This window comes from Solanum lycopersicum, chromosome 10 (assembly GCF_036512215.1).
Source record: "Solanum lycopersicum chromosome 10, SLM_r2.1".
Classification (NCBI taxonomy): Eukaryota; Viridiplantae; Streptophyta; class Magnoliopsida; order Solanales; family Solanaceae; genus Solanum; species Solanum lycopersicum.
The window spans coordinates 13748999-13821087 of record NC_090809.1 but is presented as its reverse complement, the minus strand read 5'-3'; the positions used below and the strand labels follow the sequence as shown (position 1 = coordinate 13821087).

General features: G+C 36.1%; 1 protein-coding gene across 1 annotated transcript; it reads right to left on the bottom strand.

Annotated features, from left to right (window-relative positions):
- Positions 1 to 41404: 41404 nt before the first annotated feature.
- On the bottom strand, positions 41405 to 57741 carry LOC101264259 (ankyrin repeat domain-containing protein 2B-like). Its single transcript, XM_069289802.1, has 15 exons — positions 57506 to 57741; positions 57346 to 57411; positions 56335 to 56417; positions 55384 to 55554; positions 54813 to 54885; positions 54520 to 54712; positions 48999 to 49029; positions 47531 to 47676; positions 46864 to 47076; positions 46623 to 46771; positions 45519 to 45684; positions 45144 to 45236; positions 42991 to 43056; positions 41854 to 41993; positions 41405 to 41734 (listed from the first exon to the last, which is right to left on the bottom strand). The coding sequence occupies exons 1-15, from the start codon at positions 57739 to 57741 to the stop codon at positions 41635 to 41637; spliced, it is 1926 nt and encodes a 641-aa protein (XP_069145903.1). The 3' UTR covers positions 41405 to 41634.
- Positions 57742 to 72089: the final 14348 nt, after the last annotated feature.

The following is a 72089-nucleotide window of genomic DNA, read 5'->3' as shown; positions in this document are numbered from 1 at the left end:
ATCAATAGAGTAAGTAAATCTCAATCTAGAATCAAGCTTCCACGATGCTTGAGTCAACTCTAAAAGATAAAGAAGATAATAAAAGTGAGAACAACACCGATAGACTAGTTATGAGCATGTGCTTGCACGTGTAAGTCTCATTAGATGAGTCTACCACCGAGGTGGATAAGTAGTCTCATTAAGTACCCAGTGTTCGAACTATGTCTAGCCAATATAGGGTCTAGCCAGTGGTTTCCACCTAAACGAGCTAGGTATGTTTCGATTTTACCTTGGCTAGTGGGATCACCTCTTTTCGGTGTGGGGTAGAGACTGGATTTCATGTCTAGCTCACATGATCTATGTAGGTTAATTCTCAAAATATGATATTGGTTCACTATAGCCGTGGCCGCTCTTTTCAGTGTGGAGTGAACACTTGAGATGGATTCTCCGTAGCCGGGAATTACCCCTTTTCGGTGTAGGGCAGACACTGGATTTCATGAGTATCTCACATGATCTAGATTCATTTTGATCGGTGAATCACCCCATTTCGAGATCCGATTATATCATTTTAAGTCAATTTTGACATGTCTAAGAGTCTCAATTCGTGTGGGGGTATTTTGGTAACTTAAAGGAAGTTTTTTTAAACTGATTTTAGGACCTTTTTAAACCCTTTGCCAAGCCAAAACCCCAACACCCATTGAAAAAAATCCCAAAGATCTCTTCTTTTTCAAAAACCCCAAAACCTCCATTGAAGACCAAGCTCAAGAACAAGCTATGGAGTTTGATTCTTGGAACTTTCTTCGCTGATTTTCATGGGCTTTTCAATGTATAAGGTGTGGTTATACTTCAACCATATATAATCATTCATCTATGGAGTCCTTTCAAAGGTTTTCTAAACATGATTCTAAGACCAAAATTCCCAATTTTTAATTTTGCTGTGGATTCATTGTCAAATCGATTTCAAAAGCATTCTAATAATGAATATATGTTTATTTACTTATTTTATGATGAATTTATATCCAATTTTATGAAGAACCTATGATCCTCCTAATTTCTCAAATTAGCCTATAATATGGGTCTTTTGATATTGAGTTGATGTTTATAGAATTGTGATTAGATTGGCTATTACATTTTACATAAATTGAATATGGATTGTTGAGTAATGATCATATATGATCATTATCTTGTAGATTTGGTAAGTTGACATATTTCTTCTAATAAGCCTAGAATATACATTGAATTGTGTTGATTAGTATGGTCCACTTATGGTGGCGGTATTTACATTCTTTTACATGTATATGTGTTATGATCATGTCCTTGAAGGCATTATATGCAATATGAATTGATATGATGATTTCTATGTTAGGAAGTTGAAGGATTTAGCCTTGATTCTAATATCATGTCTAAATGAATTGATGTTATGTGATGTTATGTGCATAGTCTTCTACATTACTTTTTTAAATAGGCGTGGAGATGATTTTATATGTGTATGTGTGATGATAATATTAGGGTTTGTTGTGGTCTATATGGCTAATTATGAAGAATATCCATATAGCATTACCTCTACCCATATGAACCCTATATGAATGTGTGATCAAACTAAGGTAGGAGTCTTATATTCTATTGTTGAATATGTACTTGCCTCCTATGATGTAATGTGAGTGTGTCTCGTCTATAGTCCTCAATAATCTATATGTTTGTATGACTTGAGACTTGAAGAATGTTGTACATGTGTTGTGGTCTTTAGAGGGTGGCTTCATCAATACTATCTGATAGCCATTATGTGATCATGTTGACCAATGTACACACATACTTCATGAATAGGATAGATTTATGATGATTAAGGAAATGATAGTTCTCCTATGCATCATTACCTATTTCTAGGCATGTGAAGTATATGATTAATGAAGTTACAAACATGTGTGATTAAAGGTGTTATGTGAAGGTAGATCTCACATTGTATGCACACACACGTGATGTATGATTGTATGATTATGTGAAAGGAAATTTTCATATGAAGTAGGGTCCATGATGAAAGGACATTATCATCTTAGAATCCTTTGAAATATATGATGTATGAAGGAGCAAGCTCCTAAGGCCTTCTTTATGATTTAATGCATAAAAGGCTTAACTCTCTCTCTAAATGACTATGCATGTGAACTACACTTATGGATTCTAAATGGGTTTACTTAGTATATGTGGAGTATGGGACTTCATGTGTACATTGTACAAGTTAGCTTGTGAAGGAGTTATGAGGGTAGTTTACCTATGATATGAACTAAGTGATTTATGACTAAGGTTGTAGTAAAGGAAAGAGTCGTTATACAATGATATGAAGTATGTGGCCTTATGTCTAGTTGTAAGTGAATATGCTATGAATTTTTGAATATGTTGTGACTTGTTGAATATGTTATGCCTAGTCTAGGGTGACTTCTTAGGTACACTTGGTGGAAGTAGTATTATGGGATGCTACCTGCATATTGCACTTATGTGACTTAGGAGTTGTCTTAGGTGATGGTTCTTATGTGTGTTGATGTATATGAGATGTTTATGATTTATGAATATAATTGCTTGTGTTATGAATCATATTATGAAAGACTATTGTAAGGTGACCTAAAAGTGATACATTGTTTTAAGTACACTCGAGGGTTACTTAAGGGAAAAAGTAAGATAAAAGAGAGGTAATGTATGGTATGTATTGAATATGTTTCAAAGTATAAGAAATGACTATATGTTGTATTATGAGTAGTATCCATGCCTATATATTGTATGTGAACTATATTGAGCTCATATGTGCCTATGTTCATGAAGTTATTAAAAAGACATGTTGTATGATTTCAAACGAAATGTCCTCTTTAAATACATGTTTTTGTATTGTTGCCATACTTAGTGAATTCTTGTACTAATACCATTTTTCTTCATATTTTTACACAAAGTGTAGGTTGGTGATGGCTAGAGTATGTCTCCTAAAAAGAAGAGCTTGGATAAACCTCCCAAGTTCAAGTAAATGGGACCCTTATGATTCGAGGGTTGCCTATGTCAAGATGTTTCTTTAAGTTAATGTAATATCTTAGACTTATATTTTATGTTGTAAAGGGCCATGTCTCTATTCTATTTTATTGAGTTGTGTCTTAGGATGGAAAAGAGACTTAGAGTATTATTATGTATTATGATATTTTATATATATATATATATATATATATATATATATATGAAGTAACGTTCTAGCATATGATGTGCTATGAAAACTTTTAAATTTTCCGCTATTTTTATTACGATTATGCAATGAAATATGTCTAAGGGCTTGTCTTAGACCTCCGGGAGGTCGACGACGCCGTGTGACAATTTGAGGATACCATAAATTCTAGGGTATACTCGGGTCATTAAAATCATTTGAGCTTTACCTGGAAGGGGTTTTCCTCGTAGACATGAATGGCAAGAACTTCAAGTTTCTTTTATCTCTTTTAAAATAATATTAATGATAATAATAATTAAGTGGCATATGGTATTAATAAACTATGGGTTCAGTGAATTAGTTACAAACTAAATTAATTAAATAAAGATTATTCGTCAATTAATTAATTATAGTTTAACGAATAGTTCACAATTCTCAAGTCAACTTCACAAACGAATCAGACATGACTTGGCAACAATCAAGATGGGTAAAATGATAATTTTATTAATAATTTTAATAATAGTTTTCTGGGTCTTTGCATTATCCACCACTAAAAACCATGTTCATCCTCAAACATATGGAAGAAGATGGAAAAATAATCAACGTTACCAAAAGTTTAAGTAATGAACGCAATCTAAACTCAAACCCACTAGACCTTAACACAATCATAATGCCGAATCTTTTCTCACATAACCCAGATAACATTCTGAATTGATACCGGCTACAACCAGATATCATAATGCACAATCCATCACATATCTTATCAATATTTTATTTTCACAAAACAATCTTTTCACAAGCTTAAGTTATAAAAACATGATCTTTAGACATCACGTACTCATCATGTAAGATTACAACTTATCTCACCCAAAGAAGAAGAAGTCCAAGTAACCACCCAACAAGAGGTACATCCAAGTGTACAAAACTTTTAACAATGTTATTGAAAATTCTATATTAGTAGCTATGATTGTAGACAACCGTGAAAAACAACAGAACTAGACTCAAGGATCCCTATATTCAACCACACGTAGACGGAATGTGATCTCAATCATTATATGAATACCAAAACATTCAGACAACTATAAATACCCATGGTAGCTCTTCCATAAATTCTCATAGTAAGGTCGTGCATGTAGAACCAATAACATACTTCTACTTTCCCAAACAACACCATATATGCCATAACTGAAATGACCAAATCTATCCAGGAATTTCACCCTACCAAGAGGACAATCACAGGATCGATACACCCGATCCACCACTAGAGATTCACTCATAGATATGAAAACACGTGTGAGTATAGGTAGCGAATCACAATTCAAACCATATCCAAGACGAAAATGATGTCCATATAGGAATATACAGAACGAAAGTTGAATAAAACTATGTACTCTTTCCATAGTGCCATATCAAAACCTTTCATCCATATAACTTTATCTCTTTAATTTTGTATCTACCCACAATCACAAATTTAGTCCCTATTATAATTGCTCTCACACATGTTTTATCAAACCCCATATGCTTTTCACAATACTTTACTAAGGAAAACACTTTTAATGCTAATGAACATCATAGCCACACAATTTATTTACCTTAATCTCTAGTCATCACTAGTATCTAAGTCTTCTTAGGAAATACATTGTCGCCTTCAACAATTCTGATCTATGGCTCCCTCTTTTTCTATGTAAGCATTCCATGATAAGACATATACCACAAAAGTATGGTACTGCTAATTCAAATATCATAGTACACTTTCATTGATATAAAACTATTAAATTACACTCAAAGTCAACTGTGCACAACTTTCACATAACATGAATTAACTACCATTCCAAACCATCATATACATCATGACAACACTTAAGAAATATTCTTGAACACTCGAATAATTTGATATAGTACAAGACCATAACCTTTACTCACCATCAAATGCTTATGCAACACATCATAACATGTTGTATTGTCCCATCAAAAAAATATTTTTAATCCCCTCGAAATCCTCATTAATCATGTGAAATTGTACGTCACACCCTTGAACATCAATAGGTTACCTATCATGATTTGAAAAATCTACCTCGATATAACCACATAGAATCTTCCACACATAATTGCTTGTCACCCAAACAAAAACTCAATATTTCAAAAAGTCGATGATAAATTCCTAGTAAGTCTGTACCAAACTAGTCCACACCTCATATTCATGTCGTAAACAACCCTCAAAATGAACTAAGATAAACTAGAGCTTCACGTGAGTTTATTGTGTTAAAAATTTAGTAATTTAATGAGTAAATCAGTTTATAGGTCATTTTGGTTGTGTTTGAGAGCAAATGTTAAGGAACGACCGAGATTCGGAGACTAGTCGTTTGTATGCTAGTGTTTTGTTATGTGTTTTGGGTTGAATGTTAGTGTGTTGTTTGAGATATAAACCAGTGGATGTGACTTAGTGTCTTAATAATAATGTTTAGGGTCAAAACATCCTGGTACGACTCCCAAGGACCAGCCTAAGGGTCCTAGAGGAGCACCTAAGCTTGGCCAAGTTGCTGCCAAGGCAGCATGCATGCAGAGGGTTTAAGGAGCTAGTCCGTGTCGCAAACCTGATCCACCAAGGACTTAAAATTTGGTCAGCATCACGGACTCTATTGCGGACCTCTCTTTCACCAAGCTAATGTCTTAAAACTTCAGGAAACACCTCCGCGATGTGGACTTGTTCCGCGATGAAAACTCTGAAAAATAAAAGTCAAGTTAGACTTAATTAAAAAGTCCAACTAAGTGAAGGGTGTTTTGGATATTTTAGGGGCTTAATATATATATTGTATTTATGTAATTTTAAACCCATTCCCATACCAAAACAATCCCCACATCAAAAATCCAAAAGCTCTCTCTTCTCTCTAAATTCTCTTTCTACACAAATCCTCCATTGAAGAACTTTAAAGCTCCAAGGAAGAGGATAAATTTTAAAAGGTTTCAAACCTAATTTCATGGATAGTTCTTTAATAATATATGATGATTTCATCCTTGATTCTTTTATCATTCAGGAGCCAATTCAATGGCTTTTCGAAAGATCTCAAAACCCCTAAGAAAACCTATTTCAAATTCTAAAGCATGGGTTCTTGCATTAAAAGGTTTAAATGGATTAGTTATGATATTTTCAATGTCAATTTATGGTTTTATGATAAAAAAAATTCCATGAACCCATATATCTCTTGAATTCCTAATTTTGGCTCTAAAGTGGGTGTATTGACTATGACCTAATTATATTATACGGAAAAGGGCCTAATATACCCTTGAATTATTAAAAATTGTACAAAATTACCCTTCATTCACATATTTTCTCCAAAATGCCCTTTTCATCCACCCATTGGCTCCAAAATACCCTTGTCATCCACCTTTTGGTTCAAAATTGACTACTTCTTTAGTTGTTTTAAAATTAAACTCTTTAAATATTTTTTAAAATACTTGGCGTTCAACTATTGGTTATAATTTAATTTATTTATATAATATATAAATCAACCCACTACCCATTCATTACTAACTAAACCCCACCCAATTAATAGTTCAATTATAATATAAAAATGTCATAAACACTACTAAAACACGATGAAATTATAGATTCCTGAAAATGACGTCCAAATTATTTGAGTACCCCAATTAAATTTAGGTTGAGCCGCTTATTTAGGAGTACATTTTCAATAGTATTCTCTTTCTAGATTAAATTAGAAATTTTTAATTAAAGGTAAAGAAATAATACATCCTGAATTAATTCATGCACTTTTTCAAAATATAATTTTATAAATATTTATGATTTGTTTTAAAACCTTTAATATATTATTTTGAAAAGAAGTTACTTATGAAGTAACATAACATAATTGAGATGTATGAATAATTAAGATGAACATAGTAAGACTTATAAGTTTATTGGTAATTTTTATTTAGACACTTGAATGTATGATAATTTAATTCTATAGATAATTTTCGCCTTAAATTTTTAAAAATACTTAATTGGCAGTAGTTTTTCTGTTGTTGCATTAATAACGTAACAAGTTTATTAATTTGGAGGGGTTTAATTAGTAATGGGTGGGTATTGAATTAATTTATAAATTATATTAATAAGTTCAATTAGAACAAATAGTTTAGCGTCACGTATTTAAAATGATATTTAAATAGTTTAAATATAAAACCGTTAAATAAGTGGTCAATTTTGAACCAAAAGGTGGATGACAAGGGTATTTTGGACCCAATAGGTGGGTGGGAAGGGTATTTTGGAGCCAATAGGTGGATGGAGGGTATTTTGTACCATTTCCTTTACTTTGAGGGTATTTTAGGCCCTTTTCTGTATATTATAGTCATGTTTATATTATTATGGGTTATTGAATTATATGTTGTCTATTGATGGAATTGTTCCACGTTTACTTTATAGTATTGATTTCTATTGATATCTCTCTTGGGTCATGATGAATTATTGATATAAGGAAGAGTTGGTTATCATGACCTTATGGGCATGATGATGGGTAAATTCTCTTGTTGTATCGGAAGGTGAATAATGGTAAATTGTGATATTGGAGAATGGTGAGTCTATTCAATGGCTTAGTATAATAGGATTGCTTGTGAATGGGTTGATCCACTTCTAGTGGAGGTGCTTACTTTTTGTTCTTATTATGATTGTGATCTTAATGGTTCTATGAGGTGAATTAAAGGTTGGTTATGTTGTTATGGGGAATATAGGAATATTATAGAGTTGTTATATGATGTTAATATGAACTTGTATAAAGCTATGTGATATTGCTAATGAAAGCGCGTTCCTCTAAATGTTTGTATGTGATGATGATAGACTCTGAAGAGTCTTTGTATGTCGATATGATGTCTTTCTTAGGTAATCATATTTGTCCCTACTTGATACATGAATGATAAATGAGGTATTCTAGAGTATGTCTTGAACCGATAGACCTAAGAACGATGTCCCTTCTTGATGAGTCTAGAACCCTTAATAAATGTGCAAACCTTGAATATCATAGAAGGTTTATAATGAAGTGAATAGAATAGATCTGGATGGTACGCGTTTAATGAATGAGCTAACCTAATGTACCTTGATCGGTAGAACCTTGTGGATCCCTTCTTGGTAGTGGTATTATGAGTTGGTAAGGCTTAGGGATGGTACCTTCTCTAATACTCTTATGTGGATGAACTTACATTATGAGAACCAAGGCAAAGAACCGAGTGGATATGCTTAATTTAGTAGCTATACTTGAAGTATGAAACTGGAGTACAAAGAAGCCTTTTGATATCCCCTAAATCATGTGCCTACATGAGATGTAACCTTAGTTCTACCTTTGGCAAGTAGAACACCTTCCATGGTGTGGGGTCTTATGACACAGGATTCCATACCTAACTAGTGTGGTTTATGTCGATTAATGCCTATTCTTATCATGTGGGATGTGCACTATAGTGGAATGGGACGCTATCTACACATGACACAAGTAGGTTTTGAAGATACTGAAGTGAGTTCCTTAGGTCTTTCAAGACCATTACTTGAAGTCCCTTAAATGTGTGAATGTCTCCTTTATTATCTTTAGTAATGATTGTTGACTCTTTGTGGTGGTGTTGGAAAGTAAATATCCTTATATTTGGTAGTCTTAAGGAACACTTAGGTGTGTATTGGAGTGCTTCTATGGTCGGTCTTTTCATGTCTTACTTAAGTGGGTCTTAGGATAACCTTAGATAGAGGGTCTAAAAGTTTAAATGGGTTACTTAGGGAATATGGTCATATCTTGCGAATTATGTGAGTATTGATGTCTTTTATATTTTTTTTATGAGACTATATCAAAATAGCATGAATATCAACTAAAATGTCCCTTTTTACATGATTTTTTGCATGTTCACTATACTTAGTGCTCAACTGTACTAATTTCATATTTTCCTCTATTTCTACAAGTGTGGGTGGTGGAAAGTGAGGATCCCTAGATTTGAAGTTTGGGAAGTAGAATTCTCTCAAGACTCTTGGTATGTCCTCATATGTTCGAGAACATGGACTATGTTTGTAGTTTTATTTCATTTAAGACTTTGTATTAGACATAAGTATTATTTCAATGTAAGAGTCGTGTCCCTTGTTTGAGATTCTTAACATTTGAGTCTATGTTTGCTTATGTGAGACTAGATTTCTACTTGCTTGTATAGACTTTTTTTAAAAGTGTTGTTGGATTCAAGCCGTACAATTTTAATTTAAGAAGTTTTAAATTTCCGCACTATTTTATGAAAATTCGATTAATGAATTTTAACGGCTTGTATAAGACCTCTAAGAGGTCGAGTACGCCGTGTCGCGACTAGGTGGGAGGGGGGGGGGGCTCTTGGATCGTTACACATGTCTAAACTCATAAACAAAAATCAATAAATCCTTCAACTACAAACCAAGGGCGTATATGAGAGGTATTATTACTTCACTTTTCTTAAATTCAACCTATGACACAAAATTTTAAATATCTTTAACCCTTCAATACACCAAACTCTTATTCCTTTTGTTGACTCACTCACCAATCTTATTCTTTGGCGACCAACGCCTGACATATTTACATTATTCTCAAAATAAAAACTTTAAATAAAACCCTTTATTAGGTGCTTTGAAAATCAAAATAGCACACTTTATGACTCAAAACATAGAGAATTCCTTCCAAATGCTCAATATTTGATGTGATCGATCATTTTTCACCTCACCAATCTACACCTTGAAAAAATACACTAACACAGACATAAACTCCCATGAAAAAGAACTTGAATATTTCATCTCAACAATGTATCACAATCTCATTATATATCAATATTAGCTCATACCTTGAAAATATTTATGAATTGACGTATCATAACTTATCAGTAATCGTCTCTCAATCGATCTTACTGTATCCTTCATTAAAATTCAATGGTGCTAGTTACCACACTCAAAACCGTAAAAGAACTTATGTTCAAACTCGAGTCAAACGTGTGTAAACTTCTTTCTCAAATCTTACCCAAATGTTTTTAACCAATCTGATGAACCCGTGACACTATTACAATAATAAGAGCACAATATATAAAACAACATATCTTTGAACCTGATTCTCAATCCCTTAAAAGGTACCTCTTTATCCCTTGCAATAAGAGAAAATATTTTTGCTCTCACCTCTTTCCGAAGGCTACACTACATCCCACTTTTTCTTTTCATTAGGACTCTAGCTGCTATCAATTTTATTCAAGTGGTGTCTAAAACATCTTACAATTTTTCATACAATCATGCTATTCACCAAGTAGTAGCAACCCACAACTTTAGATACTCGCTAGTTATCATTACAATACAAAATTTGTTTAACCAATTATCCTTATTATATATGTGCATCTCAATCACAATCCATCACAAAATTTTATTACCTTCATGCTCTGGTAGCTCCTGTCATCACCACGAAGTCAACCTTTTCATCATTATGACATTTTAAACCCAGTTATAAAATCAAATCCAAAGGACTAACCCACTTTTATATGCATTTTTTACTAAAACTTTCAATTACCTTCACACAAGTATACTTTTTGGGACTTCCTTTATCAATAAGCTTGTCATTCTAGTATCTATCCATTCCCTTGGACCTTAAGATGAAATCACTTGTCCTTATTTAGAAGCCTCGAAATACACTTGTCCACTTAACGCATTACCACTGTATCAACGATCCACCACTAAAATTTTTGTTATATACACTACTTAACCCCAACATCTGCAGTATCAACCTAATTGGTTTTTGAAATGTAAATGCAACACTGAATCTTATTATATAATCGTGTGATACATTTGATAGCTCCTTAAGTAGTTGGTATTCACACTTACCATCAACGTATCCATTTTCATGTATCACTAGTACCACGTCATCAAAGTTCATTAGATCCACCACTAGTACTCAAAAGATTGTACTCAAATAGCTCACTAGTTTCTATCCATTGAGTAAGTGCAAAATATTATCAAATTTGTTGCGTCTCTAGCACAAGTGATATGCATTTTTCATAGATCAGATTGATAATAGAAGTAACACACCCCATAACTCTAACCAAGTAAGCATCAATATTGTAGAAGTATTCACATCATGACCTTCTTTGATATACACACAATATATAAAATCGTAGTAGATATTCTGACCTCAATTAGTACAACATCATTTACTAAGTAACCATTCATGTTATGATTAATTTACTAATTGTAGTTTCAAATGTTACAATACTCATTATCTAGTTATCCTTTTAATTATTCCACTTTTAATTATCGAACCCCTTGACATATTACATATACCACACAAGTACTGTTTCTTTGTTGGGGAAACTAACATAAAAAGGATAACACATTCATGAAGTCCCTCAAACAATTATTCAACCACATCATTTAGAAATCTTGAGAAACTTTTATCTAGCGATCACCTAACCCAACCCTTTAAAATCTAACCACACATCTTTTGCATAAGTCTATCACCAACTTCTATCAAGTCTAACCTCCAAGCCATACACGATACACCAACTTCTATCTTAAGAAGCCAGACACGACTCATCACTATAAGTGAGAGAGAATGAAATAAAGCAATAAGAATCAGAACGAATAAATAATGCATGATAATGATTCAATAAATGAAAACTTTTCTTAAAAAGTCATTATTGCCTCTCAAAGATAAGTATAGATGTCTCTATACTAATCCTCGAGAACTCTACATAGACTCGACTTGTACACATGTGGCATATGAATGCAATGACACTCGTTTTATCTCACTAAGACAAGTCAACCTAAAAATCAACCATTACAATAAAATAAGGTAATTTTATGATAAACTCAATAATATCCCCAAAATCTGGTTATCACGTGTACAGGCTTCTAAAGTATTACAATTGAATCAAAAAAAAGGCACAAGTCTCAAATGACATTGTTTCCAGAATAAAACTAGATCACAAAGAAAAGTATAATGGTCCGCTGAAATGAAAAAAAAGCTACCTTGTATACCTCCTCAAGAAACCTCACACAAGGGGAAGAGAAAATATCACAAAGGTCTCGACTAGTAACCTACAATAATGTAGAAGCAAGGGGTGAGTACCAAACCACACAGTATTCAACAAGTACACTTCTAAATACTAGATAAGAAAATAAAATGTGAGTACTCTTACACACCAACTGAACCGCCAATATAACAAGTTGCATAAAAACCAGCCCAACCTAACAGTTTACAGTTTACATAACACCCATCTCAACAACAATCACTTTAAAAAATTACATATCCTCAACAACAAACTCAATATTCATCAACCACTAAATCCACAAAAAAGACACTCACAATATTAGAGTTCATCAAATAGAGGTAATCAAATATCATGTACTTTCCAACTTCCAATAAAAAACCATCAAGAATGAAGGATATCATGGGATGCAATGCAATATGACACCATGAAATGATATGCCTCAGAATACCAAGTACTCTCTCAACCGTATATATATGATACTCCTCGTAAATAAATTAAGAGCGCATGACCCATGAGGGACTCGAGAGGTCCATTTACCATCACGGACAATCTTCACCTGTCTGTGTGGATGATCTTAACACACTATCATAAGTCAAAAAGATCAACATGAACAATCTCCACGTGCCTAATTTATAATCTCCATATCTCAGCATCCCAGCATGGACGATTTCCACATGCCCAACTTATACTCAATCTCATCTCAATATGTGTATACAATGCGATTTCAATATATGAAATGATGCATCTCAATCAAATATCAATATGATATGTAATCACCTCAGCTATCACAAGTATATGAGTTCAACAAGGAACATAATCACACATAATAAATCAAGTTAATAATATATCATCTAATTCTCATATGCTTCGACATTCTTGGATTACAATCCTCATTCTATAGTAATAAATTTTCTCTTTATCGTACCAATGTCTGTCACACCATTGGTAAGATACCCCCATCATTCGGACTTACACATGATCTATTCTATTTTTACTTGTTTGTTGAAAAAATAATCCTTCAATGAAGTCTTTCAAACCATTCTCAACACATCACACACAAAAAAAATTAGTCACATTGCCTTTCATTACCCCTTTTTCAACATTAGAATCAATAAGTGTGTACAAGTCAACCCATCACCAAGTCTCATTACCCTCAAACACTAGCCTCAATCAATAAATAACTCACTTTAGAACTTGAGACTTTCCCTTTTGTTGAACTTTCAATTCAAAGAAATCTATTCAAATAAATGACCACGATAAGATTTTAAAACTAATAACACTCATTACTATATGTCTAGTTTACACCCAAAAACTCACCCAAGTTTAAAATTAAGTTCCTAAATCTTTGTATCGATTAACATGTCTAATTTTACGTCTTGGGTTAAGTTCATTTCTCCAACACCATAAACATAATAGCATTCATATAATACGTTACACCTAATATTTGATAAGGTATATTGATATATCAAAACTTAAATACTGATATAATATCTAAAAGAAAGATTCAAAATCGAATCTAAAAATATTCTCTTCTATTGAAATATGTTGGATGTATATGGGTCATCCATTTAGAGACAGATCCAGGATTTCATGTCACTAGGTTCTAAATTTTTAAATAAAATAATGATTTTAATCCAAACATTGACCAAAAAACTATTAAGACAGCCTTGACTTACGCCCCAATCGACGCCCCATCAATTGGTTGACTCCCCATAAGAAGGAGTGTGGCTAAACACATAGTCGTAGGAGCTTAGCCCCCAAATTGAGGAGACGCAGTTAACATTGACGGATGACCAGGATGGGTTGTCAACCCATTAATGGCCATCAACGATGGTCACTAATAGCAACCTGCAACACTATATAATCTCGACCAATTACCAAATCACCCCCTTCCTAATTAAGTGGTGGACGATTATTTTACCTATTCTAGTGTATTTTAAGTTAGTTAAAACATTCAAACCCCAAATTAGAATTCATTAAAATTAAAACCTTCCCTCCCAAAATAGATTCTCCCAAAAAATCCATTGGAGGCCAAGCTCAAGATCAAGCTAGGAGATGGGTTTTCAACTGATTTTTTTTCAATTTTCATGGGTCTTCTGTCAATACCTGAGCCTATACCCTGGACATGGCTGACACTCAAGAACCATTGTTGGTCCCCAAAGCGAACCCTCATCCTGGCTGACTACAAGTGGAAGACTAACTTAAGCATGCAAAAGCTTAAAACAAAATAAAATTCATGAAACTGAAATACTAAACTTTAACTCAAATGAAACCTTTGAATAATATAATATATTAAATTTTCCATAAAATAGGCAACTTAAGTCTTTAAAACATTTAATAAAATAAATGATTAATACAGACTCCTCAAGTATCTTACTTAACTCAAAGAATACTCAGGGATACTCAAAACTACTCAACTTACTCAACTCAAAAGTACTCAAGGATAAGATACAGAACTCAAATATTAGATACTCACCTTCAAAGATATTATAGTGGACTCAATGAAGCACAAATCAACTCAAGATACTCAACTTAAGGTACTCAACTCAAAATACTCAACTCCTGATACTTACTTGTACTCATTTCAATATAAAGCAGTTTAAAACTAGTGCAATTTAAAGAAAAGTTGTTTAAAAACATGATGTCAACTCTATGTATATAACAAGGAACAACATAACTCTGAAATGTTTATCAAAATATAATTAATTGATGTATATAAAAATTCAATCACTTTTATGGGAGTTTCTCCAATCGACAACCATCACTTAAGAGCTATAGTGATAATACAATACTTTACCTCACGCTCCAAGGACCATCATATATATTGCCATCAGTATAGGACCTAACTTAACTTAGTGGATCTACTAGTCTATTGTGAAAAGAATTCATCTAAAAAGTATGAAATTTTTCTACCGATGGTGGCTACATGGTTTTGTGGAGATGTGAGTTATCTGACTCATACTCGCCCCAATTCGGTTCTCGATAATACTCCCCAAATATACTAGGTTTTATGTTTTAAAAACATACTTCTTCTGCTATTTGATATTAGTACTCAAAAACTTAGCTTAAAGGCTATCTTGAAAATCTCAGTTACCCTTCTTGCTTCATTTAGAAAGTTATTACTCTTTTTTGAAAACTAGCCCAAAGGCTCTTTGGAAATTTCAGTTCCTGTTCTTATTTATATGTGAAAACATTCTAAATCTCTTTGGGAATACTTAATCCACATATACTTTTGAAGAATTGAACTTCAAATTTACTCTTTACTCTTTACTCAACATGAACTTTAAGAATATAAAAAAAAGTTAAAACGTTTGTAAAAGACCTTTGAGAACTTTATAAACTTTGTATTGACTTGCTTTTTAACTTCTAGAATTGACTCTTGACTTTCCTTGAATTGAAGTATGGATTCAAGGGTCATGATCTCATGTTTATGGATGATTTTATGATTTTTCAACTTGGATAGTTCATGCAGAATTACTCAATTTGAGAACTCAAAGGTACTTCTCATCTCAAGATTGTTCGACTTATAGGGTTCATGTGGAATTATGGGTATGAACAATTCAACTTAAGGACTTTATGGGTAACATGTAATAGTCCAATGATTAGAAATATAATCTCAAAGGAGTTCAGGAACTCAATACTCAAGACTTAGAAATTGAAGATATTACTCCTCTCAGTGATCCTCAATTTGTAGAGTCCATGCGGAATGTATGAGCATGAACGACTTGACTTGAAGGTCTAAGTAACAACATAGAACTCATGTATACAAATCTTCTCATTATATTACTTAATTTCTCAAAACACAGTTCAAATCAATTGTTGATCTCAAAGATTCACAAAGGAACTCAAAGACTTTTTTGAACTCTACTCTTACCTCTCGTGAATTATGAATTAAAGAGTTATGATTTATCATATGAAGGATATCAATAAAAATATAACAATTTTATAATTAGAAATAAAACTTTTAAAAGACACATGAACTCAAGAACTCAAAATCAACTCATCGCGATAGTACTCAAATCTAGGGGTAGAATCTTAGATTATTCTTTTACTGGTCTGAAAGTAGATGTAGGACGTGATGACGAAATAATCCAACACTATGATGAACTTACATACATAGAAGAAAAAAATTCTTGAAGACTCTTGAAGAAGAACTTGATTAGAAGCCTTTAAAGCCTAATGTGAAGGTAATAATCAAGAAAGCCTTTCTTGAGATTCTTGAATTAGTTTATTAATATCTCTTTACGGATGATTATGATTTTCATTAGTGAACTTGAAAATCTGATTGTTTTTTACTTTTATGAGTCAATTGAATTATATAGTTTTCTTGGAGGTAAAAATACAAAAACAACTATTTTTAATATTTTTCCGTCGGCTAATTCGTAACAGCACTGTGTAGGTTACTAAAATCGTCATAACTTTCTACTCAAGAATTGGATTGATGAGAAATTGGTGGAGTTGGAAATTAGATTCAATTACCTTTAATTGGATAGGTTATGAATCACGTCATTCTTAATATTCTAAGAGATATGGTTATTTAAAGCTGACCCAAGTAGAATCTTGCATCAAAACTTAATGAAACTTCAAGAACTCATGAACAACGTAAATCCTTAAATTTCAAGAACTAAATTACTCTGAATAAATCATGTTTGGTTTGTGGGTAAGCTAACTCAACACTATGGAAGCTTACATACATTAAAAAACTAGGTTTCTGGCAAAATCTTGAATTTCTTGAACGAACGCTTCGATCCTTTCCTACTTTTCTCTTCTTTTCTCTTCTTGAACTCTAAATTAAAACCTTAGGCGTATTTTAGGATTATAAAACTGCACCTAATAGGATTATACCCTTAAAATCTTACTAAAAATGAATTAAATCTGATTTGGTAAGGAAAACATCAAAAATACCGCTCACTATTTAAGGCTAACTTTCTTTAACTGGACAATCTAACTTCAAAAAGTCATATCTTACTTATCCAAACTCGAAATATAGCAAACTCAGTGGCGTTGGAAAAATGATTCAAAGATATTTCCTAAGTTATCTTATAGAACACACAACTCATTTTGTTCTAGGAGTAATGGTCGTTTGAAGTTGACCCATAACTCATACTTAGCTTAATCTCCAAATTTTAGATTTTTGTTAATTCTCCTTTAGTTCTTTTTAGAACTCAAGGTGCTACATATAGTGAACTGACCTTAATACTAAAGACATTTTACATTTCTTGGAAAAACCTTACTAACTACAAAGTATGGTTCAAGCCTTAGCTCAAAAATTTTCTACGGTGCTACATCTTCAATCTATAAGGTATGGTAACTCTTGATACTTGAATAACCTTTCATTCAAGGAGTTCTATCAAAGGTTTTCTGAAGAGTTTCAATGATCAAATTTCCCAATTTCCAATCTAAATATGGGTTCATTGTCAAAGTGTTTTAAAAGTCATTGTAATGATGAATTAATGTTTTATCAAGGTTTTTAAGATGATTTTCAATGAAATTCCTTGAAGAACCCATGATTCTCCTAAACTCTCAATTTAGCCTATACAGTGGACTTTGTGATCTTTATTGTGTGTTAACTGAATTAAGCTTAGATTGTGATGTATTATTCAATGTTATTTCTATATTTAGATATTGATTATGAATTGTAGTCAAATTGATCTCTGTAGATCATGGCTTGGAGAATAAGTAAATTGACCTAACTTCTGTCTATAGTACTTATGGTGGAGGTGTTTACTTATTTTCTATCTATACATGTTGTGATCATGGCCTTTAAGGCAATATATGTAAGGTGAATTATTGATTACGATGCATATGTTTATGCAGTTGTGCCGTGAAGGTTAGGTATGAAATCCTTAATGCTAGCATGGTGTTTAAAGTGTGTTGATGATGAAAAGTATAATGTGAATGGTAATGTTAGGGATAAGATGTGGTCTACTTGATTGATTATGTTATATACTATTATGGAATGACCCTTACCTATATGACCCCTATATGAATGTGTGATTTTATTTATGTTAGGAGTTGTCTATAAAAATGATGAATGTGCTCTTTCTCCTATGAAGAAGTGTGGGTGTGTGTTCTAGAATCCCTAAAGACTTTATGTGTGAATTGTTCATGACTTGGGGATATTTTAAATGTGTTGTGATCCTTTGAAGGGAAGTTCCCTCAATAACAATGTTGTTGCTGTTATGTCATTATGAGGACCAATATGTATAAACACACCCATGCATAATTATGAATATGATATGTTTATGGTGTCAATTGAAAGAATAATTCTCGCATATTGTAGGTTATATGATGAAAGGTCATTCTCATCTTATTTACCTTTGAGCTATATGATATATGAAGGATTTAAGTCCCTAAAGCCTATATTTATGAATTAATGTTAAGCAAAGGCTTAAAGATGTTTTGAAAAGGGAGATTGAGCTTAGAAACAAGTGAACATGAAAATGGGACGGAGGCTTTTATGGTTAGCCATTTCGGCTTCCCACATAGGTTCCTTCTGCGTTTAGAAAGTTCAGGTTCCTCATGAGATGGAAACCTTCTACATTAGAAAGACTGAGTTTCTTGTAGCAATCTTTTTGTTCCATAACTATGTTCCCCCAGAGGTATTAGCTAAGTGGATCGACACAGATACTTATTATGTATGTAGGTGCTGCCTTGGCAAGTAGTACCCTCTCTTTTTGGTGTGGGTGTAGAACACCGGATTCCGTGTAGCACATATTGTCAATGTCGGTTATGGAAATGTCTCCCGAAAGTTAAGAAATGAACTAATATAAGAGTATAAACTCTATCCATGACTTCTTGATAAGCTACTTAGTGTAGGTAGGACTATAAATCCTACTTATGAATTGCACAAGTGGACTTTAAGGGAGGTTAGGATTACATTCTTTTATGTGATAAGGACTATGTGCCATGTATGTGGTTGACTTTACTTATGTCAAGACATTAATTATGATTATGCATATGAATTACGGTAATGATCGCCAAGTACCCCTTAGGCATCACATGATGTACTTGACCTCTCGGAGGTCTTATAAAAGCCTCTTAGCATTCATCACATATGTATGAAAAGTAGTGCCGAGTTAAAACTTTCCACAATATAGTTAATAAGAAAACCCTTTTATAAAACATAAGCAAACTAGTCTCATCATCACAAGCCATCTTAGGCACATACCATTATCATAGGGTCATGACCCTTACGTTAAAAAGAAACTTACAGTCTAATACAAAGCCTATAATGAAAGAAAACTTAAAAGAACATCCATGTCCTCGGACATATGAGGACATACCAAGTCTTGAGAGAATTATACTTCCCAAGCTTCAACTTTAAGAATCCTCACTTTCACCACCTACACTTGTAGAAATAGAGAAGAATATGTTGTTAGTACAATTATGCACTACGTCTGGCAATCATGCAATAACATGCTTTAAAGAGGACATTTTTAGTTGAAAATCATGCATTATGTCAATTTAGTAAGATCTTCATGAACATCATATAAGTACATAGAAAACAATCACATGACATATAAGACCATTCTTTACATTGAAATACGTCACTTACATATAGAACATTAACGTTCCTTTTCCTCTTCACCTCAAGTAACCCTCACTTGGTGCAAGTAGTGGATAGTGTCCCATTCCACCATCCACCCTCAAGCAATATTCTAAGGCCACCTAAGATGGACTCACATGCTAACTCCTTGAAACCAACCACATTCATTCACAAGACATAGACATAACATAATCATAATCCTTAAGTAACACATTAACCATTTAGACCCTCTATCCAAAGTTATCCTAAGAACCACCTAGGTAAGACATTAAGAGATTGAGACCTCCCATAAAACCTCTTCAATACACGCCTAAGTGTTCCTTAAGACTACCAAGGATTTGGATACTTCCTTTCGATCACAACTTCACAAGTCAAAATAACCTTCATTAACATTAGACATAAGACCAACATGCTTCATTAACATTATACATAAAGTTAACTTACTTCATTAGCATCATATAGAAATCCATTCATTCATTTACATTATAAGGAGACACCAAGACTCCCTCCAAATTCCAAATTTTGCAATGCATAGATGGTGTCCCATTCCACCACCTACACTAAGTTGTACACCTTAGAAAGACCTAGTTCATTACATTCATTTATGGGGGCAAGCTTTTATCGACATAGAACATGAGAGCTTAACATAGAATCCTGATATTAACCCCAACCGGATGAGGGATCCCCACTTGCCTAAGGTATGGTCGTTCATTTAGTTTTTACATGGAAAGCCACTAGCTAGTCCTATCCGGGCGCATAATTAAGGGATATGGAGATCTCTTCTAGATACGACACATCAACTCATGGAGAATACCTATCTCAAGAGGTTGCCTTTGGATACTACACCTCTACTTACATAGAGTACCTACCATCTCTACAAATCCTCTCGGTACTAAGAATAGATCCCCACAGAGTTTGTCTTGCATTGCATTCATTAGCTTATAGGTTACAGGGATTGCTACTAAGTACTCTACCTCTACTTATGAAAAGAATACTCATCCCAACCTATCATTCATTCATTGGAAATATCATAGGAATATTGAAGTTTCTACTAGACACTACAACTTTACTCACGAAGATTGTCCACCTCAAAATCTCTTGTTTATTCATTAGAGTTCTATTAAGAAAACCTATCAATCAACTTACATTCGTTACATTTTAATTAGCTTCATTTATTCATTTATTGTGTGTGTATATGTGATAAAGTCTTTCACATAAATAGCATTATTCATGACATTGTCTTCTAAATATGATCATAAGACACTAATCATAATCCACACATAAACATACTTCACATTCACATTATACTTTTCAATAATCATGCTATATTCAAGAATCACATGCATAAATTAATAATACATCTTTATAAATAAGCATCATAACATTTCTTTCCTTCACATTCAATGCTTTTAAGGCCATAACCGTTATACACATACATATTCATGTACGATAGCTAAAACTACCATCATAAGTGGACCATACAACACAAGAGCAATTCAATAAGGAATTGAACAATTTGGGTCAACTTACCTTTCATACTAGCCATGACCACCCTTTTTCACTTATCCAACAATTAATCATAATTAGGCTTGGATAGCAAAAGATAAAAATAATACAACATAGTATAAACACAATCCTTACAATATCCAATCACATTCATCAAACCCACTTCATAACCCAATTTAGGAGATTTGGAAAAAACATGGGTTCTTCAAGAAATTCCATTAATATCCTACGCCTTGATTCAACATGAATACATAAATATCATGACTTGGAAAAAGTTTTAACAATGAACCCATGCATAGAGTAGAAATTGGAAAAATTGGTCATGGATTCACTTTTAAAAACCTTTGAATTGGATTCCTTGAATGAGAGGTTATTCAAGAATGAAGGATCACCATACCTTATGGTTTGGAAGCCCGCAAAAATTGATGCAAAAATCACTTGAAATACCTTCTCCTAGCTTGAATTTGACCTAGACCTTCACTGTTGTTCTTGAGAGAATATCTTCGGGGGGGAAGAGTTTGATTTGGGTGTTGGATTCTAAGTGTGGTTTTAGTTGATTTAATATACTTAAAATACCTAAAAATACTAAAAATAACCATCCATGACTTAATTGAAACTTGAATTCACCACTTGGTTGGCCGATACATTGAAGAAACTATAGGTCCCATTTGACAGCCACCCTTGACGGGGGCGTCAACTGGATGATGAGTCGTCTTGTGCTCCATCGTTTTAGTAAGAGAATCCCTCATGTGGGGATAAGATCCCACTAATAAATTTGGAGCCAATCCCTCTTTTAACGAGACGTCAATTTGGTATAGGGGCGTCAACCATGGGCGTCAATGAGGCTATTTTGGCAGCTTCTTGGCAAACGTTTAGGTTCTCCTCAAAGACCCTTAGGGTGTTCCTTGGGGAGTCCCAAATGGACGTTTCGACCCTAAACATGACCATCCAGATACTAGGGTCACCTCCCATCATTTAAGATTCCAAACGACACTTCAAAACAAGGCAATCATACACGGATACATTAGCACACAAAAGACCAGTTTTCGGATGTCTTAGTCGTCCTTTGACGTTTGATCTAAAAATTCATTAAAACGGACTTCAAAAGATGAATTACATTATTTAACAAGTTATTAACTCAAGAAAATCATATGAATCTCTATCCTGTCCTATTTTATTTTGAGGGTCATTACAGTCTCCCCTACTTGGGAGCATTCGTCTTTGGGCTAACCCATACATGCTTCTACATTTTACAAGTCAGGCCGGGCTAGCTCATATTTTGTGTCGGTCAAAAAATGGTCTGCCCAACCCACAAGTACGTGGGCTATAGGATTACCGGGCCAGCCCACTTTATTTAAAAATTATATTATATTTACAAAAAATTATTATTATTATAAAAAATTGTGATGATAAAAAAATATGTGAATGATAGAAAATATTATTACTTATAGATGTAAAAGATAAATTAATTTTGTCTTAATTTTTTTAATTACTTAATTTAATCAACTTTGTATCATGTTAACATTTTTAAGGGTATTTCAGATATTTTGATTAAAAAAAGTGTTTACCATCACTAATTTGCCAAACACATCAACAACTTTTTTTCAATCGAAGCACTTTTATCCAAACACATAACTACTTATTTTAAAAATAAGTTCACCACTTTCAAAAGTACTTTTTAAAAGTTGTTTTTTAAGCTCATCCAAACGGGCTCTTATTTAGGTCGGGCTGAAAAGACCTTTTTTCAAATGGGCTCCAAAAATCGTTGCCCAGCCCTATTGAATCCCGGGTTAGGCCACGCCAGCCCAACAGGCCTAGCCCATATTGACGACTTTAAGTATGAGGTATGTGAACTTTATTGTGCTTATTGTATCAAATGTTCATGAAGTCTCTCTAAAATGACATGATGCATGGTTTCCAACTTAATAACCCCTTTTAAAGCATATTTTTGCATGGTTATCATACTTTGTGAATTTTTGTACTAATACCATTTTTCTTCATCTTTTTACATGAAGTGTAGCTGGTGATTGCTAAAGGAATCTTCCTAAAATAGCTTGGATTACTATTCCCAAGTTCGGGTGTGTTCTAAAAGTTTCAAGGACCTTTATGTTAAGATTTTCTTTAACCTCATGTAATAGACTAGTAATTTTCTTTTTGTATTGTAAGGGTCGTCTCCCTATTATATTGAATTCGTGTCTAATGTGACAAAATGAAACTTAGTATCCCAACATTGTATTAATGGTTATAAATTATATGACTTTTATTTGTTGTGTTTTCAAACGAAAAAGTTTTAAATTCTGCACTATTTTATGTGTATGCGATGAAATATTTCTAAGGGCTTGTATAAGACATCCGAGAGGTTGAGTATGCGGAGTTACAACTAGGGGGTGCTCTCGGGACGTGACACTAACCTTTTATTGACTACAACTAGTTCTAAGTTATGTAAATAATAATACGATCTGAAGTTAAACACTTAATGTCTTTTGAGAATATAAACTAAAAAAATGTAGTATGTAGCAATAAAAAAAGATAATCCTAAATTAATAATGAATTCTTGTTATGAGTTGGTGTCAGGCTACTAAATTCATGGAGACTTTTTTTCGGGACAGATCCAAAAACATCTAAGAATAAAAAAGGCAACCCAAACAAATATCCAAACTATTATTAACTAGAACTAGTTTTTGGTATTATAAATAATAATATTACTATATGAAGCTAAAAAAGAAGAGCAACCCTACGTTAATAATATTTTTGTACATGTGTGTAAATATTTATTGCCTTTTGTTAGAATTAGACTTATAATTTTATTGAGATGTTCTTGGCATCACATACTATAACGACCCAAACTTTCGTTACTGGAGAAGAGAAAAATTCACAAAAATTCTTGTCACTATCCCTCTACAGCAGGACAGGTGCCAATGTCGCACCACTGCTACAACGACAACTTACCCCACTGCAGCAGGATCGGCGAGGCAGAATTTGAGTTTATAAGAAATTCTTGTTTGTTTCCATCTTTCTAAAATACTAAAATAGGTCGTAAATTACCCTATAAACCCTAGAAAAATTGTTTCAAGTTGGGAAACGAAGGAGAGGGATCTTTATATCACGGGGAGGGGGAAGCTCACAAAATTTTGGCCAGATTGACCATAGCGAATTTGGAAAAGTTGGAAATGAAATCAAAACTCCCTAAAAATTGCTTGGCACCCAGGTAGGTTTTTATGTTGAGATGTAATATATAAATTTAACAGTATGAGGTATGTTTAGACCATCATGCACCGAGTAATTTGTGTGGAAAGTTGTTATAATTCAATAATTATGGGGTTAGTGTTGTGTTGAGACGGTAATCGATCGAGGTTCTTATTTTGTGTTATTGAATGAGTTTTTTGTTAGGTTATGGTAAAATGGTGACAAGGAGTTGTAGTCAGGGTAAAGAAAACTAGTAATGAAACTACGTGATGAAGAACTAACTTTGGACTTGTGAAATTTTGTAAGGAGAAATCAAGGGAACACATGTGTAATTAACTATGTGACTAGGCAATGTCTGTGATTCTATGATGGTGTGATATACACGTGTTTTGCTTTGTTTTGATACTTGTATATATATGCATATTGCAACAATTGTCTTAGATGTTGAAAAGAGATATGTGAATATTGATATGATGAAATCATGACTTTAATAGGTTAATGTTGATGTGTTATTGTGATGTGTGTTTGAGATCGGCTGCCATATTCTGGCGCTCTAACTTGGATCGAATTCCCATGTTCTGGCATTATTAACTAGGATCAGCTGCCACGTTTAGACACTCTAACTTGGATCAGTTGCCACATTTTGGCATAAAACTTGGATAGGATTTTCACGTTTCAACATGCTAACAGTATAACCTTGGGTCCCATGAAAGGGACAACTACTTGAGATAAAATGAGTACGGTAAAATATGATATGGTTAATTTCCTAAAGTGTGTATTCGTATCTACGCATTTGGGGTTGAAGTCATGATCTATTGGAATGTTAAATGTGGTAGTTTTACTCGTAGTATACAATGTGGTTGGTATATTTAAGTTATGATCGATTGGACTCTTAAGTGTGGTAATGTTAGTGGTAGCATACAATATGGTTAGTATGTTTAAGTTATAATCTATTGGAATCTTAAGTGTGGTAATTTTATTTATAGTATACAATGGGGTTAGTATGTTTAAGATATGATCTATTTGACTCTTAAGTGTGATAAAGTTACTAGTAGTATACAATGTGATTAGTATGTTTAAGCTATGATCTATTGGACTCTTAACTATGGTAATGTTATGGGTAGTATACAATTTGGTTAGTATATTTACGTTATGAACCATTGAGATCATAAGTGGGGCAGTGGTAGTTGTAGCATACATTGTAGATGGTGTATTTAGGTTGTAAACTCGTAGAAAAGAGATAGGTGTAATTGGAAGGTGTTCTAAGTAAAGGTTAAAGGTTCAGACATGATCTTTTATTATTCTGTTCATATCTTATGAGGTGGATGTCGGGTTGATCGATGATACCTACTAGTACGTGTGGTTGTACTGAAACTACTCTTGATATGTCTTTTTGATAGTCTAGATGCAAGATTGGTGATGTTTCATTAGGTGAAGACGATGAAATCCTCCAGCAACTTTGGTTTTTCTTCCGCATGGTGGGAGGTGTGTCCTTTTATTAAATTGTTATGCTGTTGTAATTTTTTGTAGCTCTTGTATCTTTTAAAATAAATCCTTGGGTTGTCAAGTTACTAAAAATGATTTGATTATTGCATGAATAAGAGGTCATAATGAAGATTTACCCTATAATATGACTATTTTCTTTAGATTTATGTTACTTGCCTTCATTTTCCTTAAATTCCACCTGTTTTCTAGTTGTGGGGTTATAAGGGTTCTCCTACTTAGGTGTTAGAGTGGGTGTCCGCCTGACCCCGTAGCTTGGATCGTGACACATATTCTATTAGAAAAAAGAAAAGAAGAAAAACGCAATACTTGAACTTTTCTAGCACAGACTTAGTATTTTTCAAATAAGTACATATGAGACTACTAATTTTATAAACAAACTTTAAAATTGCAAGCAAAATTTCAGAGTTCTTGAGAAGCAAACTATAATACCAAGAATAAATTGAATATGCAAATTAATAAATAATGTATTTATAAATGTTTTGTGAAAACATACTTGTTCACGAGGAATAAAAGTTCAACACCCATCTGAAAGCAAGAAGCATATACTAATAATGGAGAGGGGGGCAACGCAAATAAGAAAAAGATAACGCTGATAATGTAGAGAGTGGGAGAGAGGAGCAACGTAAAATAACGACGTTTGAGCATTATAGAAAAATAAATTAGCATTAAAAAGAGTAAGAATAGATATAAGACTCGCTGATAGATTTGAGTGAATCATATGCTTTCTGACCCATTAAGTAATTCTTTTTTGGAAATTTTTCAAAACAACAATATTTTGACATTTAATAGGATCCCTTAGGAATACTTTGAATATTTATTGAAAATGATAATATTTTAGTTTTTTATGGGTTGATTTATGTATTTTTTTTCTTTATTTAATTTAACATAATATAATTAAGAAATAACAGACTAGAGAAAATCAAACGAGGAGGGAATATTTCAAATTAAATTAAAATGCTGAAAATCTTTATTACTTTCCTTACAAAAGATTTTGAGACCTAAAATAGGTGGTCTCATCCTTCTTCCTAAAGGTCATTATTTGTCCTTATTTTTCAAAAACTAGTTATTGTTATGAAATTTTATGATAATACCTTAGAGTTTTATCCATTAAAACTTTTGATTTTTCAAAATCTTTACAAATTTGAAAACTGATAGTTTTATATGTTATTTGACATACTTTTCTCACAGTGTATTTATTTTATTTAACAAAATTTTGTATCATTTGTTAATCGTATTCATTCCAATTTGTATGTCATTTGTATTGTATTTTTTCTATTTTTCATGTTGTATTTTTATGTGTTATTTGTCATGCTTTCTCACAATGTATTTATTTATTTACTAGAATTTTTTATTCTTTCTTAAATCGTATTCATTTCAATATGTATGTCATTTGTATTTGTATTCATCCTAGTTCTTATGTTGCATTTTGTATAATTAAACGTGTATTTCTTTATTAGTTCGTATTCATTTCAATAGGTATGTCAAATGAATCTATAGTTATTTAAGAAACATATTTGTATTCATTTTATTTTTTTTGTTGTGTATTTTTTTTTTAAATTATGTTTCCTTTCCTAAGTCATATTCATTCTAATGAATATATTAATTATATTTATTTTCATTCTAGTTTTTATATTGTATTTTGTGTAATGATATAAATGTATTCAATATCATATTAAAAAATGTATTCAAATATTAAAATGTATTCACCATAAAACAAAATAAGCACGTATATGGATTTTTAGAATCTGAAAAATCAAAAGAGAATCAAAAAAAAATTGATGTAACGACCCGTTTAGTCGTCTTGAGCAACAGACTTCAATTCTGGAAAAAACTGGCAGAAGAGACGGACCCCACGACGGACCGTCAAGGGCACGACGGACCGTCGCAGGGTCTCGTTTCAAAACACTTAGAAAATCTGAAATTGGGTACTGAAAATCGACTCTCTGAAATTCGTGACGGAATGGCAGGACGGACCGTCACAGGCGTGACGGACCGTCACAGGCGTGACGGACCGTCATAGATTATTCAGTGGAAATTGACTCTCTGACCCTTGCGACGACCTGCAGAACGAACCGTTGCAGGCACGACGGCCCGTCACAGGTTGCGCAAATCCCAGGCAGAATCGAATTTCCTTACACGTTTTAAGGGACGTTTTTGGACTATTCTTTCCTTAATTATAGATTTCGTGGGTTTATATTAATAACTCAAATTCTTGGGGTTAAAAGAGGTAACCCTAAGTTAATTAGTGGGGTATTATCGCCATCTTTTATTCTTAATTATATACTAATTAGGGTAAAAGAAAGAGGGTTTGAATAAGAAAAATAAGAAAGAACAAAAAGAGACAGAAAAAGAAAGAGAACGAGTAGAAAGAGAGAGAAACGAAGAGGATAGCAAGGATTCTGAGAAGATAGCTTGTTGATTTCAATTCTTCGGTGGAGGTAGGTTATGGTTATTTCATGCTATTCGTAGTAAACTCTTAATAGCGAATGATATGTGTTAGTAGTATTGTAAACCTTCTATATGCTTAATTGTATGCTTGCATGAATGATGTGATTATGTAATTGTGAATAAATAAGCATGATGAAGCTATTGAATCCCAAATCTTGAAAAGAAACCCTAATCTACTTTGTTAATGATGATGCCTTGGTATAAAAGAAGGCTTGATGAACGAAAGTGGTGAGATTAGGGGATCGGGTGCCACGTTCCGGTACCAGGATAGAATATGGATCGGGTGCCACGTTCCGGTACCAGGATAGAATATGGATCGGGTGTCACGTTCCGACACCAGAATAGAGTATGGATCGGGTGCCACGTTCCGGTATCAGGATAGAATATGGATCGGGTGTCACGTTCCGACACCAGGATAGAATATGGATCGGGTGCCACGTTCCGGTACCAGGATAGTATATGAGGATCGGAGTGTCACGTTCCGACACCAGGATAGAATATGGATCGGGTGCCACGTTTCGATACCAGGATAGAATGAGGATCGGAGTGTCATGTTCCGACACCAGGATAGTATATTGAGGAGCGGAGTGTCACGTACCGACACGAGGGGAATAAAGATAATGAATCTTGAAATATGTTAATATATCCAATCTAATGAACTAAATTCCCAAATGAGTATGATGAGGAGGTGTGAGTCCTCATTGATGTGCTTGGTGTTGTAACCAAGGGTTATGGTAACTGTAAATGCTGCATGCTAAGGATATTAGTTGATTTTATGGTATTGCTTAATACATACTGTTTTCTATTTTGAGTTGGCCGATGATATCTACTCAGTACTCGTGTTTTGTACTGACCCCTACTTTTATTGTTTTCTTCTTGTTTATTTGTGGAGTGCAGCAAACGTGCCGTCATCTTCGACTCAACAGTAAGTCAAGTCAATCTTACTACATCGGAAATTCAGGGTGAGCTAATGCTTCTAGCTTGGACTGGATCTTCCTCTTCAAGTCTTGATGCCTTGAACTTCCGGCATGGACTAGCTTCTTATGTATTTTTAGCTTCTTAGAATACTCTTAGTTTAGTAATTTGATTATAGATGTTCTTGTGATGATGACTTCCAGATTTTGGGAATAATAATAGTTATTGATTTTATTAATGAGTTTAAGTCTTCCGCATTACTTTATGTTGATGTTACCTTGAAATGTTAAGGTTTAGATTGGTTGGTTCGCTCACATAGGAGGGTAAGTGTGGGTGCCAGTCGCGGCCCGGATTTGGGTCGTGACAAACTTGGTATCAGAGCATTAGGTTCGTTGGTCTCATCACACAAGAACAGGTCTAGTAGAGTCTTAAGGAACGGTAGGGGGACGCCTTTACTTTTCCTTGAGAGGCTATAAGACTTTAGGAAATTTTCACTCTTTCATTCTTTCTTTCGTGCTACTACTTGAGTCCAATTGGTATCTAGGCGATACAAATTGGTATCTGACCATCTTCACTCTCTTTCTCAGATGGTTAGAACTAGAGCAACGACTACGCCAACACGAACACCGGCCAGACAAGAAACAACCGAGCCTGCCACTGGGGCTGTGGCTCGAGGAAGAACAACGGCAAGAGGCCGTGGTAGAGGTCGTGGGAGGACGTCCTCTAGGGGAAGAGGACGAGCACCTAGCCCATCTGATACTAGGGCAGTGACTCCTCCACCGACTGAGGAAGTAATGAGAGAAGGGGAGGATGGGGAAACTGAACAAGTGCAGAATGAGGGATTGCCACCCCAACCTACCCCAGAGATGATCAAGCAGGTTTTTGCTTATCTTAGCGGGTTGTCTGATCATGGCCAGACACCCCCAGTGTTTTCTGCACCAGCACCTCAGGCTCCGGAGGTACAACATGCGGCTACTATGGCTCCCCGCATGGATGTTCCATTGGAAATAGGCACGTTTCCACGTTTGACTACTGGGCCTATAATGACAAATGATCAGCATGAACTTTTCAGTAAGTTCTTGAAATTGAAACCTCCAGTCTTCAAGGGTGCGGAATCTGAGGATGCTTACGATTTTTTGGTTGACTGTCATGAGCTACTACACAAGATGGGTATAGTAGAACGGTTTGGTGTTGAGTTCGTGAGTTATCAGTTTCAAGGGAATGCCAAAATGTGGTGGCGGTCACATATTGAGTGTCAACCAACAGAGGCACCACCTATGACTTGGGCCTCATTCTCTAGCTTGTTTATGGAGAAGTACATCCCCCGAACTTTGAGGGATAGGAAAAGGGATGAGTTCTTGAGCCTAGAGCAAGGTAGGATGTCGGTAAATGCTTACAAGGCTAGGTTTCGCGCACTATCCAGATATGCCACCCAATTATGTTTCAGTCCCCAAGAGCGAATTCACCGGTTTGTGAAGGGGTTGAGGTCAGAATTGCGGATTTCGGCCTTACAGATAGCGGCAACGGCAAAATCCTTCCAAGAGGTGGTAGACTTTGTGATAGAAGTGGAAGGAGTGAATCCAGACGACTTCACTACGACATCGACATCAAAAAGGTTTCGAAAGGGAGGTGAGTTTAACGGTACTTACACTAGAGGACAGGGTTCGGGAAGTTACTCAGTCCGACCAATTCAGTCTTCACTACAGACTGTAGTTGGGGGTCCACCTCCGACCGGTCAACACTTCTCTGAGAGACCTATTCATGAACCCAGAGAGTGCTATGGATGTGGGGAGATTGGACATATTAAGAGATATTGTCCAAAATAGAGTTACAGACCTCCAAATGTTAGAGGTAGAGGTGGTCATGGCAGAGGCCGTTATTCTGGAGGACGTGGTGGTCGAGGTAATGGTGGTCACCAGAACGGCCGAGGTGATGGGCAACCTGGAGCCACTACATCACAATAGGGTAGGGGCAACGGACAGACAAACGATAGGGCCCATTGTTACGCTTTCCCTGGGCGGTATGAAGCGGAGGCATCTAATGCTGTCATCACAGGTAATCTTCTGGTTTGTGATTGCATGGCTTCTTTATTGTTTGATCCTGGATCCACGTTTTCTTATGTATCTTCCTCATTTGCTAATGGTCTAAATTTACATTGTGAATTACTTGATATGTCTATTCGTGTCTCTACTCCGGTGGGTGAGTCTGTGGTAGTTGAAAAGGTATATAGGTCTTGTTTGGTAAACTTTGCAGGGAGCAACACTTATGTAGATTTGGTTATCTTAGAAATGGATGATTTTAATGTGATTCTGGGTATGACTTGGCTTTCTCCGCAATTTGCAATCTTGGATTGTAATGCTAAAACGGTGACGTTAGCCAAGCCTGGGACAGACATGTTAGTGTGGGAGGGTGACTACACTTCCAATCCGGTCCGCATCGTCTCCTTTCTTCGTGCTAAGAAAATGATTAGTAAAGTGTGTTTAGCTTTCTTGGCACATCTCAAGGATGACACTACCCAAGTACCTTCGATTGAGTCGGTTTCAGTAGTTCGTGAGTTTCTGGATGTGTTCCCTGCAGATCTTCCTGGTATGCCACCGGATAGGGATATTGACTTCTGTATTGATCTCGAACCGGGCACACGCCCCATTTCTATACCCCCTTATAGAATGGCTCCCGCGGAGTTAAGAGAGTTAAAAGCACAACTTCAAGAGTTATTGAACAAAGGCTTTATTAGACCAAGTGCATCTCCTTGGGGTGCTCCGGTTTTGTTTGTAAAGAAGAAGGATGGGAGTTTTCGAATGTGTATAGACTACAGACAACTAAACAAGGTAACCATAAAGAACAAGTATCCTCTTCCCCGCATTGATGACTTGTTCGATCAGTTACAAGGTGCTAGTGTCTTCTCTAAGATTGATTTGAGATCCGGTTATCATCAATTGAAAATACGAGCAACGGATGTGCCAAAGACTGCTTTTCGAACGAGGTATGGGCATTACGAATTTGTAGTGATGTCTTTTGGTCTAACGAATGCCCCTGCTGCGTTCATGAGCTTGATGAACGGGATTTGTAAGCCATATTTGGACCTCTTCATGATCGTATTTATTGATGATATATTGGTATACTCAAAGAGCAAGAAGGAGCATGAAGAGCATTTGAGATTGGTATTGGAAATGTTAAGGGAGAAAAGCTTTATGCCAAGTTCTCTAAGTGTGAGTTTTGGCTAGATGCAGTGTCCTTCTTGGGGCACGTGGTTTCTAAGGAAGGAGTGATGGTGGATCCTTCTAAGATTGAAACAGTGAAGAATTGGGTAAGACCCACTAATGTGTCAGAAATAAGGAGCTTTGTTGGGTTAGCTAGCTACTACCGCCGATTTGTCAAGGGATTCTCTTCTATTGCTTCCCAATTGACGAACTTGACTAAGCAGAATGTTCCATTTGTATGATCGGATGAGTGTGAGGAAAGCTTTCAGAAGCTCAAGACTTTGTTGACTACCGCACCTATCCTTACCTTGCCAGTAGAGGGTAAGAACTTCATTGTTTATTGTGATGCATCCTATTCTGGTTTGGGTGCAGTACTAATGCAAGAGAAGAGTGTGATTGCTTATGCCTCAAGGCAACTAAAGGTGCATGAACGTAACTATCCGACCCACGATTTGGAATTGGCTGCGATGGTGTTCGCACTAAAGCAATGGAGATACTATTTGTATGGGGTTAAGTGTGAGATATATACGGATCATCGTAGCCTACAGTATGTCTTTACTCAGAAAGATTTGAACTTAAGACAGAGGAGATGGATGGAGTTACTAAAGGACTACGATATCACTATCTTGTATCATCCGGGAAAGGCGAATGTTGTAGCGGATGCTTTAAGTAGAAAGGCGGGAAGCATGGGAAGTCTAGCTCACTTGCAAGCTTCTAGACGCCCTTTGGCTAGAGAGGTTCAGACTCTAGCTAATGACTTGATGAGATTAGAAGTAAATGAGAAGGGAGGATTGTTGGCTTCTGTGGAGTCAAGATCTTCTTTTCTTGACAAAATTAAGGGAAAACAGTTTGATGATGAGAAACTAAGAAGAATCCAAGATAAGGTATTGCGAGGAGAGGCTAAGGAAGCACAAATCGATGAGGAAGGTGTTTTGAGAATCAAGGGAAGGGTATGTGTACCCCGCGTCGATGATTTGATCAACACTATTCTGACAGAGGCCCATAGTTCAAGGTATTCTATACATCCAGGTGCAACCAAGATGTATCGTGACCTAAAACAACACTTTTGGTGGAGTAGAATGAAGCGTGACATTGTGGATTTTATTGCCAAATGTCCAAACTGTCAACAAGTAAAGTATGAACACCAAAGGCCCGGAGGAATACTTCAGAGAATGCCCATTCCGGAATGGAAGTGGGAAAGGATTACAATGGATTTTGTGGTTGGTCTTCCAAAGACAATGGATAAGTATGACTCTATTTGGGTGATTGTTGATAGGTTAACTAAGTCTGCTCATTTCATTCCGGTCAAGGTGACTTACAATGCAGAGAAGTTAGCCAAAATCTATGTCTCAGAAATTGTTCGGTTGCATGGGGTTCCACTCTCCATTATATCAGATAGAGGTACTCAGTTTACTTCTAAGTTTTGGAAAACATTGTATGCGGAATTGGGTACTAGGTTGGACCTTAGTACTGCGTTCCATCCTCAGACCGATGGTCAGTCTGAAAGGACGATTCAAGTGTTGGAGGATATGCTTCGTGCGTGTGTGATAGAGTTTGGTGGTCATTGGGATAGCTTCCTACCCTTAGCGGAGTTTTCATACAATAATAGCTATCACTCAAGCATTGACATGGCTCCATTCGAAGCCTTGTATGGTAGGAGATGTAGGTCTCCCATTGGTTGGTTTGATGCATTTGAGGTTAGGCCTTGGGGTACTGACCTTTTGAGAGATTCGATAGAGAAAGTGAAGTCTATTCAAGAAAAGCTTCTAGCGGCGCAAAGTAGACAAAAAGAATATGTAGATCGAAAGGTTAGGGACTTAGAGTTCATGGAAGGTGAACAAGTCTTGTTGAAGGTTTCGCCCATGAAAGGGGTGATGCGGTTCGGAAAAAGGGGTAAACTAAGTCCAAGGTACATTGGACCATTTGAAGTACTTAAGCGAGTAGGAGAGGTGGCTTATGAGTTAGCCTTGCCTCCAGGGCTTTCCGGAGTACACCCGGTATTCCATGTGTCGATGTTGAAAAGATACCATGGGGATGGGAATTACATTATCTGATGGGATTCAGTTTTGCTTGATGAGAACTTGTCTTATGAGGAGGAGTCTGCTACTATTTTAGATAGAGAAGTTCGCAAGTTGAGGTCAAGAGAGATTGTGTCCATCAAGGTGCAATGGAAGAATCGATCGGTTGAAGAAGCCACTTGGGAGAAGGAGGCGGATATGCAAGAAAAATACCCACATCTGTTTACAGATTCAGATACTCCTTTTCGCCCTTGTTTTCCTTCTTTTGATCGTTCGGGGACGAACGATGGGTAAATTGGTATCTAATGTAACGACCCGTTTAGTCGTCTTGAGCAACAGACTTCAATTCTGGAAAAAAAACTGGCAGAAGCGACGGACCCCACGATGGACTGTCAAGGGCACGACGGACCGTCGCAGGGTCTCGTTTCAAAACACTTAGGAAATCTGAAATTGGGTACTGATAATCAAATCTCTGAACTTCGTGACGGAATGGCAGGACGGACCGTCACAGGCGTGACGGACCGTCATAGATTATTCAGTGGAAATTGACTCTCTGACCCTTGCGACGACCTGCAGGACGGACCGTTGCAGGCACGACGGCCCGTCACAGGTTGCGCAAATCCCAGGCAGAATCGAATTTCCTTACACGTTTTAAGGGACATTTTTGGACTATTCTTTCCTTAATTATAGATTTCGTGGGTTTATATTAATAACTCAAATTCTTGGGGGTTAAAAGAGGTAACCCTAAGTTAATTAGTGGGGTATTATCGCCATCTTTTATTCTTAATTATATACTAATTAGGGTAAAAGAAAGAGGGTTTGAATAAGAAAAATAAGAAAGAACAAAAAGAGACAGAAAAAGAAAGAGAACGAGTGGAAAGAGAGAGAAACGAAGAGGATAGCAAGGATTCTGAGAAGATAGCTTGTTGATTTCAATTCTTCGGTGGAGGTAGGTTATGGTTATTTCATGCTATTCGTAGTAAACTCTTAATAGCGAATGATATGTGTTAGTAGTATTGTAAACCTTCTATATGCTTAATTGTATGCTTGCATGAATGATGTGATTATGTAATTGTGAATAAATAAGCATGATGAAGCTATTGAATCCCAAATCTTGAAAAGAAACCCTAATCTACTTTGTTAATGATGATGCCTTGGTATAAAAGAAGGCTTGATGAACGAAAGTGATGAGATTAGGGGATCGGGTGCCACGTTCCGGTACCAGGATTGAATAGGGATCGGGTGCCACGTTCTGGTACCAGGATAGAATATGGATCGGGTGTCACGTTCCGACACCAGGATAGAGTATGGATCGGGTGCCACGTTCCGGTACCAGGATAGAATATGGATCGGGTGTCATGTTCCGACACCAGGATAGAATATGGATCGGGTGCCACGTTTCGGTACCAGGATAGTATATGAGGATCAGAGTGTCACGTTCCGACACCAGGATAGAATATGGATCGGGTGCCACGTTCCGGTACCAGGATAGAATGAGGATCGGAGTGTCACGTTCCGACACTAGGATAGTATATTGAGGAGCGGAGTGTCACGTACCGACACGAGGGGAATAAAGATAATGAATCTTGAAATATGTTAATATATCCAATCTAATGAACTAAATTCCCAAATGAGTATGATGAGGAGGTGTGAGTCCTCATTGATGTGCTTGGTGTTATAACCAAGGGTTATGGTAACTGTAAATGCTGCATGCTAAGGATATTAGTTGATTTTATGATATTGCTTAATACATACTGTTTTCTATTTTGAGTTGGCCGATGATATCTACTCAGTACCCATGTTTTGTACTGACCCCTACTTTTATTGTTTTCTTCTTGTTTATTTGTGGAGTGCAGCAAACGTGCCGTCATCTTCGACTCAACAGTAACTCAAGCCAGTCTTACTACATCGGAAATTCAGGGTGAGCTAATGCTTCTATCTTGGACTGGATCTTCCTCTTCAAGTCTTGATGCCTTGAGCTTCCGGCATGGACTAGCTTCTTATGTATTTTTAGCTTCTTAGAATACTCTTAGTTTAGTAATTTGATTATAGATGTTCTTGTGATGATGACTTCCAGATTTTGGGAATAATAATAGTTATTGATTTTATTAATGAGTTTAAGTCTTCCGCATTACTTTATGTTGATGTTACCTTGAAATGTTAAGGTTTAGATTGGTTGGTTCGCTCACATAGGAGGGTAAGTGTGGGTGCCAGTCGCGACCCGGATTTGGGTCGTGACAATTGAAAATTATAAATATATGATGAATATTTAAACAAAATCACATGATAATTGAAACACTCGACTGAAAATCCGTAATGTGCATAATCGGTGCTTTAAACATCAAATTAAAAAAATAATTTCGAATGATAGAAATTATCTTGCCAATCGAGAAATCAACTTGAATTAATAAATATCTTTGGTTTAACAATAAAGAATATCTTGGTTATCAACAATTTAGTACTTGAAGGAATCTAAACTTGAAAGGTGACATATGGTGAAGAAAAGTGAAATATGGGGAAGAAAGGTTAATGATAATGAAAAAAGGTAACTTGTATTAGTTTAACTTTTTCAGTTTAAAATGGTTATTAGTGTGTATTTTAGTATTTAAAATTAATTTTATTTATGGAAAGAGACATTTATTGGACCAAAATATACACTAATAACCGTTTAAAACTGAAAAAGTAAACTAATACAATTTACCTTTCTTCATTATCATTAACTTGTCTTCCCCACATTTCACTTTTCTTCACCATATCTCACCTTTCAAGTTTAGATTCCTTCAAGTGCTAAATTGTTGCTCACCAAGAAATTCTTTATTGTTTAACCAAAACTATTTATTAATTCTAGCAGATTTCTCGATTGGCAAGATAATATCCATCATTCGAAATTATTTTTTTTGATTTGATGTTTCAAGCACCGATTATACACATTACGGATTTTCAGTCGAATGTTCCAATTATCATGTGATTTTGTTTAAATATTTATCATATATATAATTTTTAATTTTTTTTGTGAAATTCTTTTAATTTTTCAGATTCTAGAAATTCATATACATGTTTATTTTGTTTGATGTTGAATACATTTTAATATTTGAATACATTGTTTTAATATGATATTGAATATATTTATATCATTATACAAAATATAATATAAAAACTAGAAAAAAACAAATCCAAATAATATATCCATTAGAATGAATATGACTTAGGAAATGAAACATAATTTTTAAAAAAATACACAATAAAAAAAAATAAAATGAATACAAATATATTTCTTAAATAATTAAAGATTTATATGACATACCAATTGGAATGAATACGAACTAATAAAAAATACACGTTTAATTATACAAAATACAACATGAAAACTAGGATGAATACAAATGACATACATATTGAAATAAATACGATCTAAGAAAGGATACAAAATTCTAGTAAATAAAATAAATACATTGCAAGAAAGCATGACAAATAACACATAATAATACAACATGAAAACTAGAATGAATACAAATACAAATGACATACAAATTGGAATGAATACGATTAAGAAATGATACAAAATTTTGGTAAATAAAATAAATGCACTATGAGAAAAGTATGTCAAATAACATATAAAACTATAGGTGTTCAAATTTGTAAAAATTTTAAAAAATCAAAAGTTTTAATGGATAAAACTCTAAGGTATTATCATAAAATTTTATAACCATAACTAGTTTTTGAAAGATAAGGAAAAATAATGACCTTTAGGAAGAAGAATGAGACCACTTATTTTAGGTCTCATAATATTTTGTAAGGAAAGTTATAAAGATTTTCAGCAACTTAATTTAATTTGAAATATTCCCTGCCCGCTTGATTTTCTCTAATTTGTTATTTCTTAATTATATTATGTTAAATTAAATAAAGAAAAAAATATATAAATTAACCCATAAAAAACTAAAATATTGTCATTTTCAATAAATATTCAAAGTATTGCTTAGGGATCCTATTAAATGTCAAAATATTGTTGTTTTGAAAAAAATTCCATGCACTTAATGGCCCAAAACAAATGCAAATGAGGCCTTATATTCAGATGTTTAATTACAAACAATTTTAATCATTTAGGGACTGTTTGGTTACCGGTTAGAGTTAGAAGGTATTAGCTATTCAAGATTTAGTTAAGCAGGTATTACTTATGTAGAGTTCAGTTATGCAGGTATTAGTTATACACGATTTAGTTATGCAGGGTTTAATTATGCAAGTTTAGTTATGTTGGGTTTAATTAAATGGATATTAGCTATGTGGATATTACTTATGTAGATATTATTTAGTTATATAGAGATTACATTGAATATAAACTTGTTATAAATTATTAATATATATTATTTACAAAATAATAATACATGCTAATAGAATCTGAAATATATTTAATAATATATAATGCTAATATTTGATTAGCATATGTACCGTTAAAAAATATACGATCAATTTCTAATATTAAAAACATATTTATATTTGCATAAATCAATCAAAACGGTAAGTATATAAAAAGAAATGAAAATAATCTATATATAATAAGAAATAAAAACACACATGTTGGTAGGAAACAATAAATTAAAGTTTCAAATTAAAAAAATAAAATGAATTAAAAGAAATAAAAATGGTCTAAATATAGAAAAGAAATAAAAACAACAAAAATATATAGAAAAACAATAAATTTTCCAATTAAAAACGAAAAAATAAATTAATATGGTAAATATGTAATTTATCACTTTAATACATGTATAATTAATACTCACATAACTTATTCCACCTTCTATCCTGCATAATTTATACATAGATACCCTCATAAATTATGTTGATATTAATTATGTAGGACTACAAAAATGCAACCAAACATGGTATAAATTATGTTGACTTCTATACCTAATACAAAACTTCTACCAAACATAGTAAAACTAATACAACTTTTTATACTTGAATAAGATGTCTCTTATAAAGTAACCAAACGGCCCCTTAGTGTTCATTTCTAGAGATAAAATCTTATTCAGATGTGCGTTCATATTTAGGCGTCTTAATTTTAATGAAATAAATGGGCCTGTATTATCTTACTTCATATGATATTGTGAAAATTATATGTTCGATGAAATACACTTTAATATCTACAAATAATAACAGGTAAAGGTAGAGTTGTCCATATGGGCTAGGCTCGTTGGGCCGGCCTGGCCTAATTCGGGATTTAGTAGGGTTGGGCTAAAATTTTTTGAGCCCATTTAACAATAGGACTTTTTAGCCCACCCTGAATAAGTGTGTTGATTTGAGGGTTTGAGAAATATTGGTAGGGCTGACCAGTGGGCAAATAAAATTTAATTAAAAAATATAATATAATACTAAAATTTAAAATTAAAGAGAGTCCAAACTCAAAACAATTAGGTTAATATCTCTATTTAAATATTTATACTTTTTCTTGAAAAAACTTAATAATTTTTTTGTTTTTTGAAAATGGTAATTTAACTTAATAAATATTTTATAAAGACAATTTTATTTGTGAATTTGATTAACAAGTAGTAACATTAACATCATGTAATATTGTTTTGTCGATTTGTATGATAATATTTTAAAATTATAATTTATAATTTATAATTTAATTATTAAATATATTTTTTTTAAAAAAATGGGCTGGCCCGTCAAGCCTGTAGCCCATGTACTTGTAGGTTGGGCCGACTATTTTTCAGCCCACACAAAAAATGGGTTAGCCCGACCTAACCCGTAAAATGTCAAAGCCTGTATAAGTTAGCCCGAATGGGGTGAGTTAGCCCATATTGACAACTCTAGGTAAAGATGGATGTGGTATTGTATGGTAGTGATTATTATCCATGTGGTGGTGCCTGAAAGTATGCATGTAGGGGGTGTTCATCAATAGGTTCAATTTGGTTTTATGTATAATCAAGTTTCAGTTTTTAAATACACTAAATTAATAACATATGTTTTATTAATTTTGGTCCTTAACGATTTGGTATTCGGTTTAACCATGAAAAAAATATTTATCAAACAAATATGTAACTTTTCGTATAATTTTTACCTGACAAGAAAAAAATGTAACTTACAAATGACCATAAAATAGAAACAATAATAACAGACATGAAAAGAACTATACATATAACCCAAACAAAATTAAGAGAAACAAGGTTCTTACTTTAGATTTTGAGTTTTGACGGTTTGTACACTGTGAAATTATGAATTCAAAGACAGTAAAGTATGAACTGAAGGCTAAATAACAAAGACATAACAAATAAGATATTGAGAGTAATAGTTAATATTTATGTATAGATAAAAGTAGTAAATTACTATAGTCTTAATAGGTTATCGATTTATCCAATTACCCAATATTAAAAATCAATATAAAAAATTACCTGATAATTTTTTTTATACGATCATTAAAAAATTGTTAAATCAATAAATTTATAACATTTTTTTCAATTCGATTTATTGGTTGGTTTGATTTTCGCGCACCCCTATATGCATGACAACTGGGTAAGGCTGGTCTGTGTTTGCCTCGGCCCAACCCATTAAGGGATCAACTCAACTATATAAATCAGGAAAATAACACTTGTACCCAAAAAAGCAAACTATTTACAAACAACGACCTCATACTTTCATACCCGCTGTTTCAAATAAAAGTAGTTTCTTAACTAATGGCGGACTTAAAAGGAAAGAAAAAGAGGTTCAAGGATTACAAATAATGAAACTTGCAATTCTTATGAAACGGAACTTGCAAATCTAAGTAAATAGACAAGGAAAACTGCTGCAATAAGGGTCTCCCAATCTAAGTAAATAAACAAGGAATACTGCTGCAATTCAATCTAAAGATTGACAAAACTTGAACCCAGAGTGCAACATGGCTAAAAGTTCACACAAATATATCTTCCTAACAATTTTCAATCAAAATGTAAAGCAACTTTCATACCAAGACTGATTACATTAAAAATACAAAACAATCCCCAAATAGTATAACGTATGTGCTCGAGAAAAATTGGAAAATGTATGAACAATACACTTGCGAAGAAATGCATCATGTATGGATGATACAGTTCCTTGAGTTCTCAAAATGAATGGGTTTAAAATAATCACCCCAGCCTACATCCAGGAAGATCGGGTCGTTCCAATTCACAGAAATGCATCCTTCTCAAGTAGCGTTAGAACTTCATTCTGGTTATTGAGTTTGGCAACATCGATTGGTGTCTTCCCATCCAAGTTTTGAAGAGTGCTGCACAGAGGGAATAAAAATCAAGTAAATAGGATAACAAGTACGAAAAAAGAAAAAAAACAAGAAACAAGGGGCAGCAAGGATCATGACATCACGATGCACAAAGAATCAAGACTTACACAGCTGCTCCATTCTTTAACAACAGTACTACACACTCTTTTCTTCCATAACCAGCAGCATAGTGCAGGGCAGTATTCTTATTCTTGTTCAAAGCATCAACCTCTGCCCCTGCTTCAAGAAGCACCTGAGCACACTTCACCTGTATAGCAATACAGAGAAACAGCTTAATACCTAGAAAATACGCTTAACCTTGGCTAACTTCAAGGATACTACTTCCTTAAATGGCACCTAGTCCATCTTTAAACCTCCCACATCAACAATGTGGGGAACATCCTTTGGATTTGGTGATTGATGTTTCGATATTCTCGATGGATGGTGAAGATGGAAGGTTATTGTTACACAAAAAAGGAAAGAAGAAATTTAATATGCCATTCCACCCTGATGGATTGTACAGTAGAGAGGTCTTATAAGGACCGATTTCTGAGGAAACGAAATAAATAAATCATAATGCCCAGATAATGCAAGAAACTTGGCCATAAAGAACTGACCCATAATTAAATTCACACGATACCTGATCTACATATAATTCCAAATAAGTATCTAATTCGTACCATGCATAGTAAACAACAAAGAAAATATGAAAGGAGGGGAGTCGTGGGACTAGATTTTTACGTATATAAGGCAGCTCCTAATAATAACACTTTAAAATGTACAGTAATCCAAGAAATTCTCTTTTTTATTTGAAGGAAGAATTGTTCTCTTTGGCTGCAAGTTTTGTACCTTAGCTAAAACCATTTGAAAGCCAAATACCTTAGAATGCTGAAATACACAAAACCCTGGATACATCTAGGGGTGGGCATGTCACGACCCAAATCGGATCGCGACTGGCACCCACACTTACCCTCCTATGTGAGCGAACCAACCAATCTAAACCTTAACATTTCAATGTAATAACAACAGAAAGTAATGCGGAAGACTTAAACTCATTAATAAAAACCAATTCAATAACTATCAATATTCAACATCTATTATTCCCAAAACCTGGAAGTCATCATCACAAGAACATCTACTTTAAACTACTAATTCTAAGAGTTTCTAAGAAGCTAAAAATACATAATAAGCTAGTCCATGCCGGAAGTTCAAGGCATCAAGACACGAAGGAGAAGATCCAGTCCAAGCTAGAAGCGTTAGCTCACCCTGAAAATCCGGTGTGACGAAGACTGGCTTGAGTTACTGTTGAGTCGAAGATGACGGCACGTTTGCTGCACTCCACAAATAACAAGAAGAAAAACATAAAAGTAGGGGTCAGTACAAAACACGGGTACTGAGTAGATATCATCGGCCAACTCAAAATAGGGAACAGTATATATATCAATATTATCGTAAATCAACTATAAAACTCAACATATAGCAACAACAAGTATTATAATCATCAATAAGTACCATCAAGTTCATCCATGAGGGCTCAAGCCTCAACACCATACTCATTTGGGAATTAAGTATATTAAGTTGAGTATATTATCATCTTTCAAGATTCATTATCTTTCCTCCTCTTGTGTCGGTACGTGACACTCCGATCCCCTACTACTATGTGTCGGTACGTGACACTCCGATCCCCTAATTCTATGTGTCGGAACGTGACACTCCGATCCACTAATACTATGTGTCGGTACGTGACACTCCGATCCACTAATACTATGTGTCGGAACGTGACACTCCGATCCACTAATACTATGTGTCGGAACGTGACACTCCGATCCACTAATATCATTCTGTAAATCATCAAGTCTTCTCTATACCAAGGCATCATCAATCCCATTACTTTAATTCATCAAGCCTTCTTCTATACCAAGGCATCATCATTAATAGTGTATATTAAAGTTTCTTTTCAAGATTTGGGATTCAATATTTTCATCATGCTTATCTTATCACAATCACGTAATCATATTCATGCAAACATACCATTAAGCATATAGTAGGGTTTACAATACTACCAATACATATCATTCACTATTGAGAGTTTACTTATGAAAGCATGAAAACCATAACCTACCTCCACCGAAGAATTGAATCAAGCAAAAATTTTCCCAAAGCTTTGTTGTTTTCCTCTTCTTCTCGATCGTTTCTCTCTCTCCCTTCTTGTTCTTTCTATTTTCTTAATTAAACCCTCTTTGTTTTACCCTAATTACTATATAATTAAGAATAAAAGATGGCAATAATACCCCACTAATTAACTTAGGGTTACCTCTTTTAACCCCCAAGAATTTGAGTTATTAATATAAACCCACAAAATTTATAATTAAGGAAAGAATAGTCCAAAAACGTCCCTTAAAACGTGTAAGGAAATCCGATTCTGCCTGGGATTTGCGCAACCTGTGACGGTCCGTCACACCTGTGACGGTCCGTCCTGTAGGTCGTCGCAGAGTTCAGAGACCCAAATTTCCACCAAGGGTCTGTGACGGTCCGTCACACCTGTGACGGTCCGTCCTGCCATTCCGTCACAAAGTTCAAAGAGTCGATTTTTAGTACCCAATTTCAGATTTTCTAAGTGTTTTGAAATGAGACCCTGCGACGGTCCGTCGTGCCCATGACGGTCCGTCGTGGGGTCCGTCGCTTCTGCCAGTTTTTCCAGAAATAAAGTCTGCTGCTCAAAACGACTAAACAGGTCGTTACAAGAAAGATACCCACATCTGTTTAAAGATTCAGGTACTCCTCCCCGCCCCTGTTTTTCTTCTTGTGATCGTTATTCGGTATTTCGGTTCGGTTCGGGTTTTTTTGGTTTTTTCGGTTTTCGATTTTTGTAAATTGCGTACCGAATACCGAACCGAAATATTTTGGTTCGGTTCGGTTTTTATTAATTCGGTTCGGTTTTTATTAATTCGGTTCGATTTTTTATTTCGGTTTTTTAATGGGCCTGTTTAGTGGGCTTTTTAAACTTAACAATTTTTTTAATTTTTTGTTTGATTTTTCAACTTAATGGGCTTTGATATTTCAACTTAATGGGTTTTGATATTTCAACTTAGGGTTTCTTATTTTTTAAAAAAAGATTATTTAATATTAATAATTATTAAATATAATATAATTTATAAATTATAATTTAATATTTCGGTTTAAACCGAAATACCGAATACCAAAGTAACATGTACCGAAAACCGAACCGAAATGCCGAAAATACAAAAAATTAAACCGAATATCGAATCGAAAACCGAAATACCGAAACCGAAATTCTGAAAAATTTCGGTTCGGTTCGGTGTTTCGATTTTCCGGTTTTTATGCCCACCCCTAGATACATCTGTAATTATATTAAGCATGGCAATGGCCGTAAGGAACATTTTAACTATTTTCTTACCTCCCCATATTCACATGCAAAATGCAACGATGTCCTTCCTTCTGAATCCTCTTTATTTTTATCAGCAACAGAAGCTATCACATTCTTCAAGCCCTAAAGAGTACCCAGTATAAAAAACAGATCACAACCAAATATCGTATGAACTCACGGTTTAACAAACTTAAGAAGTTATACTGATATAGAAAGGTGGATCATTCATTACAGACGCTAAATACGTGAAAAATCTCAAACGACGTAGCTTCTATTCAGCAATATTTAGTATGTTGACATCAAAGATCCAGGTATATTCAATTGATCCAAAAATTTGGCCACGAGGATGACTTTAGATTGAGAGAAGGGGGGTTGCCGTGAGGGGAATTTTCTAATAGAACACACCTCCACATCGCCCACACTGGCACACTGGTGTACGGAGGATTCATCATCATCTGCTTTTTCTGTTTCATCTGGCCCAGAAACTTCAGCAGAGGTAGCACCCTCCCCTGCAACAGCAAAACCCATTGCTTCACCTAGCTTCTTTAGAACATCTTGATCATTCCAATACCTGAAAAAGGAAAAAGAGAATCATACCTCCAGTTATAGAAACAATTAAAGCATAACACAAGAAGTTAAGAATACAACAAAGATAAAATACTACATAGTTAAGATCAAAGACCAAAGTGCAGAGAACATAAAACCTAGTAAGCTAGAGTAACAGGTATATCTATGTATCTAAGGAAGAGGACTGATGTAAACAATATGCGAGAGCATGGAGCTGCAGGAGCACACATAATATGTTCTATGGACACCAAAAGTCCAACATGTTTCAAAGTTCAGAAGGACTGTGAACAAAAGCACAATGAAATAAATTTCGAAGAACAAACATATTGTTGCATTCTCACATCCATTTCTTCTAATCTCACTCACTTTGTTTCTCCAACACAAATGTATCAAAAGTAGCAACCAAAACTTACCTGCTCTAGAGAAAACACAAGATGAGATTCTTTAATGGGTACTGGCATTGACTAGTTGATACCATCATCAGTCATAAAAGATTCATAACATGTTCTGAGCTCCAGTAAAGATACTAACGCCAGTTGATACCATCAGCTGTCATAAAAGATTCATAACATATGTGAGCTCCAGTAAACACTGTAACTTGAATTTCAAATAATCGTTTATGCTCAATATCAGGACACACCACACTTTCTGTTACATCGTGGCCTTAGCTTAATTGACTTAAGCGGAAAAACTTATACTGTAAAATATCATTAGATCATATTCATTTCAAAAGATACACTAGTGACTCGACAAGGAAAAGTTGTAGATCTCAATCTAAAATATCAAATATCCCAAGTAGGATAAGTCTCATAACTTAGCCACTAGTGCCATCTTTGATATGATCCCAAACCTTATATTTAAGACACATGTATGTTCTAAACTAGACATTAGGTTAAGCAAAAGTGAATGCCACTTATAATGTCAAGTGGGAGCACATATAACCTCATCATTGCAGCTGGACCGCCACTTTCAATCTCTTCCAGAATTGGTTTCAGTGATGGGTCTTCTTTGATGCATGTCAATCGTTCTTCAAGTTGGTCTTTCTGTGATGAGTTTGTCAAATTCTCAAGCATACTAGACATGGATGGATCCTGATACATACAGAAATGACACATCAATAACTCAATTGAATCTTTATGTACTAATAAATCCAGTGGCTAATACAACATGAAAAAAAAGATACCTGCATTAATGCACTACCAAGTTGTTCAGCCATGGACATAAATTGAGGATTTTGCATAACATGTTGCATTGCAGAGTAATATTGTTGGCTATCAAAGTTGGGGATATTATCTTCCTCAGCAGCACCCTGAAAGGTCTGCTGAAGTTGCTCGGTCATCTGATTAAACGAAGGATATTTTGCGATCTGCTCAGCTAGTTCTTTAATACTTGGATCCTACATTAGCCATGTTAGTTAAAAATAAAATAAGATACAAGAATTATAAATGAACATGTCAGAAACCAAGCAGCAGAACATTTATTAATCGAATTCTGATAAATGCATTGTAGGCTATACTATATAAATAAAATTTCATTAACTGTTTAGATCACCAAATATTGGTGTCACAGGCTTTTTATATTTTTTTAGAGCAGCAGCAGAGGTGCACAAATTGTTTACAATTTCATGTATCAAACATTCAACCAAAATAATTATTGGTTACATTCTATTTTTTACTTTCCCACCATCATCTTTTTTGATAGGATATCCTATTACTTGAGAGAAAGAAACCTGAAAAAGATACCATTAATGTTTTTTCCTCACAATGGCCAGCAAGATAGAAATCACTGAGATTAATCTATTATCCGACACGACAAGAAAACTCTTATTTTGTATAGTGATAGATATGTACATTTAATAGTCCAGTCATGGCTGAGAAATCAAACGGATTTTGAAGCCCAGCTCCAGCTGCAGAGGTTTTCCTCGTCTCTCCTGTTTGTGCTTCTGTCGAGGCAGACTCAGAAGCCTTTTTATTCTCAGAAGACCCAGACTTCTCATCTGGAAAAGAGAAAATACAAACCATAAAATAATGTTACAACTTTATGCTCTGTATTCACCATTCTTTTTAAACAAAAATATGGCACAAAGGCAACTTTCTAGATTCAACATGCCATACCATTTCTTACTTTTTAGAAGGTAAAACAAAATGAGAATCTTAAAAACAGCAAAATAATAATTCCAGGTGGTGAGGAAACAATGCACAAATCCAGATGACAACTAGAAAACAATGATAGGATCCAGATGAATAATGATGCAATCAAGCTAAAGGAACAAATAATAAAAGCTAAATTGTATCTTTAGTACTTATCTTGTTTTGTGCCGTGGGTCAACTTCTCTACCTTCTTAAGGAAGGGGTAAGGTACATACTACCCTTTCCAGACCCCACTTGTCGGACTGCACTGGGTTTGTGGTTGTTGTATCTTGATTAAGTTGCAAATGCAATAATTTACTCCTGGACTTAAGTATCTGACAAAACCTATGACTTCCTTCATTCACTAACATGATATGATATACCAATAATCTATTTTGGTCGAACTCTTCAAAAATATCAATGGGTGCATGTCAGATTCTCCAAAACTAGTGTATTTTTGGAGAATCCGAGGGTGCGGCATGGAAATGAAGAGTCCGCACAACTTAGCCAATAACATAAGGCTGCAATTAAATTTATTTACAAGTCAATTCTGGAATTCAGTTCAATATATCAAATTCCATCACAGAAAAATGACAGAATTACACTTTGGCATGAGATATGCTCCCCACTAGGCTGGTCTTTGCTTTGAAAGGTACCATCAGGCATCAGCTCAGTTCATCTATGTGGCTTACCTCAGTTAGCATCAGTACCACAAATTTTTTCTTGAAATCTACGGAGCAAAATAAACATAATGGTTTAACATGGTTGCTTCTTTTCTAGCCGGTTTTGGTCTTACTGCTTTTAACATTAGCACAATTCACCTTGGCCAAATTAATTCTTGAAATTCCAAATCATGCAAGTCAGGTAGAACTTGTAGAAAACTAATGAAATCATCATCTACCTACTTCAAATTACATACTACATCCCATTAGACCTGTCTTGCCCAAACACCATAGTACAAACATATCACGTGTATTGATTGGGAGAAGTCTAAAAATATGATCTTTAATACCCATCAATTGCTCATATTAAGCATCACAAGTTGTAGAACCTATGTAACATATTGATACATGGAAAAAAAATTCTCCTTTGAAAATTTTCAAATTGCTCCTGAGCAATATAATATATGCATGTATAAAACTAGAACTAGAATATAACAGGGGAGAAGGAGAAGAGTGAAAAGACATACCTTCTTTTGCAGTCAGTACAACTTTCTCTGCCTGAACAGTGTGAACATATATGTATTAGCGTTACTGTTAACCAAAAAATGAAAAAATGTAAAAGAACCTAAATCAATCCCCCAAAGAAAACAATCCTCAAACTTACCAATATAGGGTAAAAAAGCAAAAAAAAAAAAAAGGTGTAAAAATTCACTGTGTTAAACAATTTAAAATCCAATATGTTACAACAATAGCCTCCAGATTAATGAAAAGATTTGAAACAAATACATGCAGAGAGGATTAACTATGGAAGAAAATACATGAGACATTGCTACAAGGAAAGAGAAGATGTGGGGTTTCCTTGCCTTCTTTGCTGGAGAACTGAGGCTTATAGTAGTAGAAAGAAATAAATGCCAACGGGAAAGGCTAATTTGTAGCTTTGCTCCTATTTTAGGCTGGCTCTCTCTTTCTTTTTTTTTCCTACACAAACTACTTTTCAAGTTTAGATTGTGTTTAAGTAAAATATACACAAATTATATATCATTACTTCTAAAGAACTTATGTCCCAGTTATGAGGATAAATAATTTTTTTTACATGAAGATAAATAATTTTTTCCGATGACATAAGCGTAGATTCTTACATTAATATATCGCACGGATTTTATATGTTAAAATTTAAGGAATCCCATAGTGTAATTCAATAATTACATTATGTCCCGATAAATTTAATATTTACTAAAAATCCCTTAAAATTTTTGTGTCGTGATACTTTAGACTCTAGTGATACATGGTAAATGATACATGGTAAATTTAAACTGTAAAGAAAAAAATGGGGAAAAATGGTACATTTAAACTTGTTAACTAAATTAGCTTAATTTACGGTAACAGATCATTAATCAACATTAAATTAGCACGTAATTGGATATTAATTCCAAATTTTGAAAATCAAAAATTATATCATCTATTTTGAATACAATTTTCAAACCGCATGATACATAGAAAACATTATGATACACAACAAATTCATGTATCAATGCATCGTCTTAAACACTATACACAGTGATTCAAAATGTATCAGCAAGCACACTTGATGGATTCACAAATATATCAATGCATCATCTAAAACACTATACACACTTGATGGATTCAAAATGTATCAACAATCACACTGATTCAAAATGTATCAGCAAACACTTCATGTATCAATGCATCGTCTAAAACACTATACACACTGATTCAAAATGTATCAGCAAGCACACTTGATGGCGCAATTATTGAAATTAATCACTGATACATGATAAAAAATTTCAAAAACCCTTGATACATAGGAAATCATAAGATACGCATCTAATTCATGTATCAAATCATAGACTAAACATTATAATCCACTTAGTACTTATGTATTAAACCTATTGTCTGATACATGATAATAATTTTCATAAGTTTTTGATACATATTGGATTCCTTAAATTTTTTACTAATTTCAACGACAATTTTAAAATAAGTATAAAAATACAAACCCGAAACAATGTAGGCCTGAATCATATATCCAATTACGTGCTAAACCACAACATGATTTAAAAATACACATAATATGTGCATAGCTCCTCCTATGCATAACAGTAGTGACTTACAATCACTGGTGGCAATTTAGTCGTGAATATGAGGTGCTTCATATTCATGCTAGTTGCATTAGTCACCACAAAAGCTCTAAATTGTCATCGAGGAAAGGTGATTTTCTGCAGAGCTTGTTGTAATTAGTCACCATACACTCTCTTTATCATGTGCAAAGCCGGAGTAAAGTTTAGTAAATGTTGGAGTAAGAAGAATTAAAGACGTGGTGGAGTAAGAGGAATAATAAGAACGGGAGAGAAATTGTGCAGTTTTTGAAATTTCAATTTTTTTTGAATTTTGAAATTCAAAATTTCAAAATTAATAATTCAAAATCCAAAAACTGATTTAGAAGATTGAGTGTTTTAGTGGAGAAAAAATAGGCATTATATTGGGGGATTGTATATTATAGGTGAGAGAATGTTATGTATCTAATACACTTCTACTAAAACTAAAAAAAAAAGGAAATTATGTAATATTTAAAAAAAAGAAGGGAAAAGTAGAGAATATAAAACTTATAGTTGTGTATTTAAGTTATTTTTCCATTTTATATTGTATCCTTAAATAAATCTGTTCTCCGCTAAGTATATATTCAATTTTTGAAGAAAAAATTTATAAACCATCCTATTTAAAGAACAAAAAATTAAAATTATCTCATTTAACGCATAAATCTTTCAACTAAATAAATGTAAATAAAAGGATTTAGTGTGAGATAAAGGGTTCTCCAAGAGGTATAGTATTTAAAATGAGAAAATAGTCGGATGACTTTCAATTTATTATTCGATTTTCAGTTACACACTTATATTTTACGGAAATCTAATTACCTCCTTGGATTATTATTTAAATGGCATAATCCATAAAATATGCCTTTTACTTTACCTCATTTTATATTTATGTCCTTCAACTTTGAGTGTGCACAAACAAAAACTAGAACTTGTATAAAATTGAACAAATAAACCACACGTCTTATGTGACATCCTACATGGAAATTAGCACCCTACGTGATGTCCTATGTATGTTATGTTAGATAGGACTCATGTGTCTACTTGTTCAACTTTATACAAGTTTAAGTGTCTATTTGTGCGCACCAAGTTGGAGGATATAAATGTGAAGTGAGGCCAAGTTAAAGGACATATTTATGTATTATGTCTTTTTAAAATGAAATAAGTAGCTCCTTAAGTGTTGAGTTGACATAAAAAGTGTCACCCCCGAGCTACCCCCGAGACGAGGACACGGAACCTAGGACCACAAGTGATCCCAAGATAACCCTGCTGGCATGATCATGAGTATACTAAAGATAATAAATTGATGCGGAAGCTAATCATAATTAAATCTGAAAAGATGGGGAATACCCATATTCTATAATTGAGATATTTGAAAACAATGAGTTTAATACAAAGAAAATATTAACTCAATACTAAGCTGAATCTAACTATGTCTAAAATAAGCCTCTAAACTAGACTAGAAATACTGGGACAAGCCCCAAGCTAAATCTAGCAAAAACTGAAACTAAATGACTAAAGACTGAAATGAAACTCATGACTGTTTTCCTCAGAGAATAAGGACTCACCACTGAATCTGCTAAACTGGAGATCGGAAATCGATCTATGCGTGATCTGGATGCTGAGAATCCGAACCTACATCACGAGAAGATGTAGCGCACGTATGTGTCAGTATTTGAAAGGTACTGAGCATGTAGGATAGAGTAAAGCTGAAATAAAACATAACTGAATACGCATAATAGCCAGTATAATAATCTGACATAATAAACTGAATTTTGAGCTAACTGGATGCAATGACCAATTTATAACATGCTGAAACTGAATACTAAATATACTGATAAATGGTCAATGCAGAGAGTCTGAATAATCTATGGGAGCTACTAATAACCGATAATAAAATCACATGAGCTAAATGTGGAATCCGATGTATACGCCCCATCGAGAGGACCCAATATACCCTGCCAGAGGTATAGAGGCATGCTGGCATGATCACTAAACTGATTGCCCACAGAGGAGACTTACAAGCTATTTTGGCTAGTAGTTGTAGGACTATTTGGGTACGCTGAACCCTAGTCCAACTCGGTATTATGCTACTCCAATAAATTCTGAAAATTTAATGATTATGTCTGAGTTTCTGTAAAAACTGAATAGCTCGAAACTGAACATGCAAAGGTATTATGCATTTATAACTGAGGCATGTATATCTGAAGTGTCTGAAATATATGACCTAGCATGTGTAATTCAAGAACTAAAGAAATACAAAGCTAGGGTTCTGAAATTCATGTAATAAACTGAATAATAACATGATAATATGATTTGGAACATATATTTAATAGGTTCATGAAGTTCTATCAAAGTTCTAGAAACCTTAGGTTTAATCATATGATTATAGAATCAAGAATCTGACTGAAAACTAGGGACCCAATGGGTGAAAGAAACCCACTAGTGAAATCTCACGTACTTGATGATGTAATTCACAGACAAACACTTAACTTTGGGTCTGGAACTGCTGGAAACTTGCTTCATTCTTGAACTAGGGTTCTTGAGCTTTTTCTCCTTTCTTGCTTCTAATTTTCTAACTTTTGATTTAATAATGTGACTTAGATATGTTTTAATTATGTTTCTAGGCTTAAACTGACTTAAATATGATGATTTACGGTCAAAACGACGTAAATTAGAGTTTAAACAAAGTGGGAAAGGTCAAAAAGACCCTCGGGAAAGTTGTTGTCGGACCAAACGACGGCCAGGAGTGACGGTCCGTCGTCTGACCGACGCCCCATCGATGGGTCCGTCGACCGGGCCTGTTTGATACGCCTTTACTAAAATGGACATAACTTTTTACTCGAATGTCTGATTTAGCAAGGTCGGTGGCTATGGAAATATAATTTAATTATCTATCTGTGGGTAGGTTATGGGACAAGTAATTCATTTTGTACTATGAGTTATGACCCTTTGAAATTGACCCAACTTCATTTCCCCTTAACTGTCTGCAAAATTTTCACCTACATACCGTGCTGGTTATCCGTAGCTCCTGTAAGAGAGTGGGTGAAGGGAGTGTTGATCGATGGTCACGGACTACAGACTGTCGTCTGACCTACGGACCGTAAGTCCGTCCGTCGTCCAAGAATTAACCGATTTTTCTAGGCTGAAATTATTTTGGGAGTTTCAGATCCCATCGACTGTTGTGCAGGATGGATCGTGGGTCAAGCTACAGACTATCGATGCCACCGTTGGTTGCACTTGCATATTTTTTTTTGTAAAGCTATTTTTGGTATGTTTTGGCTACGGGGTGTTACATTATCTTCCTTTTGAGAACATTCGTCCTCAAATGAAGACTAAACTAGCTGAAGTAGAGGGAGAGAGCTGCAAACCCTACTACTAAACACTAAGAACTGAGTTTCTGACTGAATTGAGTTCCGAGTACATGCAATTATGCTGAAAATGCAAGTACAAATTGAGGGAACATGATTTTAAAATTGAATTTATGCATGAATGACTGGAAAACTGAAGAGGAACTATAACCTCAAGCTGGAGGGGAATCGAAAGGAAAGAGGTGAGGATACTTAGCTTTCATGGTTGCTTCTGCTTTCCAAATAGCTTCCTCTACGAACTGACTCCTCCACAAAACTTTGACTTAAGCGACTTCTTTGTTTCTTTACCTTCTGACATGACGGTCAGGAATTTCAACTGTTACATCCTCATAAGAAAGAATATCTTTCACCGCCACACTCTACATTGGCACTATAGAGGCTGGATCACCCACACACTTCTTCAAGAGTGAGATGTGGAAGACCGGACGCACTGCTGCTAATTCTGCTGGCAACTCTAACTCATATGTCACCTTGCCAACCCTTTTCAAGATCTTGTAAGGGCCTACATATCTAGGACTGAGCTTCCCTTTCTTTCCGAATCTCATCACCCCTTTCATAGGTGAGACCTTTAGAAAAATCCAATCATCAACTTGGAACTCTAGTTCCCTTCTCCTTACATCTGCATAAGATTTCTGACAAATTTGGGATGTTATAAGTCTATCTCTAATGAGTTGCACTTTCTCCATAGCATAAAGGACTGAATCTGGCCCTATCAAAGCTGCTTCACCTACTTCAAGCCAATCAACAGGAGATCTACATCTACGCCAATATAAAGCCTCATAAGGGGCCATTTAAATGCTAGAATGGTAGCTATTATTGTAGGAAAACTCAATAAGAGGAAGGTGATCATACCAACTACCTTCGAAATGGATCACGCAAGATCTTAACATATCCTCTAAGGTTTGAATGGTACGCTTTGCCTGCCCATCCTTCTGTGGATGAAATGATGTACTAAGGTTAACTTAAGTATCAAGACCTTTCTGAAATCACTTCCAGAAATGAGAGGTAAACTGAGGACCTCTATATGAGATGATAGACAAAGGAACCCCATGTAACCTCACAATCTCATTAATGTAAAGCCTTGCATAGTCTTCTACCAAATATGTAGTATTGACCGCCAAGAAGCGAGAAGACTTCGTCATCCTATCAACTATCACCAAAATTGAGTCATGCTGTCTGCGAGTACGAGGTAATCCTATGATGAAGTCCATATTGATCACATCCCACTTCCAAGTAGGAATATCGATCTCTTGAGTCATACCTCCTGGTTTTTTATGTTCTACCTTAACTTGCTGGTAATTGGGGCACTTACTCACAAAATCTGCTATATCTCTCTTCATGACATTCCACCAATAGAATTCTCGCAGATCGTGGTAAATCTTAGTGCCTAAAGTTATGGTCTTCTGCAATAATATTCTCTTTCAACTTACCCACATCAGGAAAACACAATCTACCCTGGTAGCAAAGTTCACCATCTCCCCCTTGGAAGAAAACCTCCACTCTCTGATTATGGACTGCACCCTTAAGTTCAAGCAAGATTGGATCACTGTCTTGCTTTTTCTTAAACTCCACTATCAAAGACGATTCTGCCCCATTCTGAACTGTTACACCATTGTTTGATATGCTCATAAGGCGAACTCCCAAGCGAGCAAGCCTGTGAACATCCTTCACTATCTCCTTCCTTTCTTCCTCAACATGGGTTACACTACCCATAGATAATCTACTAAGAGCATCGGCTACTACATTCTCCTTACCAGGATGATAATGCTCACTCATATCATAATCCTTATGGAACTCTAGCCATCTCCTCTGGCAAAGATTCAACTCTTTCTAGGTGAACACATACTGAAGGCTCTTATGGTCAGTGAACACATCTACGTGAACACCATACAAGTAGTGTCTTCAGATCTTGAGTGCAAACACCATGCTGCAAGCTCGAGTTCATAATTTGGATAGTCTTCTAATGAATCTTAAGTTGTCTAGAGGCATAAGCTATCACCTTAGCTCGTTTCATCAACACACAACCTAGGCCAACTCCGGGTGAATAACAATAGATCACATAACCATCTGAACCCTATGGTAGAGTCAAGATAGGAGCTGTAGTCGATATAGTTTTCAATTCTACGAATCTTTTCTCACAATCATCTGACTATTGGAACTTGACCATCTTCTAAGTCAACCTAGTCAATGGTGAGGCTATGGATGAAAATGCTTCCACAAAAATTTTGTAATAACCTGCTAGACCTAAGAAACTTCTGATATCTATAGAAGAGGTAGTTCTGAGCCACGGTTTCACTACTTCTATCTTTTGCGAATCCATCGGATCCCTTCGCTAGATACAATGTGACCAAGAAAAACAACGGATTGCAACAAGAACTCACATTTACTAAACTTAGCGAATAGCTGGAGATCCTTGAGAGTTTGAAGAACAACTCTCAAATGACTTGCATATTCTTCCTCACTCCTAGATTAAATGAGAATATCATTAATAAAGACGATAACGAACAAGTCCAAGTACTGTTTGTAAACTCTGTTCATCAAATCCATGAAAGTTGCAGGAGCATTAGTTAGTTTAAATGACATAACTACAAATTCATAATGACCATACCGAGTTCTATAGGATATTTTCAGAATGTCACTATCTCTGACTCTAAGCTGATGATAACCCGATCTGAGGTCTATCTTTGAGAAATGGCTAGCACCCTGAAGTTGGTCAAACAAGTCATAAATCCTGGGGATGGGATACTTATTCTTGATTATGACTTTGTTCAACTTTCTTTAGTCAGTGCACATTTTGAGGGAACCATCTTTCTTCCTTATGAACAACACGGGTGCACCCCATGGTGAAATACTAGGTCTGATGAAACCCTTATATAGAAGGTCTTTCCACTGCTGTTTCAATTCCTTAAGCTCTGTTGGAGTCATTCTATAAGGAGGAATAGAAATAGGCTAGGTATCTAGAAAGAGATCAATTCCAAAGTCGATTTCCCTTTCGGGAGGGACTCCAGGACGATCTTCTGGAAACACTTCTGGAAACTCACAAAATACTGGAACTGAATAAAGAGTTGGGGTTTCAAGGCTAGAATCCTTAACCCAAACTAGATGATAGAGATAAACCTTAGATATCATCTTTCTGGCCTTAAGGTAAAAAATAAATCAACCCATAGGCGCTAAGCTACTACCCTTCCATTCCAAGATTGGTTCATCTGGAAACTGAAAATGAACAATCCTAGTTCTACAATCGACTAAGGCATAATATGAGTGTAAACAATCCATGCCTATAATGACATCGAAGTCTACCATTTCTAACTCTACTAAATCTGTTGAGGTGACTTTCTGAGAGACTGTGATAGGGCAATTTCTGTATACCCGTCTAGCTATAACGTGGTCACCAACTGGGTAGAGACTGAGAAGGGTTCTGAGAGAGTTTCTGGACTACATTGAGTTGGACTGCTATGCTGAGTTATAAAAGACAAAGTCATGTCAGTTGTCTTTCCACTAAGTGAACCATATGTGAGTCACATCCTTGAGTTTGTATGATGCCAATCTCACCTATCACTACCAGTAACTGACATCACACCAAATATTTTCTTAACCTTATCAATGAACTTATGTGGGTCCTTACTAACTTGTGACCCTACAAACTTCAGCAGAATCATCTTAACAAAATCACAAACTCTGGCTGCCACTAATCGGTCGTTTCTATTAGTAGGAACTAGAACCTGCTGATTGTTATGGTTGGTCATACTCTGAGCCAAAAGCTGAATTAGCGTTCTAAAACTCTGCATTTGAATTTCCTTATTTGGAACTAGAGAAACTACGTTAGCATTGCATTCATTAGCATTCCATGCCTAATCTCTACGAGAAGGCATGATCTTAAGCACTCAATGTCGAGTTAGAATGAAATTAGATCATACCTTAGACACGATAAGAGTAACAAGAAAGTGAAGTTTTCCTAAATACAATTTTTAGCCTCCCTCTCATTAGATGTGGTGCACTTCACACCCATGAAAAGGACTCTACTTAGTGCGGTATTTCAGACATCTTAGGACTCTTGAACCTAGTGTTTTGATACTAAATTTTGTCACGCACCGAGCTACCCACGAGACACGGACACGGAACCTAGGACCACAAGTGATCCTAAGCTTACCCTGCTAGCATGATCATGAGCATACTAACGATAATAAACTGATGCGGAAGCTAAATAATAATTAGTCTTAAAAGATGGGGGATACCCATATCCTATGATTGAGATATTGGAGAACAATGAGTTTAATATAAAGGAAATATTAAGTAAATACAAAGCTGAATCTAACTATGTCTAAAGTAAACCTCTAAACTAGACTAGAAATATTGGGACTGTTAGGTTGTGGAGCCTTATTAATATATATAACTGTTTACGCGGTTTAACCTCTACGGTGAGGTTGCCAGGGGGTTATGGGGGGCGGGATCCCCCCATTCAAAGGAGGGGTTCAGAGCAGCGCCCCTACCTAAATTTTAGGCTTTATTATTTATTCTCCATTTATTCTCTGTAACCGAAAATACTCTGATCCATTAATATAAATATATCCCACTACCGTGGAAGTTTACTCATGGGGTGTTACCACGAAATATTGAGTTTTCTCTTTCTCTCTCTAGATTTCTCATCTCTTTCTCTTGAAAGTTCTTGTGTTCTTCATTCATCAAGTGTGTGTGCGTGAATTCGATCCTAACAACTGGTATCAGAGCTAAGGAGATTCAACATTATCACTGAAGATGGATAGTTCAAAGCTTGGAATTCAGAAGTTTGATAGATCCGATTTTAGTTTCTGGAAGATGCATATCAAAGATTATCTGTACCAAAAAGATCTTCATGAACCGTTGACCGGAGTGAAGCCAGAATCCATGACGGAGAAGAAGTGGAACCTTAAGGATCGCCAGGCTCTAGGGTTGATCCGGTTGACTTTGTTAAGAAACGTGGCGTTCAACATTGTAAAGGAGAAGACTACGTCCGGTCTGTTGAAGGCACTATCAAACATGTATGAAAAATCATCGTCAACAAACAAGGTATATTTGATGCGTAGATTGTTCAATTTACAGATGTCTGAGAATGGATCCGTTTCTGATCATATAAACGAGTTCAATATGATTGTGAGTCAACTCAATTATGTGGATATTAATTTCGAAGATGAAATTAAGGCATTGATTTTGATGTCATCTCTGCCCGAGTCTTGGGATACTGTTGTTGCTGCAATTAGAAATTCCCGTGGATCTGAGAAACGGAAGTTTGATGAAATCCGTGATGTTGTTCTTAGCGAAAGTATTCGCAAACGAGAAATGGGAGATTCATTGGGAAGTGCTCTCAGTGTTGATCAAAGGGGGAGAAGTAAGATGAAAAACCAAAATCAACATGGTCGATTAAAATCAAAGAATCGAGGAAAATCCCTGAACAGATCAAACGTGACTTGTTGGAATTGTGGAGAAAAATGGCACTTTCAAACGAACTGTACAAAGCCAAAGAAGAAACAAAATCAGAAATTTGGAGATGACAATGATTCTGTAAATTCAGCAGAGGACATTGGGGATGCTCTAATCCCTAGTGTAAACAACCTGGTTGAATCATTGATTTTGGATTCTGGTGCATCTTTCTATTCGTCTCCAAGCAAGGAGTTATTCCAAAAGTTCAAATCTGGAAATTTTGGAAAGGTGTATCTTGTTGACAATAAAGCGCTAGAGATTGAAGGAAAGGGGGATGTTTGCATAAAGACCACCTCGGGAAACCAGTGGACATTGTAGAATGTCAGATATATTCTTGGGCTCAAGAAAAATCTGATCTCTGTTGGTTAGTTGGATAGCACGGGATATGCAGCAGAGTTTGGGAAAGGTTCGTGGAAGATTATGAAAGGTGCTATGGTAGTAGCTGCGGCACCAAATCTAGAACCTTGTACACCACTGCAGGGTGTATTAACATGGCCGCTGTTGCAGAAGGTGCTTCCGGTTCATATCTGTGACACAATAGACTTGGACACATGAGTGCTAAAGGAATGAAGATGCTAGTTGCAAAAGGAGCATTAGAGGGTCTGAAGTCTATTGATATGGGTCTTTGCGAGAGCTGTGTTATGGGCAAACAGAAAAGAGTAAGCATCACAAATACTCCTAGAGAGCCAAAGAAAGTGCGGTTGGAAATGGTCCATACAGATGTTTAAGGACCATCTCCAGTATCATCACTTGGAGGATCCAGATTCTATTTTACCTTCATTGATGATTTTAGCAGGAAGGTATGGGTTTACTTCTTGAAGCATAAGTCAGATGTGTTTGTAACTTTCAAGAAGTGGAAAGCTGAAGTTGAGAATCAGACCGGTTTGAAAGTCAAATGCCTAAGGTCTTACAATGGAGGAGAGTATGACAAATCAGAGTTCAAGGCATTCTATGCAACTGAGGGAATCAGATTGATGAGAACAGTTTCTGGTAAGGCAAGGTAGAATGGAATTGCTTAGAGGATGAACAGAACATTGAATGAGCATGCAAGGAGTATGAGGATACACTGTGGGCTGCCCAAAACATTTTGGGCGGATGCTGTGAGCACAGATGCATACTTGATCAACAGGGGACCATCAGTTCCTTTAGGGTTCAAGATTCCAGAGGAGGTGTGGAAAGGAAAAGAACTCAACTACTCACACTTGAGGACTTTTGGTTGTACTGCTTATGTTCATGTTGATCCAAAAAAGAGAGACAAGCTTGATGCCAAGGCTGTGAATTGTTACTTCATAGGCTATGGTTCTGATTTGTTTGGTTACAGGTTTTGGGATGACAAGAACAGAAAGATCCTGAGACATTGTGACGTGACATTTGAAGAGTCTGTCCTGTATAAGGACAGAGAGCAGAATGTTCTAGAGATTACAAAGCAAGTGGGATTTGAGGTTGAGTTGGAGAAGAGTAACCCCAAAAATGTCGAAGCAGATACTCAACCAACTCCTACTGAAGAATCTGAAGTGGAGCAAGTTACAATTGAGCAGGTGTTAAGGAGATCATCCAGAACCATGAGGGAACGAGATAGATATTAACCTTCATTACACTATCTATTGCTGACTGATGAGGGGGAACCAGAGTCTTTTGATGAGGCCCTACAGGTGGAGGATTCGATCAAGTGGGAGCAAGCCATGGATGATGAGATGAGATCACTTGAGAAGAACGACACATGGGTGTTGGCTGAGTTACCTGCAGGGAAGAGAGCTTTGCTGAACAAGTGGGTGTTCAGAATCAAGACTAAACCATATGGCAAAAGAAGATTCAAGGATCGTTTAGTGGTTAAAGAATATTCACAAAGGAAAGGTATTGATTATGCTGAAATATTTTCTTCTGTTGTAAAGTTAACCTCTATTCGAATTCTGTTGAGTATTGTCGCATCGGAGAATTTGCATCTAGAGCAAATAGATGTAAAAACAACATTTTTACATGGAGATCTGGACAAAAAGATCTATATGCAGCAACCGGAATGATTTATGGTTCCAGGCAAGGAACACATGGTGTGCAAGCTCACCAGGAGCTTGTATGGACTAAAGCTGTCAAGACCCAAATCGGGCCGCGACTGGCACCCACACTTACCCTCCTATGTGAGCGAACCAACCAATCTAACCTTAACATTTCAATGTAATATCAACATAAAGTAATGCGGAAGACTTAAACTCATTAATAAAAACCAATTCAATAACTATTATTTCCCAAAATCTGGAAGTCATCATCACAAGAACATCTACTTCAAATTACTAAATCTAAGAGTTTCTAAGAAGCTAAAAATACATAAAAGCTAGTCCATGCCGGAACTTCAAGGCATCAAGACATGAAGAGGAAGATCCAGTCCAAGCTAGAAGCATTAGCTCACCCTGATATCCGGAGTAATAAAGACTGGCTAGAGTTACTGTTGAGTCGAATATGACGGCACGTTTGCTGCAATCCACAAATAAACAAGAAGAAAACATAAAAGTAGGGGTCAGTACAAAACACGGGTATTGAGTAGATATCATTGGCCAACTCAAAATAGAAATCAATATATACCAAGTAATATCATAAAATCAACTATCATACTCAACATGTAGCAACAGCAAGTACTATATCATTAACAATTACCGTCAAGTTCACACATGAGGACTCAAGCCTCAATACCATACTCATTTGGGAACTATGTTCATTAGATTGAGTATATTAACATCTTTCAAGATTCATTATCTTTATTTCTCTTGTGTCGGTACGTGACACTCCGCTCCCTCATATTCATTAATCCTCTTGTGTCAGTAAGTGACACTCCGATCCCCTACTACTATGTGTAGGAACGTGACACTTCGATCCCCTAAATCTACGTGTCGGTTCGTGATAACCGATCCCCTAAATCTATGTGTCGGTTCGTGACACCTGATCCCCTAAATCTATGTGTCGGTTCGTGACACCCGATCCCCTAATCTCCTTCTATCAATTCATCAAGCCTTCTTTCTTACCAAGGCATCATCAATCTCATTATTTAGTTCATCATGCCTTCTTTTATACCAAGGCCTCATTATTAACAAAGAGATTAGGGTTTTGCAAGATTTGGGATTCAACAACTTCATCATGCTTATATAATCACAATTATATAATTACATTCATGCAAGCATAAAATTAAGCACATAACAGGGTTTACAATATTATCAATACATATCATTCGCTATTAAGAGTTTGCTACGAATATCATAAGAGAAACCATAACCTACCTCCACCGAAGATTAGTGATCAAGCAAGCAAATTCCCAAAGCTTTGTGTTTTCCTCTTCGTTTCTCCTCTCTCGATCAATCCTCTCTCTCTCTTTGTTCTTTTTATTTTCTTTATTCAAACCCTCTTTCTTTTACCCTGATTAGCATATAATTAAGAATAAAAGATGGCAATAATAACCCACTAATTAACTTAAGGTTACCTCTTTTAACCCCCAAGTAATTAGACTTATTAACATTAACCCACTAACTTTATAATTAAAGCAGGAATAGTCAAAAACGTCCCTTAAAATGTATAAGAAATCCGACCCAGACTGGGATTACACAGTCTGTGACGGCCCGTCGCACCTGCGACGGTCCGTCCTACTGCCCCGTCACAGAGTTCAGAGACTCAATTTCTCTGAAGAGTCTGTGACGATCCGTCACACCTGTGACGGTCCGTCCTGCCATTCCGTTACGAAGTTCAGAGAGTCAATTTTCAGTACCCAATTTTAGATTTTCTAAGTGTTTTGAAACGAGACCCTGCGACGGTCTGTCGTGCCCATGACGGTCCATCGTGGGTTCTGTCGTCTCAGCCTGTTTTTCCAGAAATAAAATCTGCTGCTCAAAACGACTAAACAGGTCGTTATAATAGATACCAATTTACCCATCGTTCGTCCCCGAACGATCACAAGAAGGAAAACAAGGGCGAAACGGAGTACCTGAATCTGTAAACAGATGTGGGTATCTTTCTCGCATATCTTCTTCCTTCTCCCAAGTGGCTTCTTCAACGGGTCGATTCTTCCATTGAACTTTGATGGATGCAATCTCCCTTGATCTCAACTTGCGAATTTCTCTATCTAGAATGGCAACAGGTTCCTCCTCATAAGACAAATTCTCATCAAGCAAAACTGAATCCTAACGGATAATGTAGTTTCTATCCCCATGGTATCTTTTCAACATCGACACATGGAATACCAGATGCACTCCGGACAGCCCTGGAGGCAAGGCTAACTCATAAGCCACCTCCCCTACTCGCTTAAGTACTTCAAATGGACCAATATACCTTGGGCTAAGTTTACCTCGCTTACCAAACCGCATCACCCCTTTCATTGGCGAAACCTTCAACAAGACTTGTTCACCCTCCATGAACTCCAAGTCTCTAACCTTTCGATCTGCATACTCTTTCTGTCTACTTTGAGCCGCTAACAGCTTTTCTTGAATAGATTTCACTTTCTCTAATGAATCCCTCAAAAGGTCAGTACCCCAAGGCCTAACTTCAAATGCATCAAACCACCCAATGGGAGACCTACATTTTCTCCCATATAGTTCCTCAAATGGGGCCATATCAATGCTTGAGTGATAGCTATTGTTGTAGGAGAATTCTGCTAAGGGTAAGAAGCTATCCCACTGACCACCAAATTCTATCACACATGCACGAAGCATATCCTCCAACACTTGAATCGTTCGCTCAGACTGACCATCGGTCTGAGGATGGAACGCAGTACTAAGGTCCAACCTAGTACCTAATTCCGCATGCAATGTTTTCCAAAACATAGAAGTAAACTACGTACCTCTATCTGATATAATGGAGAGTGGAACCCCATGCAATCGCACCACTTCCGAGATGTAAAGTTTGGCTAACTTCTCTGCATTGTAAGTCACCTTGACCGGAATAAAGTGAGCAAACTTAGTTAACCTATCAACAATTACCCAAATAGAATCAAACTTTCCCAATGTCTTTGGAAGACCAACCACGAAATCCATTGCAATCCTTTCCCACTTCCATTCAGGAATGGGCATTCTCTGAAGTGTTCCTCCGGGCCTTTGGTGTTCATACTTTACTTGTTAACAGTTTGGACATTTGGCAATAAAATCCACAATATCACGCTTCATTCTACTCCACCAAAAGTGTTGCTTTAGGTCACAGTACATCTTCGTTGCACCCGGATGTATCGAATACCTTGAACTATGAGCCTTTGTCAGAATAGTGTTGATTAAATCATCGACGCGGGGTACACATACCCTTCCCTTAATCCTCAAAACACCTTCCTCATCGATTGTCGCTTCTTTAGCCTCTCCTTGCAACACTTTATCTCGGATCCGAATCAATTTCTCATCATTAAACTGCCTTCCCTTAATCTTTTCAAGGAAGGAAGATCTTGCCTCCACACAAGCTAAAAATCCTCCCTTCTCATTTACTTCTAATCTCATAAGGTCGTTAGCCAGAATCTGAACTTCTCTAGCCAATGGGCGTCTAGAAGCTTGCAAGTGAGCTAGACTTCCCATGCTTCCCGCCTTTCTACTTAAAGCATCCGCTACAATATTCGCCTTCCCCGGATGATACAAAATAGTGATGTCGTAGTCCTTCAGTAGTTCCATCCATCTCCTCTGTCTCAAGTTCAAATCTTTCTAAGTAAAGACATACTGTAGGCTACGATGATCCGTATAGACCTCACACTTAACCCCATATAAATAGTGTCTCCATTGCTTTAATGCAAACACTACCGCGGCCAATTCCAAATCATGAGTTGGATAGTTACGTTCATGCACTTTTAATTGTCTTGAAGCATAAGCAATCACATTCTTCTCTTGCATTAGCACTGCACCCAAACCCGAATAGGATGCATCGTTATAGACAATGAAATTCTTACCTTCCACTGGCAAGGTAAGGATTGGTGCGGTAGTCAACAAAGTCTTGAGCTTCTGAAAGCTTTCTTCACACTCGTCCGACCATACAAATGGAACATTTTTCTTAGTCATGTTCGTCAGTTGGGAAGCAATAGAAGAGAATCCCTTGACAAATCGGTGGTAGTAGCTAGCTAACCCAACAAAGCTCCTTATTTCTGACACATTAGTAGGTCTTACCCAATTCTTCACTGTCTCAATCTTAGAAGGATCCACCATCACTCCATCCTTAGAAACCACGTGCCCCAAGAAGGACACTGCATCTAGCCAAAACTCACACTTAGAGAACTTGGCATAAAGCTTTTTCTCCCTCAACATTTCCAATACCATTCTCAAATGCTCCTCATGTTACTCCTTACTTTTAGAGTATATCAGTATATCATCAATAAATACGATCACAAAGAGATCCAAATATGGCTTAAAAATCCCGTTCATCAGACTCATGAACGCAGCAGGGGCATTCGTAAGACCAAAAGACATCACTACAAATTCGTAATGCCCATACCTGGTTCTAAAAGCAGTCTTTGGCACATCCGTTGCCCGTATTTTCAATTGATGATAACCGAATGTCAAGTCAATCTTAGAGAAGACACAAGCACCTTGTAACTGATCGAACAAGTCATCAATGCGAGGAAGAGGATACTTGTTCTTTATGGTTACCTTGTTCAACTGCCGGTAGTCTATGCACATCCGAAAACTCCCATCCTTCTTCTTTACAAACAAAACCGGAGCACCCCAAGGAGATGCACTTGGTCTAATGAAGCCTTTGCTCAACAACTCTTGAAGTTGGGCTTTTAACTCTCTTAACTCCGCGGGAGCCATTCTATAAGGGGGGTATAGAAATGGGGCGAGTATCCGGTTCAAGATCAATACAGAAGTCAATATCCCTATCTGGTGGCATACCAGGAAGATCTGCAGGGAACACATCCAGAAACTCATGGACCACCGAAACCGACTCAATCGAAGGTACTTGGGTAGTGTCATCCTTGAGATGTGCCAAGAAAGCTAAACACCCTTTACTAACCATTTTCTTAGCACGAAGAAAGGAGATGATACGCACCGGATTGGAAGTGTAGTCACCCTCCTACACTAACGGATCTGTCCCAGGCTTGGCTAACGTCACCGTTTTAGCATTACAATCCAAGATCACAAATTGCGGAGAAACCCAAGTCATACCCTTACATCAAAATCAACCATTTCTAAGATAACCAAATCTACATAAGTGTTGCTCCCCACAAAGTTCACCAAACAAGACCTATATACCTTTTCAACTACCACAGACTCACCCACCGGAGTAGAAACACGAATAGGCATATCAAGTAATTCAGAATGTAAATTTAGACCATTAGCAAATGAGGAAGATACATAAGAAAATGTGGATCCAGGATCAAACAATACAGAAGCCATGCAATCACAAACCAGAAGATTACCTGTGATGACAGCATCAGATGTCTCCGCCTGATGTAGTGGCTCTAGTTTGCCCATCACCCCGGCCGTTTTGGTGACCACCATTACCTCGACCACCACGTCCTCCAGAATAACGGTCTCTACCATGACCACCTCTACCTCTAGCTATTGGGGGTCTATAACTCTGTTTGAGACAATTCCTCCTAATATGTCCAGTCTCCCCACATCCATAACACTCTCTAGAGTCGAGCATAGGTCTCTCAGAGAAGTGTTGACTGGTCTGAGGTGGACCCCCAACTACAGTCTGTAGTGAAGACTGAATGGGTCGAACTGAGTAACCTCCGGAACTCTGTCCTCTAGAGTAAGAACCATTAAACTCACCTCCCTTTCGAAACCTCTTTGATGTCGAGGCCATGGTGAATTCATCTGGCTTCACTCCTTCCACCTCTACCACGAAATCTACCACTTCTTGGAAGGATTTTGCCGTAGCCGCTACCTGTAAGGCTGAAATCCGCAACTCTGACCTCAACCCCTTCACAAAACGACGAATCCGCTCTTGTGGACTGAAACAAAGTTGAGTGGCATATCTGGATAGTGCACAAAACTTAGCCTCATATGCATTGACTGACATCCTACCTTGCTCTAGGCTCAAGAACTCATCCCTTTTCCTATCCCTCAAAGTCCGGGGGATATACTTCTCCATAAACAAGCTAGAGAATGAGGCCCAAGTCATAGGTGGTGCCTCCGTTGGTTGACACTCAACATGTGACCACCACCACATTTTGGTGTTCCCTTGAAGCTGATAACTCACGAACTCAACACCAAACCATTCTACTATACCCATCTTGTGTAGTAGCTCATGACAGTCAACCAGAATATCATAAGCATCCTCAGATTCAGCACCCTTGAAGACTGGAGGTTTCAATTTCAAGAACTTACTGAAAAGTTCATGCTGATCATTTGTCATTATAGGCCCAGTAGTCAGACGTGGAAACGTGCCTATGTCCAATGAGGCATCCATACGAGGAGCCATAGTGTCTGCATGTTGTACCTCTGAAACCGGAGGTGTTGGTGCAGAAAACACTAGAGGGGCCAGACCCTGATCAGACAACCCACTAAGATAAGCGAGAACCTGATTGATCATCTCTGGGGTAGGTTGGGGTGGCAATTCCTCATTTTGCACTTGTTCATTCTCCCCTTCCTCACCCTCTCTTACCACTTCCTCAGTCGGTGGAGGAGTCACCGCCCTAGTATCAGACGGGCTAGGTGCTCGTCCTCTTCCTCTAGAGGACGTTCTCCCACGACCACTACCACGGCCTCTTGCCGCTACTCTTCCTCGAGCTACAGCCCCAGTGGCTGGCTCGGACGCTTCTTGTCTTGCCGATGTTGGTGTTGGCGCAGTTGTTGCTCTAGTTCTAACCATCTGCGAAACAGAGTGAAGATGGTCAGATACCAATTTGTATCACCTAGATACCAATTGGACCCAAGTAATAGCACGAAAGAAAGAATGAAAGAATGGAATTTTCCTAAAGTCTTATAGCCCCTCAAAGAAAAGTAAAGGCATCCCCCTACCGTTCCTTAAGACTCTACCAGACTCGTTTTTGTGTGATGAGACCAATGAACCTAATGCTCTGATACCAAGTTTGTCACGACCCAAATCGGGCCGCGACTGGCACCCACACTTACCCTCCTATGTGAGCGAACCAACCAATATAACCTTAACATTTCAATGTAATATCAACATAAAGTAATGCGGAAGACTTTAACTCAGTAATAAAAACCAATTCAATAACTATTATTTCCCAAAATCTGGAAGTCATCATCACAAGAACATCTACTTCAAATTACTAAATCTAAGAGTTTCTAAGAAGCTAAAAATACATAAAATCTAGTCCATGCCGGAACTTCAAGGCATCAAGACATGAAGAGGAAGATCCAGTCCAAGCTAGAAGCATTAGCTCACCCTGATATCCGGAGTTATGAAGACTGGCTAGAGTTACTGTTGAGTCGAAGATGACGGCACGTTTGCTGCACTCCACAAATAAACAAGAAGAAAACATAAAAGTAGGGGTCAGTACAAAACACGGGTACTGAGTAGATATCATCGGCCAACTCAAAATAGAAATTAATATATACCAAGTAATATCATAAAATCAACTATGATAATCAACATGTAGCAACAGCAAGTACTATATCATTAACAATTACCGTCAAGTCACACATGAGGACTCAAGCCTCAATACCATACTCATTTGGGAACTATGTTCATTAGATTGAGTATATTAACATCTTTCAAGATTCATTATCTTTATTTCTGTTGTGTCGGTACGTGACACTCCGCTCCCTCATATTCATTAATCCTCTTGTGTCGGTAAGTGACACTCCGATCCCCTACTACTATGTGTCGGAACGTGACACTTCGATCCCCTAAATCTACGTGTCGGTTCGTGACACCCGATCCCCTAAATCTACGTGTCGATTCGTGACATCCGATCCCCTAAATCTACGTGTCGGTTCATGACACCCGATCCCCTAAATCTACGTGTCGGTTCGTGACACCCGATCCCCTAAATCTATGTGTCGGTTCGTGACACCCGATCCCCTAATCTCCTTTTATCAATTCATCAAGCCTTCTTTCTTACCAAGGCATCATCAATCTCATTATTTAGTTCATCATGCCTTCTTTTATACCAAGGCCTCATTATTAACAAAGAGATTAGGGTTTTGCAAGATTTGGGATTCAACAACTTCATCATGCTTATATAATCACAATTATATAATTACATTCATGCAAGCATACAATTAAGCACATAGCAGGGTTTACAATATTATAAATATATATCATTCGCTACTAAGAGTTTGCTACGAATATCGTAAGAGAAACCATAACCTACCTCCACCGAAGATTAGTGATCAAGCAAGCAAATTCCCAAAGATTTGTGTTTTCCTCTTCGTTTCTCCTCTCTCGATCAATCCTCTCTCTCTCTCTTTTTACTTTCTATTTTCTTTATTCAAACCCTCTTTCTTTTACCCTAGTTAGCATATAATTAAGAATAAAAGATGGCAATAATAACCCACTAATTAACTTAAGGTTACCCCTTTTAACCCCCAAGTAATTAGACTTATTAACATTAACCCACTAACTTTATAATTAAAGTAGAAATAGTCAAAAACGTCCCTTAAAACGTATAAGAAATCCGACCCATACTGGGATTACGCAGTCTGTGACGGCCCATCGCGTCTGTGACGGTCTTTCCTGCTGCCCCGTCACAGAGTTCAGAGACTCAATTTCTCTGAAGAGTCTGTGACGGTCCGTCCTGCCATTCCGTTACGAAGTTCAGAGAGTCGATTTTCAGTACCCAATTTCAAATTTTCTAAGTGTTTTGAAACGAGACCCTGCGACGATCCGTCGTGCCCATGACGGTCCGTCGTGGGTTCCGTCGTCTCAGCCTGTTTTTCCAGAAATAAAATCTGCTGCTCAAAATGACTAAATAGGTCGTTACAAAAGCAAGAACCAAGGCAATGGTACAAGAAGTTTGACTCCTTCATGACCAAGAGTGGATTCTGCAAAGCTGAAAAGGATCCTTGTTGTTACTTCAAGAAATACACCGATTCATATGTATTTCTACTCTTTTATGTGGATGATATGTTGATTGCAGGATCTAGTATGAGGGAGATTAACAATCTGAAGACAAGGTTGTCTGCAGTGTTTGAGATGAAAGATTTGGGTCCAGCGAAGCAGATTTTGGGGATGAAGATTTCTCGGGATAGATCTGTTTGCACTTTAAATCTATCTCAGGAGTTGTACATTGAGAAGATGCTGAGAAGATTCAGGATTAATAATTCTAAACCCAGGACTACTCCATTGGCAAATCACTTTAAATTGTCAAAGGAGTAGTCACCCGAGACTGCCGAGGAGCGTGATCATATGGCACTTGTTCCATATGCTTCAGCAGTTAGGAGTTTGATGTATGCTATGGTCTACACTAGACCTGATATAGCACATGCCGTGGGAGTTGTTAGCAGGTACATGGCGAACCCGGGGAAAGAGCATTGGAAGCTGTGAAGTGGCTTCTGAGATATCTGAGAGGTACATCCAGTACTTCACTTTGTTTTGTCAAAGTCAAGGTGACTCTACAAGGTTTTGTTGATACTGATCTTGGTGGGGATGTTGACTCGAGCAAGAGTACATTCGGTTACATTTACACCATAGGTGGAACAACAGTGAGTTGGATGTCCAGGCTTCAGAAGTGTGTTTCTCTTTCATCTACTTAAGCTGAGTATGTGGCAATAGCTGAAGCTAGGAAAGAGATGATATGGCTGGCAGATTATCTGGAGGAATTGGGCAGGAAGAAGAGCGAGAAGATTCTTTACTCAGATAGCAAGAGTGCTATACATTTGGTGAAAAATCCAGTCTATCATTCGAAGACAAGGCACATCAGAAGGCGATACCATTTCACTCGCAGGGCAATGGAGGATGGTGATATGTGCTTGGAGAAGATAGAGGGTGCAAAGAACCGGCAGACATGTTGACGAAATGTGTTGATGTTGGGAAACTAGGGTTATGCAAAACCTTGGTTGCTCTTCTGTAGTTGTTGCTATAGATGTTGCGTTGCGGTAAAGATGTTGATGATGTAGAGATTTTTTTTGAGAATGTATTTTTTGGATGACTGAATCAGTCTCTAAGTGGGAGAATTGTTAGATTGTGGATCCTGATTAATATATATAATTGTTTACGCGGTTTAACCTCTGCGGTAAGGTTGCCAGGGGGTTATGGAGGGCGGGAGCCCCCAATCCAAAGGAGGGGTTCGGGGCAGCGCCCCTACCTAAATTTTAGGCTTTACTATTTATTCTCCATTTATCCTCTGTCACCAAATATACTCTGATTTATTAATATAAATATACCCCACCGCCGTGGAAGTTTACTCACGGGGTGTTACCACGAAATATTAGGTTTTCTCTTTCTCTCTCTATATCTCTCATATCTTTCTCTTAAAGTTCTTGTGTTCTTCATTCATCAAGTGTCTGTGCGTGAATTTGATCCTAACAGGGACAAGCCCCCAACTAAATCTAGCAAAAACTGAAAACTAAATGACTAAACACTGAAATAAAACTCATGACTGTTGTCCTCAGAGAATGAGGACTCGCCACAGAATCTGCTAAATTGGAGATTGGAAATCGGTCTATGTGTGATGTGGATGCTGAGAACCTGAACCTATTTCACAAGAAGATGTAGCATACGTATGTGTCAATACTTGAAAGGTACTAAGCATGTAGGATAGAGTAAAGTTGAAATAAAACATAACTGAACAAGCATAATAGCAAGTATAATAATCTGACAT

Coding starts and splice junctions, on each gene's coding strand:
- LOC101264259 (XM_069289802.1), bottom strand. CDS start 57,741: ATGCAGAGTTTTAGAACGCTAATTCAGCTTTTGGCTCAGAGTATGACC. Junction 56,418..57,345: donor TCTCAGTCTCTACCCAGTTG/GTGACCACGTTA, acceptor CATTTAATCTAG/GAGTGAGGAAGAATATGCAA. Junction 54,713..54,812: donor TTGCGTGATCCATTTCGAAG/GTAGTTGGTATG, acceptor ATATTGGCGTAG/ATGTAGATCTCCTGTTGATT.